At 36.9% G+C, this 72,089-nt stretch overlaps 1 protein-coding gene across 1 annotated transcript; it reads left to right on the forward strand.

The window, feature by feature from the left end:
- The first annotated feature begins 27,581 nt into the window (after positions 1–27,581).
- Positions 27,582–37,064, forward strand: LOC149159115 (WUSCHEL-related homeobox 11-like). The gene is made up of 5 exons (XM_089434188.1): positions 27,582–27,719; positions 35,366–35,561; positions 35,976–36,500; positions 36,653–36,864; positions 37,059–37,064. Exons 1-5 carry the CDS (start codon positions 27,582–27,584, stop codon positions 37,062–37,064), a joined length of 1,077 nt encoding a protein of 358 aa, XP_089290314.1.
- Positions 37,065–72,089: the final 35,025 nt, after the last annotated feature.

Here is a 72,089-nt window from a genome sequence, read left to right on the forward strand (position 1 = left end):
TATTTGTTGTCATCGACCATCTTAGTTGGTTATGGACTCATCTTAGGGAATATTCTTTATGAAGTGCAAAGTTTGTAATAGAAGAAAGGCATGTCATTCCCAGGAGAACATGATTTTGGTTTTTAATGTTACAGTTTACATGTGTGCCGTGATGCACACTTGTCCTTCTCTGGTCTTTTATTGCTCATTATCTCTTGGTCGCTCAATCTTATTATGTTACTTTCCCTTTATAACCATTAGGCCTTATCTCAAGGTGGTGTATTTTCAACTTTTCTCGAAGGAAAGTGGAAAAATTTAAACTATCATTCGAATCTTGGGTACCAAGGTGGGAGCTCAATGCTTTTAACAAAGGTCTGATTATGTAATACCCAATTCCACGAGTTCTTTTGTTTTGGTAATTTACTGGTTATTGTGTGTCACTTCCTTTTGGCAGTCTATCTGGTTCTTGCAGGTTCTCAGGTTCATTGTTTTGTTTCTTCGTAACGCAACGAGGGTTTCCGCCCTCTAGCTAGTCATTGTGCTACCCACTACATCCTTGAAATTAATGAATTTGTGGGAATTTAATTCAATTGTCCTATATTGGTATGTGGTTTTGGGTATACTGAGACCTTTTTGATATGGTTTTTATAGTCTCATTGGTTAAGTCTTAGATAATCTCAATTTTCTAGTTCTTATCAATAAATTTCCTCTGCAAATTTAGTTTCTTTGGGAGCCTGAATACGTAAGTAATTTTGGGTCACTCTCCCTCTCTATGATTGATGATACCCTCATTTTTCTTAGTCTCAACACTTCCATAATCATCTATTTCGACCATCGTAGTCTCCTGTTCATTCCCCTTTCACACATAACTTATATTCCCCAAAAACTCTCTAGGATCCCTTGTTCCAGTAGTAGAAACAAAGTTTACCATTTATATTAGTAACAATTTTATATCCTTTCAGTAACTATCACATTTCCCAACAATAACTTCTAGATTTTTCAAAAAACTTATAAAAAGTTACAAAAGGTCAATCTAGGTAGACAAGGCATTTCAGATAGAAAGTTACATGCATAAGTGTGATTAGAGTAAACCAAACAAAGATTTGTCAATAATTTCATCATATTCAGTTCATTTGTTATCTAATCTTTCTCCATATTGTAGTAGGGCGAAAATCCCTATATTATCTCATTCATAATTTACTCCATATTCCCTCAATATTCTACAAGAATAAATAATATAAGGTACATAATATGCAATTATCTCTAAACCTTGTTTAGAACATATTAAAGCTAAAAACAAAATATTAATTGTAGAATGACATATTTAATATAGCCTTTCTATCACTAGGAAAGGTTAGATGGGCCTTAACTTGTGTCTAATTTGGAGGCCCATCATACCCTCCTACTGAAATTGCCCATCCTTTGAGAAACCTATCCATCTTTTTTCCCCGCAATTCTCTTCCTTAACTCATTTTTTTTTGGGAAAATTGTAGATGATTTGGATGGTTGTCTGCGTTGGATGGACTTCATGGACACACTTGTCATGGTGGCAAGTTGTACCCCCTTTTCATGTAGTTTCTCTCCAAGCCTCTTATTTTTTAATAGTAGTTTCTCCTTCATGACTAATTCCTTTAGCGTCAAGTCAGTCGAATCCTTCCCCATTTGTTGCACTTATTCATCCGTGAGGCCCACTGTTAGGTCCCTGTGTAACCCCTTATTGTTATTAGTACAACCCCCTTATTATATTGGTGTGCCCATGTAGTCCCCATATTGTTATTATTGTGCCCCATAGAAGTCCACTATTGTTATTAGCTGATTATATTATGACCCCTTAAACTCTTGTATATAGAAAGGAGGTCTTGTCATTTGTATCATCCAAGAATTGTTCATTTGTGTAATGTAAAGGAGGTTTCCCCCTCGAAGAGGATTATTTCTAAGGAATTCATCTATCTTTTCTATCTTTTTGTGAGCTTGTTTCATAACATTTGGTATCAAAGCTTTCGTTTCTAGGGTTTCACTACTCCAAATAAGTCATCGTGGTATTTTCGCTATAACATTTTTTCTGCGATGTTTCAGAATCTAAAAAAAAACCCATTTGAGAAGAAATCTTGCTAAACCTTGTGACCAATTTTCAAATCTTCTCTCACTATATTTTCAAAGATATGATATGAGGAAGTTAGGGTTTTTGCAAGCTCGAGAATTTCATGTAAAACATATCATCATGACATTTTCGCTATAAATTTTTCACTACGAAGTCTCAGAAGGTAAAAAAAAACCCATTTGAGAAGACATCGGTCTAAACCTTGCATCTAAATTTCAGATCTCATCTCACTATATTTCCGGATATATGATATAAGAAAGTTAGGGTTTATGTAGACTCCCAAATTACATCTTAAACAGGTGACCTTGGGAAAATCATCATAACGTTCTCTCTGAGCATCATATTGAAATTTCTTAAGAAGCTATAGAAAGAGGATGGATTGTAGTTTTTCTTGCATATTTTTCAGATCTGAAGGTCAAAATAGTGACACGTGGCATGTCAGACAAGTTTGCTATTCTCGAAAGGTGTATAATCAGGTCATCTTGGGATATTGTGCATAACTCTTTGTTGGAGAATCCAATTTCGATCAGACTGGTGGCATTGGAAAGAGGACACAACGGACTATTGTAGGTCATGATTTCAGAACTGGAAGATCTGAAATTACAGAGTTATAGTCGTTTTAAGATCGAGCTCCTAAAATCAAGAAAAAGCAAGATGATGAAGTTTGATGGCAAGGTTCCAGTAAATTGGATACTGCAGATGGAGAAATATTTTGATCTACATGGTGTACCACTATTACAAAAGGTATGTATTGCATCTAATTATTTAGAACTGAATCAATTTTTATGGTATAAAGGGATTTGTTCTCATAAACCACTTGTCACGTTATCAATTTTCATGGAGGAAATGATATGACATTATGAGGATACAAAGAGAAACAACTTCTTTAGCCAATTGATAAATCTCAAACAAAAGTGTTCAATGGTAGAGCACATTGAGGACTTCCAAAAACTGATTATAAGGAAAAATGATATTCCATAGAAGCAGAGGATTGATGTCTCCATAGGGACTTTAAAGGATAACATTCAACATCAGGTTCATCTTTGGGAACCTGATTCATTAGAGAAGGCATTCAGGTTGGCAAGAAAAGTGGAAAGCAAAATTATGGAAACAAGGAATTCTACCCCTCACAACTATAAACATCGAAGTGTTTTTTCTCCTAGCCTTCCACAACCTACAAGGGTGACACCACAACAATTGGAAGAAAAAAGAGAAAAAGGGCTTTGTTATAATTGTGATAACAAATACATTAAAGGTCATAAGTGTGCTAAGAAGAAATTATTTTACATTGATTGTGGAGAGGAGGAAGAAAAGGATCAAGAAACGTCAAAAGAATAGTATATACACCACGAACCAACCCCAGAGAAAGAAGAAATGAATCAGACCATATCTTGTAAAGCATTGGAAAGAATTACCACTCCTAAAACTCTCAGGATAGAAGGACATATCAAGAAGAAAAATGTTCAAGAAGTGAAAGATCACATCGAGAAAGAAGAAATGAATCTGAGCATATCTTGTAATGCATTGGACGGAATTACCACTCCTCAAACTATCAATATAGAAGGACATATCAAGAAGAAAAAAGTAAGGGTGTTGATTTATTTATGCAGTACCCATAATTTTATTATTGTAAGATAGCCAAGGAATTGAATTTCTTCCTATATCCAGCATCAGAGTGTCAAGTGATGATTGCAAGTGGAGGAACCATAAACTGCTTTGGAAAGTGCCATAATATCAAGCTATCCATGGGAGAATATGTATTGAATAGCCCAATGATTTCCATTCCAATTGGTGGTGCTGATGTTTTACTAGGAGTCCAATGGCTACAATATTTGGGTACAATAGCTTTTAATTTTCAAGAACTTTTCTTGAATTTTTTTTGGGAAGGAAAGGAAGTTGAATTGAGGGGTATCAAAGGAAAACTTGGAAAGGTAATCAACTGTAACATCATGAAAAAGATTCTAAATAAAGAACAATGGGGGTAATTGCACAATTATGTTAAGTAGAGGATCCCACATTTAAATCATGTATTTCTCCAAATCTCCAAAACATTTTGGATAGTCATTCCAAGGTGTTTGAGACTCCCAAAGGCCTCCCACCTATTCATGATCATGATCATGATATTCATTTTATTCCATGAAGTGTTCCTCTAAACATCAGGCCTTACATATATCCATATGCCCAAAGGAGTGGGAACTCATTCAAAAGTTGTAGAAGATCCCAGTTCAAACAGTATTGCAAGAAGTTGACAAGGAATGAAAAACCATATTGGAACTTGAAGCAGTCACATAACTGAGATATCGAAAGCTTCAAAATAGATCAATTTCAGAGTATCTCATCAAATGGAAGAACTTACCCACTGAAGATTCCACATGGAAGGACAAGAATTTATACAGAAGCATCAAGAACTACTCAAGCGTTGAGGACAACACCTTTTTAAGGAGAGGGGCATGTTAGGTCCCTATACTACTAGTGTAACCCCTTATTGTTATTAGTACAACCCCCTTATTATATTGTTGTGCCCATGTAGTCCCCATATTTCTATTATTGTGCCCCATAGGAGCCCACTATTGTTATTAGTTGATTATATTACGACCCCTTAGACTCTTATATATAGAAAGGAGGTCTTGTCATTTGTATCATCTAAGAATTGTTCATTTTTGTAATGTAAAGCAGGTTTCCCCCTTGAAGAGGCTTATTTCTAAGGCATTCATATATCTCTTCTATCCTTTTGTGAGTTGGTTTCATAACACCCACATTTCCTACATTATTTGATTTTTCAATTTTCATCCATATATGAGTTTTATCTCTTTCCCTTTCCAACTGAAATAAGAGTGGTATTAAAAATTTAGTGGCTATAATTATCCCATCGTCAATAAATTTGTAGTAGGTCCCAGGATCAAGTTGTGGATCAGCCTCATGGAGTTATTGGAGGTCTTATTATCTCCCTTTTAACATGGCTTCCCCTTCTTTTATCATTTATTGTTGCTTCTGTAACAGTCCACATCTCTCTTGTAGTAGTCCTCGTTTCTCTTGTAGTAGTTCTTTTTCTTCCTGTAGTACACAACCTTAATCTGGTAGCATGCCAAGAGGTCCTGGGTCCACCTTTCATTTTTTTCTCTTATTACTTTTCTTTTTCAATTTTTTTCTCTCTTTTCATTGCATAAAAGATAAAATCAAATTGTTTTTTATTAAAAAAGTTGGCCCTCACTTTCCCCTTCATACTCCTTGTCCTCCATCATGACCAAATGATTACAACTCACTTTCTCAAGTCCTCTTCACTTTTTTCTTATTCCTCTCACACACATGTAGGTGTCTTGGTGGAAAAGTGAAGCTAACTGCTAAACAAGATGGAGGTTTCTCTACTACTAAGTTTGTCTATAAAAAATAAATCCTTCATACACTTCCAATTTTTTCAAGCTAAAATAAGTTTGTCAAAAAGGTTAAAAGGATTGCATACGTGAGCCTCACTCTGGGTTTGTTTTTGTATGTGATTTTGAGGCTATTGACATGACTGTTGAAGCTTCCTTTTGTGGTTCTGAAGCTGATGTGTTGTTCCTATGGTGCTTGTATGGAATTTTTGAACATGGACGAAGTTTCTCTTAAGTGTCTTTGAGAGATCATTGATTTTGCATGTTTCTTGAAGAATAATGGTTGATTTTCTACCTCCTTGATGTGTTACCTTCCCATGCTTGTTTCCCTGTGCATTGGCTCTATTTTGGTTGTTTTTTTTTACATGTACTTGACAGATAGAGGCTTATCAACATAGGTTTTGTTGATGGTGGATCAAGTGTTTTTTTTGGAGATGAATAGTGACCCTATAGCAAATTTTTCAAGACCCTGTAGTTGTCCAAAATAGGTGTTGGATACCTCTAATGCTTCATGATGCATATATTTATTGATCTAGTGCCTTGAATGTGGTCTTGTAGGGTATGTCTAGGCTAGTTCAGCATTGTGTGTCTTCTTGTAGCAAGTACACAAGGCCTTCTAAGACGAAATTTTTCTACAAGTGTTTCTTGATAAAATATTGATAATTCATAAGGAAGCTGTTGATGAGTGTCAAAGAGTTTTGTGGTGATGACAAGAGGTGGAAAAAGGGATGAAGGAAAATGATTTTGATGGATAGAGATGGGAATGAAGGTGGGGAAAGTGTAAACTGGTGTTATGTATGGATTATAGGGTCATTTTGGATCGCTTCACTTATTGCTAGATGAAAAAATACAAGATTTGAACCCTTTTTCTATGTTGATCACAATCTTGTAGAAATTATGGTCACTCCAATAGAAATTACGAAACACTCTTGTAGCATAATTAGTTTATCCATATCTATCAAACACATATTTGATTGACATAAAAAAATTTGAGCATGTTTTAATCATTCTTATGCATCTGCCCATAAAAAATATTGGTCATTGGATGCATGAATCTTGAGAAAATTGGAAAATGGTTGTATGTGATGGAGGCCAATTTCTCAAAAATTGTGCACTAAATTTATTGAATTTTCTTAATCATGGTAACATCATACTTATGCATATCCCCATAAAAAATATTAGAAAAAATATGCACAAATTTTTAGATATGGTAAAACCAATTTATGCCTTGTGAATTTTGGTAGTCCTGTAGAAAAACAAAACCTTTCTATACCACTTTAGGAAAATGATGAAAATGAATGGTAAAGGATTGGGAATGATCGATGGAATTTGAAATGGATGATGGTGATGGATTCAGATGGTATTGGTCCTATTGGATGATAAAGGAGGAGAAAGCCCAAGTTTGACTTTCTTTGACTAGGGCTTTGATAGACGTTTTCCTTTTGGTGTTAACTTGTTCTTATTTCTTGCAAAGGTTCAAGAGAACCTACATTCATCAGCGGGAGATACATAGATAAAACATTTCTTCTCTTTTCTTAGGTCTACTAGCGGCCTCAATGAGGTTTTTCACTAGTAGGTCTGCATTGGTGCCTCAAAGGAGGTTTTCACCTATGATCTTTTCTGTTTTTTTTTTCTTTATTTTCTTTCCAACCCACTGACCGCCTCAAGGAGTTTTTCAATCAGTGAGTCAATCCGAGGCACCTCAAAAGAGGCTTCCACCCAAAATCTTATTTTTTCCTCTTATTTTTATTTTTCCATTATTTTTTTTTCTTTTTCCTATCCTACTCTACTTGAAAAAAATTTTAAAAACTTTCAAGTATAGGAATACTTCTGACGGATCCATGTGCACATCAAGATCATTGATAAACTCACATGTAGGATCAAAATATATGTTTTGACATGTACCTGAATCTGAGAGACCAAATGCTTTGACTAAGATGAGATCATGAGTAATTGAAGAAGAGTGTGTTGATGCAATGTAATGATTGTCTAGAACCATGTTTCAATATAGTTGTGATGCCTTGGTCCACTTACACATTTGGATCTCTTTTTGTTTCCTCTTCTACCATGATATTAAAATTTTGTTCTTTTTTCTTATTAGTCTTTTGAACACATAAAGAATCTAGTAATAAGCATAACATAAATTCTTCACTCTCAATGTCCAATGGATGCTCGTCATTAAATGTGGTCTGTGATTCCTTGCTCCTCTTTGGATCTTCTTCTTTTGGATATTGTTCTTTAATGGCATCAAGAGAATATATTTTTTGCAATATAATTCTCAATCTAAGTTGAATATCATTCACATCAAGAGGATTTGTTTGCAAGTATTGTACCTCAACATTGTATGTCGATTGAACTACATCATTGTTTGGACTCAGAAATGATGGTATAGGTAGTTGAGTGGGAGTGGATATTTGAGATGGATGTGATTAGGGTTGTGGTTGTGGTGGAGGTGGATAGTAGGCGTAACATGGAGTTAGGTATGGAGGATATTGAGGATATTGTGGATTTTTCCCATAATTTCCATGCCAACCTTTTTTCCAAGATTAGTTTTGGGGTAAATATGGCCAAGGTTTCCAAGAAAATGGTTTGTTCCAATTACTTTGAAATGGTTTCACATATCCTTGAAATTGTGAATTAGGTTCTCATATCATACCAGGTTGACTAGGCTGCCATGGTCTTCTTGGAGCTACATAACATAGTTTCTTTGGTTATTGAATTAATCCATTGTCTTCTTGGTAAAATTCCTTCAACCTTGGTAATGATGGGAAAAATTTAGTAGCATGTGATTGTGCATGGATAACACAAATATCAACATCTTCTTTTTGCTCATTTTGCATTCATAACATTTACACTTCTTCAAATAGATTTCTAATAATTTTTGTTTTAAAGTTATCTAGAAAATTTCCAAGTTCATCTTGAATTACCAATCTTGATGTTGATTTACTTACCCTTTCCCTTCCTCTTTGGATGTGGTTTCATATTTCACAAATTTCTTCAAATGATAATTGATATACATCACCTCTACTAGTGAGATCAAGGAGATCAATCCACTCATCCTTAATCATTCAAAGTAAGATGGCTTTTAGTGTGTGAAATCCTAAATGGTGTAATTTTTCCCTCTTAACATTATACATGAATCTTTCTATTAGATCCTCAAAGCTCTCATCTTCTTTTTGAGTAATTCTAAAGATTTCTTCTTTAAGATCATTATCTTTTTATTTTTCTAGAAATATGTTTTGCATATCATTCCATAATCTTATTGAATTATTCCCTAAACTCATGAATAATTTAAGAGCTCTATCCTTCAATGTTGATGGAAACAATCTCAATTTTTGAGTGTTTAATAAGTAACCATAAGACCTACAACAAATTACAAATTCAAAGAGAAAGGTTTATGAATCCTCCGCACTCATACCATGGAATTTGGATAGGAAAGATGGAGGGATTTTCTTCATATGAACATTAATAGCAATACCTTAAATGGGAAATCCAAGGGGATCATCCTAACTGTCATCATCTCCATCCATTTCTTTTACCTTATCTGCCACCTCTTATTATTCTACCTAAAAAAGTGGATGGTGATGTGGTTCTTACTGCACTACATGATCAAATGGGGGGTTTCGTGTTAGAGAAGTAATGTTTTATGTTTTATAAAAAAAATGAATAAGAATGCAATGCAATTTTATAAAATGAAATATGTCTAACTATTTTTTTTTGTTGCATAAATAGATGAGCTAGGGAGGAAACCAATGCATAATTTGATACCTCCCTAAAAATGGCGGCAAAAAGTGATAAGCCTTAATATTGCAACAAGAATGTTGCAACTCCCAATGCTACCAACTTAAATTATCAACCTGAGGTTCGTACAATATTAAGAGGTGTCAACAATATATATGAAACATGCATTGAGACCTTCTTTCATTTATATGATGCGATGAAGTGAATATCATGAAAATAAACACTAGTTTAATTGCAGAATGTAAAAGTTGCATTGAAAAGGAAACCTTGTCTATGAAATGGAAATAATAGTGCTTGAAATAGAAACCCTAACGTAAGAACAAAGAAAGTGAATTAATATAACATGCATGAAGGAAAGAGAATGTAATTAATAACTACATTCCAGAGAGGTTAGATCCATTAGAATATTTCAGTAGATTCTTCATGTGGAAATCAAGGAAATCATTATTGTTTTATGCAATTCATAAATTTGTCCATTAACCCAAATTGTTGAGATGTGTTGCGCAGGTAAAAAGGCAAGTCCTAAATGGTATTTGTTCTTCTTAAATCATGGATTTAGAGCCTAGGGGTCATTATTCAAGCCTAAGAGACAAAAATCAAGAGTTTAGATCATATTTGGTCAAATTTACATGTGCTACAGGAGTGTTGCAACACTGCTACAACAGTGGCAGGATTTCTACGGGAGTGAGATAAATTGCTGAATGAAAAATTAAATCAAATGAAAATGAGATGGGAAAAAAGTTATTAATTAGGATGTATTAGGACTCCATTTCACGTGGAATCACTCCAAAATATCCATGTTAACATGTGCTAAAAAATAGCAAAAAAATACTACTCTAAAACTTACAATGTAAACATTGAAACTGGAACTGATACTATTACCCGTTTCATAGAGATAGCAAACAATTGACCTAATTTTGAAAAGGGGTGATGCAGAACACACATGTTTTTTTTAGAAGATAGTTTTTAACACTTTAAATAACCAATACGATTACATGTTTCGTAGGGGTAGTAAAAATGTGACCCGATTTTGAAAAGTGGTGACACAGAATACAATTCTTTTTTTTGGGAGCATATTTTTGACAATTTAAATTTTCTTATGTATCAAATATAAATATTTGTTATTAAATGTTAGTGATTTTCATGCTGATTTTGAAATTTATTGATGCAGCATACCTTTTTTTAGAGGACTTATTTTTCACACTTTAAAATTTATCATGTCGATTTTTTTTTTTTTAGTTATGATTACTTAACGAATTTTCAAGTTGTTTCATTTTTCTTTTTTTAAATGTTGATTACCTAAAAGAACAAATATAAAAATATATATAAAAAAAAAGACAACAACAAAAAATAAAAATTGTTAAAAAAAAAATTGTCTCATAAACCATAAAACAATTTGGAAAAAAAAAGCAAAATTTTAAAAAATATATAAAATTAAGTAAAAATAGAAATATTAAAAAAAACATTAAGAAAGACAAGAAAAACAAAATTAAAAACAAACTAGATTTAAAAAAAAAAAAAATTAGAAAATTAACAAAAAATAAAAATAAAAAACTAGTAAAATTAATATTAAAAACATTAAAAAAAAGCTAAAAAAAAATAAACTCAAATTAGAAAAACAACCACAAAAAAATAAAAAATTTAAAAATATATATGTCTTTCCAAATTAAAAAAAAAAACAAAAAAATAAAAAAAAAACATTTAAAGTTTATAAACAAACATACATACATACATACATACATACATACATACATACATACATACATACATACATATATACATATATATATATATATATATATATATTATTTAAAAACACAAATAAAATTAAAATTAAAATTTTAAATCTTCTTTAATTTTTTTTTTATTTAAAAAAAATATTATAAAATTTTTAAAAAGTTTTTTAAACCATTTTTTTTACTTAAAAAAACAAAAATTATAAAGTTTTTTTAAACAAGGTTTTTTTTTTTCAACAAAAATATTATTAAAAAAATTTAAAAAAAAAATTAAACAAGTTTTTTTATTTAAAAAAAAAATTATTAAAAAATTATTATTATTATTATTATTATTATTATTAAAAACTCCTCCGGCCACCCGTGGTGGCACAGCCCTGGGCAGACAGCCTACATGCAGGCCCTCTTCCCAGGTTCGCGCCACCATGTGCAGCCAAAGGAGTTTTTAATTTATTTATTTTTTTTTTTTTTAATAATATTAGAAAAAAAAAACTTTTTAATTTTTTTTTTTTAAATTAAAAAAATGGTTTAAAGTTTTTTTTTTATTTATTTATTTAAAAAAATATAAATAATAATTTTTAATTTTTTTTTTTTAATCTAAAAAAATAGTTTAAATTTTTTATTTTTTTAATTTTTAATTTTTAAAATTTTTAATTTTTTTTCTTAGTCAAAACTACATATTTCAGATATATATTTTTAAAATTTTCATACTTTTTTGGTTTTTGATTTTTTATAGTTTGAGTTTATTTATTTTTTATAGTTTCTTTTAAATGTTTTTAATAGAAATTTTATTAGTTTTTAAATTTTTTTCCTAATTTTCTATTTTTTTTATCTATTTTGATTTTAAATTTATCTATTTCTCTAGTTTTTGTTAATGTTATATATAGTTTATTTTCTTCCAAATTCTTTTATGGTTTATGAGATAATTTTTTTTTTTAACATATTTTTTTCTTTCTTTTCATTTTTTATATATATTTTTATATTTGTTTTTTTTAAGTAATACAAATTTCAATCTTAATTTTAAAAGCTTTTAATTTTTTTAATTTTTTTAATTTTTTTTTTTGATTTAGTTTGTTTTTAATTTTCATTTATTTTTTTTTGGTTAATGTTCTTTAAATTTTTCTCTTTTTACTTACTTCATTTTATAGTTTATTTTATTTTATTTTTCTTTTTTTCCCATATGTTTGTTTTTTTTCTTTTCTTTTGCCAATTTTTTTATGCTTTAGAAGTTTTTTTTTTCTTTTTTCCGATTCTTTTTTTTAAATATGTGTTTTTTACTATTTATTTGTTTATAGTTTTTAATTTGTTTTTTGTTTTTTAATTCTTATCTTTTATCGGTTGATTATGCTTTTTTTTTTTACATTTTTATGATTGATTTTTTTTTTTGATGTTTGAGTTTTTTTTTCCCTTTTTTTATATATTTGATTTTTTTTTTGTATATACTTTAATTTATGTTTTGTTATTTTTTTTAACATTTTTTTGTTTTGTGCTTTTTCAATGTTTATTTTTTTTATTTTATTTGATGTTTTCATTATTTTTTTGGAATTTTAAATTTTTTTCGGGTCATGATAAAATATTTTACGTCATTATTTTGAAATTTTGAAATTGTACCCTTAAAAAAAAAGGTGTTATCACAATGTCAACACTTTTCGTTTTGAAGGTGTTTTTTGCAGAAAATTTACCATTGAAAAAAAAGTGTTATTCGAACATCAACACTTTTCATTTTGAGGGTGTTTTTTGGACAATTTTTGCACAAAAATTTGGTTTTCACCACCATTTTTAAAACATGTAGAAAATTTACCCTAGAAAAAAAAAGATATTATTCCAGCATCAACACTTTTCGTTTTTAGCACTATATTTTATGCTTTTACGGGGTTTTTTGGCCAGAGTTCCCGTCTTGAGTTTATAGTTCTCATTTCAAAGTTTACGTTTTAAGCCGGAAATTAAAGAACTAGTGAGCTAGTTAACCTAACAAATGTCTAACCTAATCAAGTGAAAATGATATAGGGTAACTTTTTTTATTAACTTGAATGTTTTTATGACCCAATTCAAATGGCACTGAAATGAAACTCATTAACACATTCTAAAAAATAGCAGAAAATTACTACTATTTTTCTACAAGGGACTTCTAGAAATTATTGATTTATGAACTAGTAAACCAATCTAAGTAGTTCAATGATGAATATGACTTTTCAAAATTTTTATAAGGATTCATCATGCTCGTGACTCTATAAATAACGTGAAAAATAACTCACTTCAATCATTTAACCAATATGACCTACAAAAAAAGAAGCATGAATAGTAAATGTGAAAGAAATAGATGCAAGTGAAAAATACATTCAAATGAAATAAAGTAATTTTACAAGAGGTATTTATGGTTCCTAGGATAGAAAATATGAAATAAAATCAAAGTCCTATGAAGGAAACCAAGCTTTAGAAGCTAAAAATAACACCAAACTTCATTATTTGAATCAATCCAAGTACATCCCAGCCAGAAATGAAAGTGGAGCTAATAAATAACAAGTTTTCTCCACAAGAAGACTAGGAAATACATGCCACTAGAGGAAAATTCGAATTTTTATTTATACAAATATATGAGAAAGCACTCTTCTTGAAAACAGGTAGCTTTCCCCTCCAAAATCCCTCAAAAACTGGATCTGGCTCCCAACATTAGAAATATTCATTAAATGACAGGGAACACATCCCTAGATTTTCTCAATCAATAGAGCCACATAATTGTCAATAATTTCATGATATTTAGTTCATTTATCATCCAATCTTGATCCATATTGTAATAGGGAGCAAGTCTCTATATTATCTCATTCAGAATTTACTCCATATTATCTCAATATTCTGCAAAAATAGATAATATTAGGCACATAATATGCAATTGTCTCTAAACCTTTCTAAGAACATATTAAAGCTAAAAAACATTATCAATTGTAGGAGACATTAATATAGCCTTTATGTGCCTAAGAAAGGTTAGATGGGCCTTAAGTTGTGTCTAATTTGGAGGCCCATCATTTGTACTCCAATCTATCCCTTTGTAGGTCTACTTGTTGGCGCTCCCACCCTCCAAATGTATCTACAAAGACTTGGTATCAATCTTTCGTATATTTCTTTGGAAAGGATCCAACTCTGCTAAGGAATGGTCACTTGTGGCATCAGAGAAACTTTGTCTCCCCAAAGCTAATGGTGGACTGGGACTGTGAGAACCTGAAATAGTAAATGAGGTCATAGTTGCTAAATTATGGTGGTGTTGGATTCAAGGGGGGGATGAACAACGGAAGAATATCTGGAAATATTAGTATGGAAGGGGTAGATCCTAGAAAAAGCTCCTCCACAACTGATCGTGGTTTTGTGGATCCTCCTTATGGAACTTGGCCCATGGGAATTATCACCTCATTCAAGATCATATGTTTTGGGAGGGGCATAATGGCTCCACAAATCTCTTTTGGGAGGACTATTCACAGAAATTACCTTGATTAGTCCATCTTAGTGACCTCCAAGGGATAAAATCCATCTTGTACTCTAGGAGTGTTAAGGTAGTGGCATATTTCTAGAAGAATGACTCAGAAAATGGAGAATGGTGAGAGTGGAAATCAACGTGGGATTGGAAATTGAAAGGGATCCCACACAACTCGCAAGTCTTCATTCAACATTTGAAGGAGAGAATGACCCAGTCCTACATTCCTTAGATAAACTCCAATGGGTTTGCCATGCTATGAGTACATGCTCTGTCAAGGATGCTTATCAAGAAACATGTTCAATGTTAGAATCATAACATTCTATGGGAGAAGATCTCAAAATGGAACCTATGGCCAAATGTGATATGGACTTATGTAGGAACCTGATCGAATATAGACATAAACATAAATAAAACTTCATTTCATTAATATCATAGAACTTAAATATGCTTACATACAGAATGGAAATAAACTAGCTTAGCAATGGTAACTTATCTCTGAGAAGAGATATGGTGGCTACATGCCTCTGAACTATGTTACAATGAGGCTCAAAGTCATATTTATTATTGAGAAAGAATGGAAAACCCTAAACATCCAGAAACCTAAGCCTAGGAGATGAAGCACCAAAACTATGGGCACAATTTGGGTAAATTGGTACATAAACTTCGTGGGGTCATAACATTGGCATATGATTTATGTTTGACGTGCACAATACCTCATTATAAATATCTATTTGAGGGATAAAACTCTCAACAGAAAACATGTGTCAATGATGTCTCATTTTTTCTCATTTTCCAAAAACAAAAATTTTAGGGCCTCAAAACAGCTCCAGAAGTTCACGATTCGAAAAACTGCCAAAAATAGTAAATTGTGCTACAATTAAGGAAATTGGAAAACTAGAAGAAATAGTGGAGAGGGTCCAAGTGGAATAGGAAAGTGGCCGCCAATATCCAGCTGGATCATTCATCCTCCCTAGGAAGCAATGGTCCCCATTGCGTTGGGTTGCTCCATGAGATGGGGAAAATCCTGTTGAACTTGGTCCTTGGTGAGCCACTTGCCTTTGTGCAGGAGTTGGCCAGTTTTAACAACACGATATAGCTGGATCTTCTGTTGGCAAGTATTATTGATATATGTGTCCATGATCTGATTAGTTGTGGCTTGTTCCATCTATTCTAGTTTTAACTCTATTGGTATGAGTTGTTTTTCAATGTCTAATGTGTCCAGTAATGGTGGAAATTATGGTTGAAGGTGGTCCACATTGAACACTAAGTGCAGGCCAAGGAATTTTGGAATGTTGAGATTAAAAGGGTTGTCCCCTACAGCCTTAGTGATGGTGTAAGGCCCATATGAGAGTGGGTGAAGCTTGTAGTGGGGCCTAGTGAGGCACTCCTTCTGCAAATGTAACCAAACTTGTTGCCCACCTAGAACTTGTGTGGCACACGATGTTGATCATGACACCACTTGTACTTAGGATTGGATTTTCCAATATGTTGTGGAAATGTTGGAAGATGTTCTAAATGAATTCGATAAAGTTGTTAGCCTTGTCAGCTTCATAATGGACATGAGTTGGATCTGCCAAAGTTCTTGTAAATGGTATGGCCACATCAATGAGAAATATTGGTGGAATCCCAATCCCACTTGAAAAGGGTTGTGTCTAGTTGAGCTATGGATAGTTGTGTTGTAGTTGTGTTGGAAACAGGGGAGGCTTTCATCTCATGTGCATGGATAATTCGATTTGTACATGTGCAGAATGTGTATGATCATCCTGTTGAGGACCTATGTTTTTCCATCAGTTTGGGGGTGGAAATTCGTGGACTTAGTGAGATTGGTATCTACCATCAAATAGAGACTTGACCAAAATGTACTTAGGAACTTGTTGTCCCGATCATAGATAACATATTGTGGGATCCCAAAGGGTACCCATACCCATTCAAATAAGATCTTAGAAATGGCTTTTGTTGTGTTACTCTTTTTATAGGCTTCCATAATGGCTATCTTAGAGAATATGTCGACAACCACGAAAACACAGTTGTTGTAATGCTTAGTAGAAGGAAGGCCTAACATGTAATCCATGGATATGGATTCCCAAGGTCCACTAGGAGTAGGTAAAGGAGTATATAGGCCATTTTTCTTGATGGTTAGTTTGGAAATGGTGCAAGAAGTGCAAGATCTGATGTGCTTCCTAACATCATATCAAAGGTTTGGCCAATAAAAATACTTTTGTAGCATTGCCACTATTTTCTCTACCCCGAAATGTCTAGCGACCTAACTGTAATGTGCCTCCCAAATCATCTTGGCACACTCGCTTGAAGGAATGTACAGGTGTCCTAGGTGGCACAATGGTGCACCCTGAAGGTGAAAATTTGGAACTTTCTTGCCTTCTGGTATCTATCTCAAAATTCTAGATCGCTCTTTTAAATATGCAACAACCCCGTAGTCTGGTACCCACAAGAGTTGAGCACAGTGGTCAACACCATGATTGACGACTAGTTGAGGCAGTCTCCAACATTCTAGGTGCTTCCATTCTTTTACTTAATTTCAAATGCAACTGTTGTAGGTATGTGGACCATATCTAATGGTGATCGTTCTATGTCCCTATGAATTGCAGGGGTCAGTAGTCTATGTGGATGATTGTTTCCTTCCCCGAAATGTAATGCTTCCATTGTTGACATGCCTGCACAATGGAGTACATCTTTGTCATAGGTGGGATACTTCCGTACTATGTATGAAAGTGTCTCACTGTGATATGCCACTAGATCCCCCTACTATGTAACAATTACACCAATAGCATAGTCGAAGGCATTTGTGTCGATCTCAAATGGTCCCTGTAGGCCTGCTAAAGTGAGAAGTAGTGCAAATCAAAGATGATGCTTCAACTTAGAAAATGTCTTCTGTTGGGATTCAGACCAAAATAACTTTTCTTTCACTCCTCCCTTGGTGACTTGACTCAAGGGCCAAGTGATATTAGAGAACCACGACATGAACCTACAGTAGAAGTTTCCAAGACCTAGAAAGTTGCGGAGGTCTGTTAGAGTGGTTGGCACTAGCCAGTCTCGAATGACTTGTATCTTGGCTCCATCCACATGCACACCCCTCTCATCAATGATGTACCCGAGATATTGAACCTCGGTCATACCAAAAGTACATTTCTCCAAATTGGCACACAACTTGTGTTGCTACAGGGTTTGGAGGACTTGTCGAATATGGTGGAGGTGCTCTTCCCAACTCTAGCTGAAGATAAAAATGTCATCCAAATAAACCACCATGAATGAGTTGGTTAAGGGTCACAAGATGTCATCCATATGCCTCATGAAGATTGTGGAGGCATCTGTCAACACGAAAAGCATGACCAGCCATTTGAAAATTCCCTCCTTGGATTTGGAGGTAGTCTTCCACACAACGGAGGGTTCGATCAGTACCTGGTGATAACCAAACTTCAAGCCAATATTGTTGGAATATTTGTCCCCTTAAGCTAGTCCATAAGGTCATCAATCCTTGGGATAGATACCTTTTCCAGACAATGATCTTGTTCAGTGCCCAATAGTCAATACAGAGTCTATATGTCCCATCCTTCTTCTGTACCAACACGATTGGGCTCCCAACGGGTGTTTAACTTGGCATGATGTGCCCTTTCTATAACAACACCTCAATATGCCTCTTGATTTCATCGTTCTCTATAATAGAGAATTGATAGATCGATCCATTGGGTAGCGGTGTGCCTGGGGTTAGATCGATGGAGTGCTTGCCTTGACATTATAGAGGTACCTTTGTGGGTGAGGTGAAGATGTGTTGGGCTGTGTTATATTCTTTCCACAACTAGCCCATGTAGTTAACTGGGGGATTATAGAGGGGTGGCAGAGCCCTCCATTCATTGCACTGATTGCGCAACGGGGGTGTCACGGGGGGGTGGTAGCCCCCCCTATCCAAGGGGTTTGAGGGGGGCGAGTAGCCCCCATATATGGGGTCCGATGCAGCGCCCCAGGGAAGTTTTTTTTGGAACCCTATATTAGGTTAGGAAGTCCTACCTATCGTATTGTGCATGGTTTTCAGACATGGTTTTCGATGCAATGGTTTTCGGTCCTTGGTTTTGGACACGATGGTTTTTGGTCCATGTTTTTCAACGCGATGGTTTTCAATTTATCGTATTGGATGCTTTTGCATGTATAAATATGTATTGTAACATTGAAAGGAACATAATGAAAAATCAATCTAGTAGTCCTGTTTTTGGGATCCAGTGGAAAATCTTTGTGTATATGTGTTTTATGTGTTATTCTCTCACATTGTTTATTTTTTCTGTTTTAGAATTCATATGTAGGTAATTTCTGTATGGTGTTAAAACCTACATTTGGTATCAAAGTTGTTTTGGCTTCCAGGGGATGCCTTTGTTACTAAGGGGTTTTGCTTGGGCCTGTGGTAGACCCTATTCAGTGGGAAATCTATGGGTTCAATTCTGGTGGTGAAAGAATATGGTGAGCAGTGGAAAGATAGATATCGAGAAATTTAATGGTCAGAGTTTTAAGTTGTGGAAACTCAAGATGGAGAATCTATTGGTGGATAAAGATGAGTGGATCATGGTAGATCCAGGTACTAAACCAGTGGGAGTGTCTGATGAAGAATGGAAGAAGTTGGATTGGAAGGTAAAGAGCACAATACGGTTGTGTGTCTCGGATTCAGTATTGCTGAATGTATCAGGGGAAGCTACGGCTAAGGCTTTGTCAGACAAGTTAGGGACTTTGTACTAATCTAAGTCTTTGGTGAATAAACCTTTCCTACGGGAAAAGTTTTATAACCCGAGGATGAAAGATGGAGACTCAGTGATAGAGCATCTGAAGGCACTGAACACTGTGATAAGTCAGTTATTATCTGTTGATATTAAAATTTGAGATCAAGATAAGTGCATCAGTTTGTTGTGTTCTCTACCAGATTCGTGGGATAGTCTGGTTATTGCAATAGGTAGCAAAGCAACTTCCTTGCAGTTTGATGTAATAGTCTCATCCTTGCTGACGGGGGAGATGAGACAAAATGATATGGAAAGACAGAATGGTGATGCCTTGTCTGTATGAGAATGGTCCCAGAACAGAAACAAAAATAAGTCATCGAGTGGGATATTTAAATCTATAGGGGGATCTAAATCTCTAGGAAAACTTGTAAACGTAGTTTTCTGGAAATGCGGAAAGGAAGTGCACTACAAAAGGGACTACAAATCTAAAGCTCCTCACAAAGGAGAGGGATTTGATGATGCTCCTTCTATAGAGGCGAAAACCACCTCAAATGATGGTGGGGATGTGTGCTTGGCTTCTTCAAGTACACATGTAGATCATGAGGCATGGTTGATTGACTCAGGTGCATCCTTTTACTTCACTCCCCATAGAGAGTGGTTCTGTGAGTATGAGAAATATGATGGTGGTGATGTCTTCTTGGGGGATGACAGGAAGGTTAGAATTGTTGGTCATGGAAAATTAAAGTTGAATTTGCAAGGTGGAAGGGTTAGAACACTTCTAAGTGTTTTTCATATTCCTTCATTGATCGGAAATCTGATTTCCATAAGCAAGCTCGATGATGCATGTGTAAAAACAGTGTTCAAGAAGTTTACATGCAAGATGGTTTGGGGAGCACTGATATTCATGCAGGGAGTTCTAATCAGAACTTTGTACAAGCTACAAGGCATCATTGTTTTTGATGGGTGCAACATTTCTATGGTTCCTGAAAGTGAAGTAGAAAATCTAGTGGTCTCTGGGGAGAAGGCCATGTTGTGGCATCAAAGGCTTAGACACATTGGAGATAAGGGCCTTTGAATACTTCATGGTAAAGCTATGGTAGAAGGTATGAGTAATAGCTCTTTAGATTTTGATTTCTATGAATATTGTGTATATGGGAAGCAGAATCAGATAAGTTTCCCCTCTGGTGGTAAGACGGCAAAACAAATATTAGAGCTTGTGTACAGTGATGTATTTGGACCTATGAATGTTCCATCACTGGGTAAATCTATGTACTATGTATCATTTATAGATGACTTCTCAAGGAATACATGGATATATTTCCTTACGAAGAAATATGATGTCTTTGACAGGTTTAAAGAATTTAAGGCTCTAGTGGAAAACGAGACAGAGAAGAAGATAAAGGTGCTGAGGACAGATAACGATGGAGAGTTTTGCAGTAAGGAATTTAAAGAATTCTTAAAGAAGTGTGGTATAGCACGACAAAGACTACTCCATTTACACCTGAGAAAAATGGAGTTGTAGAAAGAATGAACAATACATTGGTGGAAAGGGCAAGAAGCATGCTCAGTGGTGTCAGGTTAGGATAAGAATTCTAGGCAGAGGCGGTCGAGCCACCATGTTACCTGGTCAACATATCACCTTCATCAGCGTTGGAGGATAAGACTCCACAAGAGGTATGGACTAGTAAGAAACCCTCTCTTTCACATCTGAGGATATTTGGATATGATGCATAGTACATGTTCCAAAGGAGAGAAGAACCAAGTTGGATAGTAAATTTGAAAAGTGCATCTTTCTTGGGTATAAGGATGGTTGAAAGCGCTATAAGCTTTGGAACCCAGTAACAAGGAAGGTTGTGTACAGTCGAGATGTGGTGTTCAGAGAGGTGAAAGATGTTATTAAACATAAAGTCCCATCAAAGGAACCTAAGAAGATAGTGTTTGAGCTAAAGGAGGAAGAAGCAGACTCTACAGCAGAGGAGGAATCAGAAGATGAAGAGCCACAAACTTCATGTGTGAGAATATCAATTCCAGAAAGAAGGTAGCCAGAAAGGTATAGTCCATTTTTTTTCTGTTCAAATTTTTCTTTATCTATTACTGATGATGATCCTAGAACCGTGAAGGAAACAATAGATTTAGAGTATGAAAAACTCTAGAAAGAGGCCATGGTTGATGAAATGGCATCTTTACACAAAAATGAGGCTTGGGATTTGGTGGAGTTTCTAGCTTGAAGGAAACCCATTGGCAGCAAATGGGTGTTCAAGAAGAAGACACATGTAGAAGGAAAGGTGCAGAAATACAAATCTTGGTTGGTAGAAAAAGGTTATTCCCAGGTGTTGGGAATTGATTTTGGTGATATTTTTTCTCCTGTTCCCAAGGTAGCTTCTATTTGATCACTGTTATCTATTGATACTGCTTTTGATTATGAGGTAGAACAGATGGATGTGAAGACAACATTTCTTCACGGGGATCTAGAAGAGGAGATATGCATGAAGCAACCTGAAGGTTTTGAGGTGAAGGGTAAGAAAAACTGGTATGCAATTTAAAGAAGTCTTTTTATGGGTTAAAACAGTCACCAAGGATGTGGTATCAGAAATTTGATACAATATACGAGTACTTGGCTTCACCAGGAGCAAAGTAGATCACTGTGTGTATTTTAAGCTAATTGGTGACCATGTTATTTATCTGGTCTTGTATGTGGATGATATGTTGCTGGTTGGAAATGACAAAGAAATTATCCATGATTTGAAGACCAAATTGTCCTCAAAATTTGACATGAAAGATCTTCGTGTTGCAAAATATAATTTCGGAATGGAAAATAAAAGAGATTGGGCAAAGAGGAAGCTCTGCTTAAACCAGAGGAACTATGTCGAGACAATACTGCAGAGGTTTAATATGAAGGATAGTAAACCGGTGAAGGTTCCTATTCATGTAGGTGTGAAGTTATCTGCTGAACAATGTCACAAGAGACAAGAAGAGGAAGAGGACATGTCTCGTGTTCCATATGCAAGAGTAGTCGATAGCCTTATGTATGTGATGGTCTGTACTAGACCAAACATTGTACATGCAATGGTAGTATTGAGCAGGTTTATGTCAAAACCAGGGAAGTAGCATTGGAAAGCAGTGAAGCGGTTCTTCAGGTATTTGCATGGCACTAGTGATTATGGTTTATGCTACCAAGGAAGACCAAGATTGGATAGAGTGTTGGATATTCGTGGCATTGTTCATGCAGACTGGGCTGAAGATCTAGATGAGAGAAGATCTACAAGTGGGTATGTGTTTAACCTATTTGGAGGTGCAGTCAGTTGGATGAGTAAGAAACAATCTGTAGTGGCACTATCAACTATAGAGGAAGAATACATGGTAGCCTCTCATGCAAGCAAGGAAGCAGCTTGGTTGCAGATATTGTGTTTAAGTATGGGGTTAGTACAGGGAGCTATAAGGATAGATTGTGACAGCCAAAGTGAATTTTTCTTAGCAAAGAACCCTGCTTATCAATCAAAGGAAAAGCACATTGATGTTTAGTATCACCTTTTGAGGGATATGATAGAATACAAAAAGGTGCTGCTAGTAAAGGTGGACACTTTGAAGAATACTGCAAATGCATTGACAAAATTTGTGAGCTCTAAGAAGTTCTCTTGGTGTAGAGAAACAATGGGTGTTGTAGGGCTAGATACATGACTAAGCTCTCCTGTCGACCCTTATGGAAAGAAAACAAGTGGGAGAATGTTGGGTTGTGTTATATTCTTTCCGCAACTAGCCCACGTGGGTAACCAGGGGCTTGTTGGGGGCAAAGCCCCCCCTTCGTTGCACTGATTATGCAGTGGTGCGATCATAGGGGGGCGGTAGCCCCCCCTGTCTGGGGGGTTTGGTGGGGGTGGGTAGCCCCCCTCTATGGGGTTCGGGGAAATTTCTTTTGCACCCTATATTAGGTTGGGCCAACCTACCTATGGTTTTGTGCATGGTTTTCACACATGGTTTTGGATGCGATGGTTTTTGGTCCATGGTTTTGGACACGATGGTTTTCAGTCCATGGTATTGGATGCTTCAGCATGTATAAATATGTATTATAACATTGAAAGGAACATAATGAAAAATCAATTTGGTTTTTATATTTTTAGGATCTAGTGAAAAATCTCTGTGTATATGTGTTTTATGTGTTATTCCCTCGCATTATTTATTTTGTGTGTTTTAGAATTCGTATGCAGGTAATTTCTATACGGGGTTAAAACCTACAAGATGTCCCTATACTCCTCCACAACCTTGTCCATCTTTTGTTGTTGTGTGGAGGAGCCTTGTCTAGAGGTTGTGGCCACAATATTCTTCTTTCTCTAAGGGAGAATCATAAGGAAAGCAAATTCCCCAGTTTGGGAAGTGATCTTACTACATTGCTTCACATTGATTAAAGAAGTGGTGGTAGGTAGTGCTACCTCTAGTATCCTGTACAACTTATCACCCAAAGTAATAATAACAGTGAGAGGCCTGGACTCATACATAGCATGTCACTTCTACATGTATATTTGGCTTAATATTACATCACAAACTTCAAGATGAGGAACATCATACAGTACCTAATTCGTGAAGGGCTTGATGTTATAGGGAAGGAGGCATTGTTGGTTGATGCGAAGATATTTCCCTTGGTGAAGCCACCCGATGTTGTATGGTTCCAGGTCTGATGTTGTCGGTAGGCCCAACCTTTTCATGACCTTTGCTGAAATGATGTTATTTTGGCTCCCGCTATTGATAATGAATTGCAGCGGGGAACCCTTCACCCACATCTTTGAGTGGAAGAGCATCTCCAGGTCCTCTAGATCTTGGAGCTCATCCTTTTGGATCTTGCTAGTGGCAATGATGAAACTAGGCACTACATTGATCATTTGTTTCCCTTTGCCATTCCCCTTGTCAGTTTCTAACTCAAAGTCAAAACATGAATCTGATTCCAAAGCCTTCAACTCGTCCACCAGTGACTGCTTGGCCTGACACTCACTTGTGTTGTGAGTGGGGATTTTATGGAACTCACACCATTTCCCTATGTCTTTCTTTGTCTTCGTGGTTTTTTTATTTTATTACATCTTCAGTTTGTTGTCCTAGGTTTCCTTTCTTTGGCTTTTTCCTTTGTTCTGTGGCATGGGGAGCCTTTCCTTTGCTTCAAATTCGCAGATCCAAAGTCTCACTTCTTTTGTTTAAATTTCTTCTCAATATTGATATCATATCAATAGGAGGAACCAATCGAGGAGATGTCTAGGAACTCCATATCATCCTAGATGTATTTGTGTAGATAGTCGTGGTACTTGAGTATTAAATTCTTCTTAGAATCCTTTATACCCAACTTCATGTGAAGGGTATGAAAAACATTTGTGAACTCTGGCACATCTTGGTCCCTTCCCTGCTGTAGGATGGTCCACTTATGTATTTATATTCACAGCTCTCGACAGGGTTATATTGTTCCTTGATGGCATATTGGAAAGAATTCCAACTGAGTGCAACTGAAAACAGTGAGGATTTCCTCTTGTTATTTTGTTCACAGTAGGTTTCCCATGAGTCCTTGACATGTGGGGTAGCTTTGAGAAGTCAAAAAGTAATCTTTTCCCAATTAGAAAGCCATGAACTGAAAATATCCTTCCAATAGTTTTAACCATCTATCTAGGGCATATGCATCTATCTAGCCTTCAAATATGGGAATATCAAAGTTAACTTGTACCTTAAAAGGAGTGGCACCTCCACAGTGGTTTTCGGATGAATATGTGTTGCATGTGGGTAGTCGCTGAAGGATCTGGGTAAAGTTATCCATCATCACATTCCTCTATCACTCGAGTGATTCCTTGAGCAATATTTTAAAATGATCTCCTGCCCCCTCCTCTTTCATTTATTCCACCATGGGAGGTCATTGAGGTTTGCGAGGCTGGTCTTGCAAAGGTTCAACCAGCTCGATCCCTAACTCCTTATATGTCGACCTCGTTGCGGTCATGCAAAGAAAAATAGAGAAAGAGAAGGCCACTTTGATACCACTAATCAGGACTTATGTAAGAACATAAAATCATACAGATATAAACATAAACACATAGATGCAGTAGAAATAAAACTTCATTTCATTAATATCACAAAACTGAAATATGCTTACATACATAATGGAAATAAACTAGGTTGGGCAATGGTAGCTTATCTCTAAGAATAGATGTGGTGGCTACATGACTCTCAACTATGTTACAATGAGACTCAAAGGCCTATTTATTATTGAGAAACAATGGAAAACCCTAAACATCCAAAAAGCTAACCCTAGGAGATGAACTGCCAAAACTATGGGCACCGTTTGGGTAAATTGGTACATCAACTTCTTGTGGATGTAACTTTGGCATGCGATATTTGTTTGACATGCACAATACCTCATTATACATATCTATCCAAGGACTAGAAATTTTGACTGCAATCATGAGTCAACGACTCATCTTTGCCTATTTTCCAAAAAAACATCTTTTAGGGTCTCAAAATGGCTCCAAAATTTTAGGACCCAAAAAACTACCAAAAATAGTAAATTGTGCTGCAATTAAGGAAACTAAAAGATTGAGAGAAACAATGGTGGGGTCCAAGTGGAATAGGAAGGTGGCAACGAATATACCCTTGGATCAAAAAGTCCCTCAATGCTTGTGGCTGGTGGGCCACAATCCTATCCTGACCTCGGACCATCTTATCAAAAATAGCTTCATAGGCCCATCACAATGTAAAATGTGTAGACAGAGTGTGGAGACAATATATCACTTGCTAAATGAATGTCTAGTTGTTGGAGAGATGTGGTCTGCAACACTGATGTTATTTGGATCTAGTGACCGTGACCCAACCTGTTTACCAAACACAATCACAAACTTGAGGTTGTCTCATTTCAAAAAAGCAATATTTAACTGGGAATGGATCTTAGTCATGCGTTTGATTCTCTAGAACATCTGGAAATTTAGGAACAGGGAAAGCTTTCAGGATTAGGAATCATCACTTGCCACCATCTGGAAGACTTTGATTGAAAACATGATACTATTCTGACATAAAAATGGAGTGAGGACTAGAAAGCATACCAAACAGAATCCAAAATTCTAAACACCATAAACCTCTATACATAGATGATGCATGAATATTCAGAAGGAGAGAAGGAGCTACAAGCCCATTCTCCCTCTTTTTTCTCAAACCTCCGCAAGGCTTTGTGAAAATAATTTTTGATGAGGCCATTAAAGGGAACCCATGCCCAGTGGGTTTTGGAGGCATTATAAAAAAAATTCTAAAGGAAGGCCATTGGGTATTTTCGTTGAATTTTCTGGAGTCACCTATAATAATGTGGCAAAAATCATTAGAAGAAATTTTAGTCAAAAAATACCCATGAAATTTTCACATAATTTCCATGTCATAATATGTAAACCAATCAAAATCCTTCAAATCTAAAAAGAGGTACATACAAATATTTTGGAGGGCAAAGAAGAAAAACTATTTTTTTTAATTGTATTTTTGGCTTATGTCCCTATAGGTTTACTCAAATTTAAACTGTAGACACTCATTGGATGCAAAATTAAATTTTTCATCTAATGAGTACCTAGTATGCATACTTTAGAGAAGACCCATATTGATAAAAATTTAAGATACATTAAAAAAACATTTTCAACACATTTTTTAATGTATCCTCAATTTTTATCAATGTATGTATACTCAAATGTATGCATAACTTAATTCCGCATCCAATAAGTATCTACACTTAAAATTTGAGTAAAGCTATAAAGAGATAAGTCAAAAATACAATTAAAAAGAAAAATGTAGTTTTCTTATTTTCCCTCCAAAATTCATAACTCTTACTTTATTATTTTAACTATTATTTTATTAATTTTCCTTAAGAGGACACTTTCAGGTTGATATTTCATCGAATGGATGACCCTTGACAAATGCATTCTCCTAACGAGAAATCTCGAGGTCCCTAAGATAAAAATTTCAAGGGATTTAAAACTAGTAATTAGCATATCCCAAAAGATTATCAATGGAGCCCCCAACTATAAATTGGTTCATATTTGGTGACTAGAGTCACTCACTATGAGGATCAAAGTGTTACTAGATAGCTTCCCTTATGCCATCACCCAACATACCTTAAGGATAAGTAACAAAGTGGCCAACTAGTTAGCTAATTCGGACACTAAGGAGGACCACTAGGATTTTTCCCTTAGTTGGAGTGTAGCTCAAGAGTGTTGAAATATTGTCTCTACTGACATAGAGACTATCACTTGGTTAATTGAAAGCTAATTATCTTCCCCTGATTGGGAGATGAACCCGCAATCGAGGGGGCCTTGGGATCCCCACCCCTAGCTAGTTGTTATACATGCATGTTAAAAACAGTAGGTCAAGGGAACTTTGCCCGACAAAGAAAGTCTCTAAAGAAGGAAGGGGCATATTGTATGATTGAGTGAAGGAAGGTTACAATTTGCTTAAGGAAGGTGAATAGAAAGAATGTCGAGCAAGGTGGTGATAGTTGCACTTACTATTCAAGTCTGCAGCGAAAGTCGAAAGGTCAAGGTGGTAAGGAGTTACTTGCTAAAATCAACACCTGTAAGTGGTTTTGTGCTCAAGACATTTTATGGGATTCAGGTGCACTAAGGTCAAGGGAATTTTCATTGCTGAGAGTCTGGTTCCTCTTTGGGTTACAACTTCTTCACCCATTGGCATCCTTCCTTCTATGTTGGTGGAAATATTTCATCAAGCGCTTTTCGGTAACACTTTGTCCTTCAAGTTGGTGTTTACTATTTATATTTGAGATCCTTTCTATTTTTTTTGTTCGAGCTATCATTCAAGTGAGAGGGTGGCCTTGCTGGGCTAAGTGAGTCATCCATAGGGTTTGTAATACTGGGTTTTGCACTAGTGGTCCTGTGAGTTATTAGGGGTGACAAGTATTTGGTGATATTTGAGTGGTGTCTCGGTCCCCTATGAGAATAAATTTAAGCCTCCAACATTCGAATTGTGATCAATTGTACCCTTCTCTTGTGACTGTGGTCCCAATTGGTCCAGGAGCACAGGCAGATTGGGGTCTTTAAGGAAAGAGAAATCTATTATTTTTGTTTCATGACAACTCAGTGGTCAAGTTAGGAGGTCTTTAGTGTCTTGGGAGATCCCCATTACAAGACTTTGGAAGTATATTGTTATGTCTTAATGGTTATCTATTATCGAGAAATTTAATTATCTTTATTGTGCCGAGGGGCTTCAGGCAGTCTTGTCTTTGTATGGTGGAGTTGAACCCCTCATCCCCGGTGTTTTGTAGTCTTGTGGTGTGTATTTTGGACTGTGTTGCGTTGTGGCAAGCTCAAGCACCCACTGAACTAGGGTCTTGGTCTACCTGGAATTCTTCTATTTCGTGCAAGTATGTTGAGGCAAAGAGGCATACCACATCGAGGGGATAGATACCGTGTCCATGTCAACATTAGTGGGGGAGCCTCATCCTCCATCGAGACTCTTTTAGCCATCTTAGATAGGGAGGAGGAGATAGCATAGAAACCTATGCCACCCCATGGTTGTGTCATTCACGACGCCTCCTTGGAATCAATTGTTGCACAACTGTGAGGGATCCAGTCCAACCTCGATATCCTCCATGACATCGGTACGAGGATCGTAATTAAATGTGGCATATTAAAATGATATTTAGTTCACTCAAGACGAAATATTGGAACAATTGGTAAACATTCATAGAAGCGAGCAACGAACAATTGAACATTTGCAAAAGATTGAAGCTCAACTACAGCATAACAAATTTCACCAACATGACCAAAGGGAGAAATCAACTCATTCAAACATGCACCCACCGTGTCTGCCACCATGAAATTAATGTGACAAGATAAGTTCTTATTTTATCATTTTTTTGGCTTGTATGGCTATGTAGCCCTCCGGAAATAAGGTGCAAATTGTTAAATATTCTACCTTATATTCCATCTCTAGTTGCCAACAAATCTAGTCAGAGTGAGGAAGGATGAGATGATGACACTCTGAATGTACTCGTTTTCTCCACAGTAATATAAATTTAGTGTTTGATCAACAAAATAAATGTACAACAGTTTTCCAGTATTTTATACTTATCGAGTTTAATATAAACCTCTTTATTATTATTAAATAAAGAAATATTATATCACATTTTCATTCTAGCCACTTACATATCAGATAGGCATCTACATAATTTTAAATTATACATATATATCCAAAGGAAATTATATCTTTTGAACTTATAGATCATTTTGTTTGCATATTTCTTTTTGACATATTTAAAATGAGAACAAAAATAATAGTGTAAAGGCATTTATAGATCTTAGCAACCCTACATTCTACATAAATTCTACATAAATGAAAATGGTATACAAGAAGTAATTGTATACAATAAATGGAATTGGAGTTAGAGAAATAATGGTATATCTAGAAGGAATTTGAATATGACAACAACACATATCAAGATTTTGCATCATATTTACACACAAAACGTATAATTAATAAAGGCAATATTAAGTTGATGCCCTGGAGGAATGCAAAAACCCATGTTCAAACAACTCATAATTGCTTGTTTTATGTTTTCTGTTCAGACTACCATGTAAACTGATAAGATAATAGCTTAATCGCAAGAAACCCAAACTACATTTATATTTCCATGTTCAGTATGAATGTGGCCCTCAATAAACATACATCTTGAAGGAAAATCTAATATCTCGACCAAAATCCACGAGAAACTAAATAACACCAAAGACTTCACCCTTTGAACCTTATAATTGCAAAACACTCATAGTGTGGAAAAATCATACTTACACTTAAGCACACAAATTTCTAAAGCATAAGGCTCCTCGAAATTCACAAAGGCAACAATATACTCTTTAAGAGCTCAATGTATCACTTATAGAAAATGATCCTAGGTGGGGAGAATAACACTCCTCTCAACCACCTAGGCTAGACCCAATTGACTCTCAACTAATATTTTTTTCCTCATTCTCATTTATTTCCATTTATTTTCTTCAACTATTTGCATCCAAACAAAATTTGTGCCACAAAACAGTGAACAATATTATAGGAGTATACAAAATGTGTTGACTCTCTTCATTAATGAAAACAATTTGCAAAATTTGTGGCCTTAAGAAAAACATCAAACAATGTGATAAACTTTCTGTTAATCTAAAATTAGCTCAATCTTTCAATCTTAGCAACTTGCCATTTTTTTCCCACTTAACTATGGACTTTCTTCCAGGTAAAAAAAGCTTACTGAGTTAATTCAATGATTTGAAACATGCATGATTAAAGATCTTAAATTCATTAGCCTTCTTTTACATAAAACATCTTATAATATCCCAATCACATATAACATATAATGTATGTTAGATCCAATGATGTTGAAGATGAAATATTGAATAAGGTAATGTTAGAATATGGATCCACTATGACCCCTAAAGGTGCAAGGGAACTCAATCTAAGGTTGCCTCTAGCCTTGGGTGGTAGCACATAGGATAGAAACCTTGATGAATTTTTGAGGGAAATCTTACCTTCTGTTGTATAGAAGGAAGAACCATTCAAATTGATAAAGGCATGAGCTATACCTACAATGTTTGTCAAGGTCCACACTGAATTAGGGAGGAAACAAGGTAGTGACATGTTAAATTTAGACACATGGCCTGAGTGGAGAACAAAGACCTCTATTGAAAGCTTACAATTTGAGTTGATAACTAAGCTTTGGGATTCAAAATTGTTACCTTTAAATCTACAATAGATTGAAGTAGTTAAACTTGTTAAAACACACTCAATGAAATGCTTAAGAGGTAATGTTACAATGTCAAAGGTTTATATTTTGCATCTTCCATCTTGTCATATGAATCAATAAGTCATGGTGTGCACTTCACTAAAAAGGTTTGTAAATAAAAAAAAAAATGCATGCCTTTTAACATATCATGTTGATGTTATATTAAAACATTTTATATAGGATTTCTTTGGAGGCCTTACCTACAAACATTGTGCCTTACAATGAAGTATTTATAACAAATATAACAATAGGGTTATGTCAAAAACCTTATAGGGTTGAAAATAACCTAGCAAAAAAAAGACAAATCTAGAGAAACCATTCATAGGGTTCTAAAAACCCTAGTGGATAAGCGTAATGCCTCAAGCTCATGCATGCAAAAGTTGGAAAATTAGAAGTAGATCAATGTGTAAGACAATGGGGTAAAAGTCAAAGTGTTGGAAAACATTCCCCTCTCATAACATGATAGGCCATAATTGTAGACAGGAAATTGATAAAAATTATTGGAAGGGAAATAACTATTGAAAGTGAAAAGAAAAGTCCTCAGCATGAGAACGCATATAGAGAATGGTTCTACATTGTTAGAATAAAGGATACTATGCCCTCATTTGAACTGTAAAAATCCTCTCTTGGTGAAGAAAAAAATATAATAAAACAAATTCAACAAGCCAAAGGTTGAAACTCCATGGAAAGGAGTTGGAACTCTTCCTGTATAAACCATTTGATCAGGATGATACTAACAATATGAAAGGGAAGATTCAATTCAAAATTACCTTTCCACTGGTATGAATACATAGTGTAATAAGTGGAATGAATGCTCCATATATACTTTGTGCAAGATATGAAGCTAGCAAAGTAGAAACCCTCACCAAAATCTGAAGTTGTATAAAGAAACAAGAAAGAATAGGGAGGATAGAGTGAGCTTCACCTACAAAGATGATATTACAACCCAAGTGACACAGCGAGAGCTTCTTGAGTTCCAAACAATGGTCAGATCGATCACGATTCCTAAAGAGAAAGACAATAAAACTATTAATGAAGCAAGATAACCAAAGAGAGGTATAGGTGAAATAAAATGTAAAGGTATAGGTGAAATAAAATGTAACAAAAAAAATCAAATATATATATACCTGAGCGAGTAGTAAGGATCCAAATTAAGCTTTGAAGTTTCAAGAATTCAATGGTATAGATTCATAGGTGTAATGAAGGCCAAATGACCATCGAACTCTCAAACATGACCTTTGAACCCTTGCCAAAGCACATAGCAGCACAGTGGTAAAGCTAATAAAAAAATGTTGTGAATAAAGTAGTTGGGAGGAGTAGGGTAAGTGGATTAAGCTTAACTCTAATCGGTCTCCACCCTTTGATCACACCTAAAAGATATCCACCGTTGAATGCTCTTAAAAGAGGAACATGAACCCTGAACTAGAGCAAGTGAATATGTCAAGAAATAAGTATGTGGTCCAAACCAATACACGCAAGTGTGTCCAACCTGTAGTAGAAAACGAGTCAAGGTCTCTTACTTGAGAGGAGAGAATTGAATAAGAAATTTTAGTAGAAAAGGATTCAAAGTCTCTTACTTGAGAGGAGAGAATTGAATAAGAAAGTTTTGAAATGGAGACTGGGTTATGGCATACTTGTGCCAAAACAACATAAGCCCAGTTAATACCAGCAACAAAGAAATATGAAATAAAAAGTATATTGTGGATTATCTTTAGTTGAAAAAATAGAGAAGTAATTAAGGGGATACCTATATAATTCTCAAAAGTAAGGCTTGGTGTCACGTGCGGGAACCAGAAGAACCACATAAGTTAATGTCAGCATAATACCTTGAAAAAGAAAAAAATCTCTTACTTTTAAATTAAACCGCTCATAATGAGGAAGCGAACATAATTAAGTTTTTAGTGCTCCACGTAAAGATCTTGTTACTTATGGAAAGCAAACAGGGTAAAGAGAGTTACCCATATCCCTCTAAGATAATTCATAGGAAGTTAAAACAATAAATGGAATTAGAGCAAGGAAGCACATGGGTATAGCTAGCGTATTAAAGTAGGAATGTGCGCCTTATTAAAACAAAATATGGATGATAAAATATAATCATTTCACAATAAGAAGGCTAATCGTTGAAATTTAAAATCAATAAATTAAAGTATTGTTAAAAAATAATCAAATTTAATTTAGAGTTTAATTTTTAGTCAAAACAAAATAATAAAAAGTCAAACTAAAAACTGAATAGTGAATAAAATAGGTATAATAAAAAAAATAAAACATTATTAAAAAATAACAGAATTCAATTTCTTAAACTTTAGAGAAAGCCATAATTTATTTTAATTAAAATAAAATAATATACAGTCCAATAAAAAACTAAATAAAATATATCAGATTTGCCAACTCAATTCAATATATATGCTTCCCACAAGTATAATAAGTTTCCGAATTCGTCCATATTTATTTTCTTAATTTTATTTTACTTATTTCTAATAAACTATAATATAACACATTTTTTAATCTTAAATTTAAAACTGCTCTGCCCAAAATTGGATAAATAACCCCACCATAAGTGTGAAACAACAAAATCTGTACAAAATGGATGTGCTTCGTCACAAACCATACCTCTCTTTATTTATTAATATTCATTTGATAATTAAGATTGTCTTCAACTTCCCATAAAAAATATTTTTATAATATAACACTAAATAAAACAATGTTAACCCTTGAATCATTACAAAATATTTCCATTTATAAATTATAACCAAAAGGTCATATTCTTTCCTTTTATGAATCGTAGCCAAAAGGAGACCTAACTTGCGTATAAATCGTAACCAAAAGGAAGCCCAACATCCTTAAAGATGAGATGGTAATTAGAACGAAAATTAAAATTATGTCCCTCATTTCTGAGTATCATATTTAGATTATTTTTAATTATTATATTTATATGTTTTTTAAAATTTTTATTTATTTTAATCAATATTAAAATTTATGTTACATCTTAAGTATCAAAGTAATAATATAGGTTGTTTTGAAATTAAAATGCTTATTTCAAAGAATTTATATAATAGTTTTTAAACCAATTTTTACTGGGCCAATAATCTGAAGTCTATGCATTTTGACCATAGAACGAGAGTATAAGATGACAAAGCATTAAAAAATGTTACAGATACAACAACACCATTACAATAAAGTGTAGTATAATTATTTTCTGATTCTTTTATAATTTTGGGTATATTTTTGTTGTAAATTTTGTAAGTACAAATAGAGTATAGTTTAATTATTTGGTTTGGAGTTGTTTATAGAAGTAGATTGAAATTTTTTTGTATAAGCAGTATTTGAATCGTGTTTTTGATAATTTTTGGTATATTTTTGTTGTAAATTTTGTAAGTACAAATAGAGTATAGTTTAATTATTTGGTTTGGAGTTGTCTATAGAAGCAGATTGAAATTTTTTTGTATAGGCAGTATTTGAATCTTGTTTTTGATGGTAGAAATGGATCCAGCACCATCAAAAACTTCTATGGCACCTAAAATTATGAAATTTAACAGTTTTTAATTAGGTTTACAAAAATCCCTACCTTATTTTTTCAAAATATGACTAGGATTTCCATAATTTTGAAGGCAAAAAAACATATTTTAATTTAGATTTTACTTCAAAATTTAATAAAATTTTATTATTTTATTTTTAGTAAATTAATTATAATATATTTTAACTTTTTATTTTGTAATTTGTAAATTTTAATTATTCGAAGAAATTTTCAAAATATTGACAAAAATATATTAACAAAAATAAAAATTAAAAACTGAATAACAAAAATTCATGATCTAATTTTGGTTTTTTAAAAGCCACCAATTCCAATTTTAACAATTGAAAAAAAAAAACAAATGATGAGATTGCACCCAAATATAAGATCTATATAGTGTGAGGATGATATCACGGTATTACGTTAAATATCAAACATGGCATATTACCATAGACACCCAGAGTATTTTGGATCCTCGGTTAGACTGCCATATTGTTATTTGACCTTGAAACTATTTGTGTTCATCCATTTAATGCCCTCTGGATCCCAGGACGTTACAGACAGCCACATTGTTATTTGACTTTCTAACCATTTCTGTTCAACAATCCATGCCCTCTGGGTACTAGGTTATAAGCGGCCATATTTTCATTTGACTTTCAAACCATTCAATGCTCTCTGACTCCTAGTTTACAGACGACCAAATTGTCATTTGACCTTCAAACCATTGGCGTTCAAGCAACCATTCAGTGCCCTCATGTAACTAACTGCACCATGAAATCATTCCACCGTTAGCTTGCAGCTATTCAGTTGTACTCATCCCATTTCAGTATTTTCTTGATCATGGCATTTCTAGGTGCTTTATAAATTGAGAATTGTAATAGTGATCTGTTCACACTTATTGGAGAGCCCATTGTAGTTTCGTTGTTCTGGTTGAGTCTATAAATTGCAGGAGCAGCAACAAACTAGTGGGTCAAAGGCAAGTGCCGCAAAATATCTCCTGCAGAGCGGACCCGGTCCCTCCATTCCCACAATATGAATTCCAAAAAGCATTGGCCCAAAATGTTCCTGAAATCAAAATCCTCTAACAAATTGCCGGAAACTTCTAATTTTTCAGCCATGAGGCCACCATATTCTGAAGATCAGCAATATTTTTCTCATGCATGTCCAAACTAAATCAAGCTTGTTCAGATGCCGTGTAGATATAATGCTATTTCATTCACAGGAGTATACACAAATACATAGATATAATACTGTCTCAGCCATGCTTACATTTGCATAAACAACTAAAATACTTTCTCGGGCATCAGATTAATGTGATAATGTTAAGGTGGGGAATGGTTATTATCTTCTTTACACGTGTTTAAATTTTTTATAATGATATAATGAATTATAATATTTTGATAAATATGGTTGTAATGGTTAGTATTTTCAGGCCAAAATAAAAACTAAATTTTTTCATTTAATTCTGTGAACAAGATTAAGTTCTGATAGAATTTCAGATCGTAATTGGCAATATCGGTGCATATACCCGAATAGAGATTCGATATTAGTTTTCATAAATATTTTTTCCATACAGCAGGTGCATTGTCAGGTAATTATTTGCGGGAGAAGGAAACGAGCATGCCCAAAACAAAGTCAAGATGGCATCCAAAACCAGAGCAGATCCAGATCCTGGAAGCTATATTCAATTCTGGCGTGGTAAACCCTCCCAGAGAAGAAATAAAAAGGATCAGAGCACAGCTCGAAGAATTCGGGCAAGTTGGTGATGTAAATGTGTTCTACTGGTTCCAGAATAGAAAGGCCAGAGGAAAGCGAAAGCGACATGTCCAAGATCCACAAAAGTCTAAACCAGGCCCAAAGGGTGCAAAGACCACATCTTCAACTGCATCAACATTAACAACATCAATGTCAACATCAGTTAATTCTAAACCTATAACGGTTGGAAATCAACCCCACTCATCTTCTACTGTGCCAGTATCATCCTTGCCCGGGAACCATGACGAGATGCAGGTGACCCAAGAAATGAGCAATACTCAATGCAGTAACATGCAAGCATTAGGAGGGGCAGGGACAACAAGAAGCAGCGGAATTTTCAATGAAGGTACATAGGCACAGATAGTTGTGGAATATTATTGTTACCTTGTCTTAACTACAAGCAGCAAACATATCATATACACTTATGCATATGAATTTGTGCTTTGTCGTGACTAAATTATTTTCATTTCCATGTCTAATATTAAGCTCGGTCTGCAGGAAGCGTGCAGGGGGACTCCATCGGTAACGCTAACCGATCAATAAACGTATTCATCAAAGACATTCCAATGGAAATCCCCAAGGAGCTTCTGAACTTCAGGTCCTCCTTCGGGGATGATGCGCTTTTGCTCCACTCGTCTGGCGAGTCAGTGCTAGTGAATGAATGGGGATTCACCTTGGAAGGCCTGGAGCATGGAGCTAAATATTTCTTGGTATGCTATAAATATTCCTTTCGTTTATTTATATAGAATAAATCTGAGTCGAATTAAGTCTCAAAAAATTAAATATGGAAGTGTATTGGTCTGATCTGAGTTGCCTTATGGGTATATTTTTCTATATTAAATAGAGAAGTGTGTTGGTTTGATCTGAGTGGCCTTGTGGGTATGTTTTTTTTTCTATTTTGCAGATATGAAGCATATTCTATCATTGGTGCTGCTCTTTTTGCAGCAAAATTCAGCCTCTTGTTGAACACTGTTGCTTTCGATGGGAATTTCTAGTATTTGCAAACAAGAGAAATGAACAGAACATAAAGCTTTGTTTTAAACACAGGATCTTAACACAGCGGAAACTAAAAATTGTTTTGCTGCAGACAGAGTTTCAACTTGTTGTAGATAGAGTTTCAGCAATACACAAAAAAACTTGTATTCACTAAAAGACTGCTATTACAAAAGATTTGTCTCCCTCTACCAGAGGGATTACAACACTACTGTGTAACACTTTTCTTTACGCTGCTGCGTTCTCCACTGCTATGCTCTAACTCTCATCAACTCACCACTAACTCTCTTGTTACATTGTTGTTCTCGGTATATATGTAATCTGTATATAAAAAATATCTCTTCTAGGTTATGCATGGAGGTGTCATAATGGACCACCAACCACATTTACAATCTAACATGGGCCTTTGATACAAGTTGGCCCTTTCTGGTGCTCTGCTGGGGTAGATGCAGTAGAAAGTAAATGAAGCCCATAACCTTTTAATGCTTTTGGCGGCTCGAGGCTCGTCCCTCTTATTCTCGGCCATTCTTCTTTAATTTTGTTGGTGAGCAGTTATGGCGCAAAAGCTTCTTTCTTCTTCGGGAACACAAAAAGTAGGTTAAAACATAAATAAGGCATGGCGGTGGTGAACACAAGCCAGAACAAATCTTAGCCTTCGGATCTACAGATGAACGGCGGGATCGCATCGCAAAAGAAAACATTATCGAGGGATGAGGCGAGGTGAGAAGCGGCGATGTGCGATGTGCGATGATATCGTATCGCAGTATCGCAATCGACGGATACAAAAGCGAAGGGCTTAACGCTCAATGGGCGAAAGTTTCGATGTGTGATCTGCGATCGCATCGCAAGATCGCAATCATAGAAAACAAAGATAAAGAGAATGAGGCAAGGGGTAAAAGAATGCGATTTGCGATATGATCGCATCACAGAAGGAAAACTGCATGGTTTTTCTGAAGTAAAGCATGCTGCAGTTGAAATTACAACTTCAACACTCCCCTTTAATTTCAACTGCTTGGTTATCAGTCATACCCAGACATTTCCTCAAAAATTCAAAACTTTTCTATCTCGAAGGCTTGGTCAGAATGTCTGCAACCTGCTCCTGAGTTCTGCAATGTTGTAAAACAATTTCACCATTGTTTACCAATTCCCTGATGTAATGAAACTTTGTGTCGATGTGTTTCGTTCTCTTATGAAACACAGAATTCTTGGATAATGCAATAGTTGAGCTGTTGTCACAAAAGATCACTGTTCCTTTTGCTTGCTCTTGGCATAAGCTTCTTAGCATTCTTCTCATCCATACTGCTTGAAATACTACTATTGTAGCTACCACATATTCTACCTCTGCTATAGACAATGTTACAATAGGCTATTTTTTAGAAGCCCATGAAATGGCTCCTGAACCCATGTGAAAAACATAACCGGATGTGCTTTTCCGATCATTTACACTTCCAGCCCAATCACTATCAGTGTATCCAACTAAATCTAAACATTCTGAAATAGTATATAAAATGCCAAATCTTTTAGTACCTTTAACATACCTCAGAATTCCTTTTTCTGTCTACCAATGTGCTTCTTTTGGCCTCTCCATGAATCTGGAAATTAAACTAACAACAAACATTATATCCGGCCTAGTTGCAGTCAAATACATGAGGCTTCCAACTATACTCTTGTACAAACTAGGATTAAAATCCTTGCTGCTGTCCTCTTTGCTGAATTTTAATCCCATCACTTTGGGAGTGATTGCTGCCTTGCTGTCCTGCATATTGAATCTCTCCAACACTTCATTAACATATTTTTCTTATGAGATAAAAAACCCATTTTCATTTTGATCTACTTCTATTCCTAAGAAGTATCTCAACAAATCCATGTCAGTCATTTCAAATTCCTCTTTCATGACTGCTTTGAAATTTTCAATGAGATATTCATCATTGCCTGTGAAAATAACATCATCAACATATAACACAACAATTAGAATTTTACCATCTTTTTCCTTGATGTAGAGGGTGGGTTCTCCCTCACACTTTTCAAATCCATTTTCCAGTAGATAGGAATCTATCCTACTGTACCATGCTCTTGGTGTTTGCTTCAGCCCATAAATAGCTTTCTTCAATCTGCACACTCTGTGCTCTTGGCCTTTCTTTTCATAGCCTAGGGGCTCCTCAATGTAAACCTCTTCCTTTAACATTCCATTTAAGAATGCTAACTTTACATCCATTTGGTAAACTTTCCACTTGTTTTGTGCTGCTATGGACAACACTGCTCTCATGGTTTCCATTCTAGCAACCGGTGCGAAAGTTTCCTCGTAATCTCTCCCATACTGCTCCTTATATCCTTTGACAACAAGTCTTGCCTTGTGTCTTTCTATTTAGCCTTCAACATTACTCTTGGTCTTGTAGACCCATTTAACTCCAATAACTTCTTTTCCTTTTGGTAGTTCAACTAAATCCCATGTCTTGTTCCTTTCTATGGAATTGATCTTCTCATCCATAGCTTCTATCCATTTCCTATCCTTAATTGCATCTTCGAAATGAATAGGGTCATCAACATGACAATATAATGCAAACAAAGAATTCATACCTTCATTTGCTGCCTCTTCCTCATAAATGTCATTTAAATTTCTGAACTTCTTACCTCTTTCATTTGGTGTGCAAGTGATTGAAGAAGCACTTGAATTTCCTCCTTGTGGTGTGCTTGGAGAAGCACTTTCATTTCTCCTCAAGGGTGTCCCTTGCTATCCTTGTGTTGGCGCTACTGTTTGGGGATGTATTTCAGCCATCTCCTCATCATCTTAATCATGAGACAAACAGTTTTTAACATTCACTGTTTTCTCTATGCTTCCATCCCAAGCTTCCTCCTCAATGAATTGAACATCTTTACTCACAAAAAACTTCTTGGTAGATGGGGTATAAAACCTATAAGCTTTGGATTCCTCACTGTAACCAATGAAAAAACATTTCTCCCCTTTGTTGTCCAACTTCTTCCTTAGCTGATCTGGAATGTGTGCATAATCCACACAACCAAAAACTTTCAAGTGGGTGACTCCTTGCTTTCTCCCACTCCATGCTTCTTCCGGCACTCTGTTCATGACTACTTTTCTAGGACACCTATTCAGAATATACACTGCAAAATGTACAGCTTCAGCCCAATAATCATTTGGAAAATGCTTTGCCTTTAACATACTCCTCGCCATATCCATGATGGTCCTATTCTTTCTTTCAACTACTCCATTTTGCTGCAGAGTGTACCTTGTGGTAAACTGTTTGTGTATTCCATTTTCTCTACAAAAACGTAGAAATTATTTGGAGATATACTCACCTCCTCTGTCAGTTCTTAAAACTTTGATATGCAGCGCACTTTGATTTTCTACAAGTGCTTTGAAATTGTGAAATTTTTCAAACACTTCACTTTTGTTCTTTAGAAAATAAACCCAAGTCTTTCTGGTAAAATCATCAATGAATGTTAGAAAATATTGGCTGCCTGCTAGTGATGGAGTTTGCATCGGTCCACATAAGTCTGAGTGGACAATTTCTAAGGGTGCTTTTGCCCTTATGCTTTTCCCTGATGGAAAACTTTCTCTGTGTTGTTTCCCCAAGATACAACCTTCACAAAGGCTGTCCAGTTTCTCTATCAATGGTAATCCCCTTACCATTCCTTTTCTACTCAACAAGTTAAGACCTCCAAAGTTGAGATGTCCAAATCTCAAGTGCCACAACTAATTTTCATCCTTTGGTACGCTTTGGAAAGCCTCTTGTGTCACTGTTGCTATTACTTCTTTATTTTTTAAATCTGCCCTTATTCTGAGAGGGAACATCCTGTTCCTCATCATCTTCACTTTAGAAATACAGCGTTTGCTGGGTGCTCTATCCATGATGGTGCATACATCATTCACAAATAAAACATTGTAACCCATTTGAACAAGTTGTCAAATACTTAAGAGGTTACATCTCATTCCAGGAACATAATAGACATCTACTATGGTTTTCTTTTCACCTTTCTTTGTAAATATTTTTACTTCTCCTTTTCCCATAACAGAAATTTTACTATCAGTCCCAAGTGTGACTTGTGACTTCACACTCTAATCTAAAGAAGAAAACAGGGCTATGTTTCCTGTCATATGGTTGCTGCAACTGGAGTCTAGAAACCATACATCATCACTCTTTGTTTCAGCCATATTACAAGTTAACAACAAATTATCTTGGCTGATATTTTCTCTAGTGATATTTGCACTAGATCTATTATTCATATCATGCTATTTCTTCCTACATTCTTTTGCATAATGCCCATATTTTTTACAATAATAACATTGGACATTGGATTTTTCATACCTTTGTCCTTGAGCATGATGTTTTCCACTTTGTTGGCTGCTGCCTTGGCCTTGGTTCTGATTTGAATTGTTGCCTTTTCCTTGAGCATTTGCTGGACTGTTTCTTCCACCTCCGTTTTGGCTTCTGCCTCTTCCTCTCTTGTTTCCTCTGCCTTGACCTCTTCCTCTTCCAAAAGACATCTGGGTCTTAAAGGCATGCTCTAGAGATGAGTTTTCATTTCTACTCAATCTCTGCTCATGTGTTATCAGTGATGCATGTAGTTCATCAACTGAGAAGTTTGTGAGATCCTTTATCTCTTCTATGGTGGTGACAATCACATCGATCTTTGAGGGTAAGACCCTCAATAGTTTCTCCATGATCCTCTTTTCTTCAAGAACTTCTCCATGAGTCCTTATCTATGTGACCACACCAATCACTTGTGTGAAGAATGAGTCAATATTATCTGACTCCTTCATGCATAGATTCTCAAAGTCTCTTCTCAGCAACTGTAGCTTTGCTATCTTCACTTTCTCCATGCTCTGATAGGTTGTCTTGAGAGTCTGCCATGCTTGTTTGGATGTCTTAGCTGCTGCTAACCTTGGAAACACGCTTCCATGCACTGCTTGATACAAAAAGAAGAGGGCTTTTCAATCCTTATTCTTGTAGCTCTTCAACAGATCCTTCTCTGCCTGAGTTAGATTATTAAACTCATTTCCATCTGCTGGTTCTTTAAAACCATCTTCAATTATTTCCCATAGGTCTTGGGAAGCAAACAAGGCTTTCATTGTTATTGCTCAATAGTCATAATTTTTGCCATCAAATTGTGGGAGCTAAGTATTAAAGATACCCATGTTAGTGCTGGTGCTGGCCATTCTTGCACTCTAAACTATGCTTCAAGTACTTGATTGTGTATTTAAAAATCACTAACTGTCTTCAACAGCAACACAAAAAACTTGAGAAATACCTTGGATCTTTCTTGACTGAGTCTTCACTCTACTGAGCTTCTCCAGCAAGAAATCCTTCCTTCAGCTTCTTTGACACCTTCAAAGAGCCTGGACAAGCTCGATACCATGAGAGGAATTTCTGGTAATTCCAAACAAGAGAAATGAAGAGAACAGAAAGCTCTGTTTTAAACCTAAGATCTTAACACAGCGGAAACTAAAAATTGTTTTGTTGCAGACGGAGTTTTAACTTGTTGTAGATGGAGTTTCAGCTATACACAAAAAAAATCTTGTATTCATTAAAAGACTTCTATTACAAAAGATTTGTCTTCCTCTATCAGAGGGATGACAACAAAACTACTGTGCAACACTTTTCTTTACGTTGCTGCATTCTGCACTGTTGTGCTCTAACTCTCATCAACTCACCACTAACTCTCTTGTTACATTGTTGTTCTGGGTATATATGTAATCTGTATATAAAAAAATCTCTTCTAGGTTATTTGTGGAGGTGTCATAATGGACCACCAACCACATTTACAATATAACATGGGCCTCTGATACAAGTTGGCCCTTTCTGGTGCTCTGCTGGGGTAGATGCAGTAAAAAGTAAATGAAGCCCATAACCTTTTAATGCTTTTGGCTGCTCGAGGCTCGTCCCTCTTGTTCTCGGCCATTCTTCTTTAATGTTGTTGGTGAGCAGTTATGGCGCAAAACCTTCATTCTTCTTTGAGAACACAAAAATTAGTTTAAAACATAAATAAGGCATGGCGGTGGCGAACACAAGCGAGAACAAATCTCAGCCGTCGGATCTACAGATGAACAACAGGATCGCATCGCAAAAGAAAATGTTATCGGGGGATGAGGCGAGGTGAGAAGCGGCGATGTGCGATGATATCGTATCGTAGTATCGCAATCGGTGGATATAAAAGCGGAGGGCTTAACGCTCAATGGGCGAAAGTTACGATGTGCGATGTGAGATCGCATCGCAAGATCGCAATCACAAAAAACAAAGATAAACAGAATGAGGCAAGGGGTAAAAGAATGCGATTTGCACAGAAGGAAAACTGCATGGTTTTTCTGAAGTAAAACATGGTGCAGTTGAAATTACAACTTCAACAGCTTTGGTAGCAAAATTTTATGTTACCATTAGCTCTGAAACTTGAGATTTGATATATCGATGTTATATTTTATTTATTTATAAATTGATATTTTATATTCCGTAGTACAAAAGAAAATGTCTGTCACACTGCATGGCAGTAGTTTAAATCATTTTTGTTTCTATTGAATTCCTGAGGATCACGGGCCCCAAAACGCGGTGGCTCACGTGCTACTTTCTATGTACGTGAACGATCAGTTTCTATGAATGGTTACAAGCAATGGAAACAATTTAGTTGCATAAAGTTTAAATTATCCACCTTCCAAATCCTTCAAATCCCTTGGAAACCTTTTTTAACTTTGAAGTAAAATCAGTTAGGAATAATATAAAATATTATGTTAGGTTATTATTAGCGAAATCATATTACTAAGGTGGTTGTGTTATTTTCCATTTAAAATTAATGGTGACAATTTTTATTAAAAAAGAAAGGAAATGATATATATCAACCATTTTGTTAATATAGTTGTGTTAGATTATTGTTAACTATGGTTTTATTATCCTTAAATATAGTAAAGTTATGGTTGATAAAGATATATTATACTCAATAAATAGTTAATTATGGGTGATCATGATTATTAAACTAAAGTTGTTTATAATAAATTATAATTGATTAGGGTCGACAAGGTTGCATATGATTGATTGTGGTTGACTATCGTTCATCATGTTCAATGTGGAAGAAAATGGTTGACCTTGATTGGCTATAGTTGGCCAAATTCATAATAGTTGACCATGGTTTGCCTATAGTTTACACATGGTTATAAAAGGTCAAGTTATAGCTGACCATGGCTTTTCTTGTTTAACTATAGTGGACTATGATTGAACTTGTTTGTCCATGATTGATAATGTTTGACCATGTAGATCATGGCTCACCCTAGTTTGACCATGTTTTACCTTAGTTGACCATAGGTGACCATAGTAGTCCATGTTGACCATGTTCAACATGGTTAGGTATGGTCAATCATGGTTAACCATGTTGTTCATGGCTATGGTTGTTCATGGATAACCATGGTTGAGCTTGTTTAACCATGGCTAACTATGGTGAGAATATGATTGATTATGGGTGAACATGGTTGGCCATGTTTGTTAACATTTAACTATAGATGACTATAGTCAACTATATAAATGTTTACTAATGTCTAAACTATGTTCGTATATTAGTGTCTCTAATTATTCTTATGTATAGCTATAGTTATGAATGGCTAATATTTATACCTTTCTAGTTTTTTATATGGATGTAATTCAAAAACTATCTCTTAATAAAACAACCATTGAATATAATTTATTGATAAATCACATTGACATAAATCATTAATGAAGTGATAGACTAATTTTAATAAAATTATGTGTCATTATAATAAGCTAATAAACATATATTTGTATTCATAGACATTAATATAATATTATATTGTGTACATATTGTTGATAAACCATATTTATTTTAAGGAACATTCTTCATCGTCAATGTTTATTAATTTTTAAGATATTATTAAAGATTAATATATGGTTATTAATGCATATTAATATTTATTATATCTAATATTTATATCATTTTAATTTTAGTATTCAATATGATTTCAATTTTTTATTTTTGTTTTATATTTAGATGAAAATATATCAAATTTAATAAAATAGTTATTAAATATGATTTATGAGTTATTAATAAATTATATTTATATCAAATATTCAATAAGTACTTAACTAATTTTTATAAATAAACTATGTTTATATCAACTATTAAATAAGTAATTGACTAATTTTTATAAAATTGATAACTAATATATTAATAAACGTTAACATTAATAGAGATATTAATATTTATCAATATATATAAATGTTCATGTTCTATTCAATTGTATTTACTCTTTTTATATAAATTGTAATTGTATGGTTATTCCCTAATATAATTGTTATTGGTATTTGTATTGTCTTTAGGGTTGATACATTTTATAACATTATAACATTCATGTTTATTGTTATTATTGAAAAATTTGATTGTTATTCTGAATTATCATTATAAACAATGACATTATTATTCTTAAAAGTTGACTATATTGCGGTAATAAACATTAATATTAATATTAATATTTATCAAAATATATATATATATATATATATATATATATATATATATATTCCTGATTTGTTCAATTGTATTTACTCTTTTTATATTAAATTGTAATTGCATTGTTATTGCAAAATATCATTGTTATTGTTATTTGTATGGCCTTTAAGGATGATACACTTTATAACATTATAACATTCATGTTTATTGTTACTATTGATAAATTTTATTGTTATTCTCAATTATCATTATAAACAATGACATCATATTGCACTTACGGTCAAGTGTATTGTTATTATTGGGGTTATTGTTATGAAGTGTATTTTTATTATGGTGAATTGAAAATTATAGTGTTATTTTAATTTATTATTTTAATATAAATTTTTATTAAATATTAATTATTATTTTTTTAACAGAATCGGTTACTTGTATATTATAAAAACATCAGGGACTGAGTCTTAGTACATAGATATGATAGATCAAGGCGATGAGGATAAAAAACGGGTTCGCAGACCCTTGTTCCTCATTGCTACACAAACGATAACTGAAATTAAAGAGGTAACGGCTATATTGCCGAATAAAAGAGCCTCCAAGCCAACAAAATTTACAATCCATGGTTCCTAGGGGAGTTTCTGGGTAACAGAGTCATCGGGGAGGGGATCCTTCCTTGCACTGGCTCTAGTTGAAGCCTCCGCTTGCATACTTTGGGTGAGAGTTCTGATATGCTCTAAGGCTTCCTCAAGATGAGTGCACCTGCCCTTCAAGGCCTCGATTTCTGCTTTTTGCTTCTCTAGCTTCTTTCGTTTCGATCTGTTGTCTATTTGGTAATCATCCTTGAGTTCGTTGAAATGTTTGATGAATCTGTTGATCATGAACGTATGCGCTTGGCAAAGTGAGCAATCACTGTTGGTGATGATCTTGTCAAAAGGATTGTTGGCAGGCACCTGAGCACCTTGCTGGTCCTGCTGATCTGCCATTTTACTAAACTGGTGAAGAATGTCGATGAGCTGAGGAAGCGGGAGAGGACAAATTCCAGGGAGGAGGGCGATATAAGGGAGAAGAGAGCACAGAGAGGGGGGGAGCGGAGCAGCACAGGGAGGGATAGAATGACAGGGGAGGCGAGGGAATGCGCTGCTACAGCCAGTGAAGCCACCAGTTAGCAAAAACTTTAAAACAGAAATAAGGAGACCTGAGATTACCACTGTCGAAGAGCGAGGGCCGAGCTCCCGATGGCTGAGTGCAGCTTCGAGAAAAAGCCTGTGCTTGGAGAAGGCGCAATCCAGAGCCCTTGCAGCACTGATAGATGAGAAGGTGATGAGGCCCGAGCTGCTATATATAAAAGGGAGGAGGTTTCTCGGGTGCATGAGCCAGTGTTGGGAGGGTCGACTCTTGAAATGACTGTGATCCCAAGAAAAGATCTTGCAGCAAGCGGTGAAGGTACGGAGGTGATGATCCAATGCGCAGAGCCAGTAAATGGCTGTTGGGGATGAGTGAAACTCCATGTCGAGGCTGGGAGAGGTGGTATAATCCATTGCAGGGGAGCGGATTTGATCTGGGATGTACAGGTTTGCGCAGTCGAGGAGATATTGCAGAGGGAAAGGAGATTCGATGGTGGACAAATTTCGAGGAGAATGATGCCTGAGGTGACTCGGATTCTGAGAAGAGAGGTTGGGATGGGATTGATTAGGGGATAGCTTTGTCATAGACTGAGTCATTTTCTCTGACTTGGCCTGTCTGTCTGCTAGTTGCCTTGTTGGCCTGTTCATCGGCCTCTGTGTTGCTGCTCCTTAGGACGTGTTTGAAGGTGGCCCCGTTTATTTCTCTGATGTTGTCCATAATCCTGGATTTGATGTTGTTCAAGGCCATTTGTTTGAAATCCCTCCCTGAGACCATAGCAGCTATGATGATAGCTGAGTCGCCCATTATTAGCAGGTTCTGAAGGCCGAGTTTTCTCACTATGGAGGTTCCCAGGAGAAGGCTATATGCCTCAGCCTTGTTGTTGGACATTGTACCCAATCCCCACTCGTAGGTCACGATGGTTTTCCCTTGAAGGTCTTTGATGACTCCTCCTGCACCTGCTTGGCCCGGGTTATTTTTTGAGGCCCCGTCGAATTGAAGGGAGGGCCTCTTTTGATTTTGAATCCATTCTCTGATTTCCTCTTTGGTTCCTCTCAGCTTCCAATCAGTTTTTTTCTTACCTGTGCTTACAGTTTTTTGGATCCTTGCTTCATAGCTGAATTTACTCATCCATTCCATTTCTCTTGGGTCCCCAGGTTCATGGTCTGCTTGGTCTATTCCATTCGCTCCAATGGTCTCGGAGATGAGGGCAATTGTTTTTGCAAGGGTGCTGGAGATGCTGGGATTCTTGTTGTTGAAGATGCTTTTGTTTCTGGCGTTCCAAATTTGCCAGCAAAGATTTGAAGGAATGCTGTTCCACAGCCTTTTGGCCAGGGTCTTGCTTTATTTGGGATGAGGATAGCTGTTCCCCCAATTTTTTTGGAGGAGGGTAACCTGATTGGGAAGATCACCAATCATTAGCAGGCTAGTGATGAGCTTCCAGCAATTTCGAGCGAAGGAGCACTCTAGAAAGAGATGATTGCTACTTTCTTTTGCTGCTCTACATAGGCAGCAGATTGAGGGGCCAAGGATACCCTTCTTCCTTAGATTTTCCACAGTGAGGATTTTGCTTTTGAGGAGGGTCCAATTGAAGAATTTGACCTTTGGGAGGAATTCTGGATTCCAAGCCACTTTGTGAAGAGGCCAGTTGTTTGTTGCTGAGGCATTTTGGAGGATTTTGTATCCCTCTTTGACTGTGTAACTGCCACCATTGGGGTCCCAAACATATTTATCCTCGGACATACTGTTAAGGGGAGCTGAGCCTGTGAGGGATATCTTAAGTTCGGCCCACAGATTCTTTAGATTGTTAGGAAGGGGAAGGGGCTTCCAGCCTAGCCATCTGTTTTGATCCCATGAGGAGATGTCATATAGGGTCCTAAGATTTTTCCCTTCCATCCACAGTTGCAGGGGCCTGAGATTTGGGAGAGCTTCCCTTGCTTTTGAGCCCATTATTCTATCAGTCCAGATGTTGATGTCTCTGCCATTGCCCGAGACTCTTGAGGTACAGGCTTTGAAGTGAGGGAGAGTTTTTTTAATAAGTTTCCAGACTGGGGTGCACTGCCTGTCAATAATGGTTTCTGATAGGATATTGGAGTTGGCCCCATTCAAATATTTCCTTTTGATGACCTCTTTCCACCAGGCTTCTTTTTCGTTGAGTATTCTCCAGATCAGCTTAAAGCCCATGGCCATGTTGGCTAATCTTGGAATTCGAATTCCAAGCCCTCCTTTTTCGAAGGGTAAGATGACCTGATCCCACTTTACAAGGCTGAACTTTTTGGAGTCCTGCCTTCCTCCTTGCCACAAGAAGATCCTAATGATTAATTCCATATGCTTATGGATGCTGGCCGGGGCGAGAGTCGTTGCAAACTGATAAATTGGAAGGGCTGAGAGAATGGCTTTGATAAGAATTGTTCTTCCAGCCAAGTTGAGCCAGGACACCCCCCAGCTCTGAAGCTTCCCTCTCAGCTTCTCTATTAATTTGACCCAAATTTCAGTTTTGACCGGCTCCTTAGCTAATGGTAACCCCAGGTACATGAAATGGGTCCAGTTCCTTTGGGCAGGGATGTCCAAGATTGTGGAGATTCTCTGGATAATATGCCTGGGGACGTTCCAGGTGTATATCATGCACTTATTATTATTGAGCTTGCCTCCAGATACTTGGAGGAAGAGCTCAAGCGTTTTCTTGAACCTTCTGGCCATGAGACTGGAAGCTCCTCCTATTAGAAGAGTATCATCAGTGAAGAGAGAGTGGTTTATCCCCTTGGTTCCCCGCACTATGCTGATACCTGTGATTTCTTTTAGCCTGCGAAGATTTTCCAGGTGTATACTTAGAGTTTCGGCCATGATGATGTAGAGGAAGGGGGAGAGCGGGCATCCTTGTCTCAAGCCCCTTGAGCTTCTGAAAAAGTTACTTGGCCTGCCATTAATGAGAGGGGCTGTCCAGGGGAATGAAATACACTCCATGATCCTGCTGATGAAGGTCTCAGATATGCCAAATTTCCCGAGAACTGCCTTGAGGAATTGATGATTGACTCTGTCAAAGGCATTCGCCATATCTAGTTTGATGATCATGCCCTTTTCCTTTCTGTTTATGCTGTTGTGAATTGCCTCCTGAATAAGAATAACATTGTCCGTTATTTGTCTTCTAGGCACGAAGCCTCCTTGGTTCTCAGAGATGAGGGAAGGGAGAAGCTTTTTTAACCTGTTAGCTAAGATTTTGGTGATGATTTTATAGGAGACATTGCATAAGGAGATTGGGCGGAATCGATCAAAGGATTGGGGATTGGGATCTTTGGGGATGAGGGCTAAGTAAGATGATTTGATGCTGCTTCCCATTTTGCATTTCGAAAAGAAATTCTTTGCCATTCTGATGTAATCCTTTTTGATGATTTCCCAATGGTTTCTATAAAATGCCACAGTGAACCCATCAGGGCCCGGTGCCTTGTCCTGAGCCATGCTGAAGATTGACCACTCGATTTCCTCTGTCGTGACCTCTTTGTCCAGCTCGGTGTTTTGTGCTGCTGATATTTTGTTTTCAATTATGCTAAGAAAATCCGAATTATCGGTGGATTGAGGGTCTGCAGTAAGGAGAGCGCAGAAGTGCCTGGACGCTGCCTCCTTTATTTCCTCTTGATCTCTGAGTTCGCTTCCCTCCATCATTATTCTCTCTATATGATTCCCTGCCCGCCTGAGCTTAAGGCTGTTGTGAAAAAATGAAGTGTTTTTGTCTCCGGCTTTGAGCCAAAGACAGCGAGACTTTTGCCTTTGCTCTTCTTCCTCCTTTCTGTTCTGCTTATACAATTCTTTGTACAATTCGTTCTCTTTGGCCTGATCTTCCTCTGTGTACTGTGCTCTTTCTTTTTCCTGGCTCCATTGTTCTAGCTTTGCTTGGAGGTCGGTTCTTTTTTTGCTTTCCTCTGCAGCATAATTTCTTGCCCATTGCTTAATGACAGTCCTGAGAGATTTGAGCTTAGCTTCCCAGATGTAGTGGGGGGAGCCAATTATTTCCTTTGCCCATTGCTCCTTGATCATGTTTCTGAATTCTTCTTTGTTGTCCCAAACCTTGTTATATTTAAAGGGAAGAGGTCCCATGTTCTTCCCTTTATCTAGTGTCAAAGCCACAGGTTTATGGTCTGAGATGTATCCTTGAATGATTTTGCTTTGAATACTTGGGAATCTTGCCACTGTTCTTTCTTGGGCGAGGATTCGGTCTAATCTCTCTTTTATATTGTTGATGCCAGTTCTTTTATTGGACCAAGTGAATCTCCCATTTTGCGGAGGTATGTCCACTAAGTTATGGGTTTGGATTATTTCTTCTAATGAGTCTCTTGAAGGATCAGCGTAGAAGTTTCCTCCCAGCTTCTCATCAGCATTCCTTATAAGATTTAGATCTCCTCCAAGGAAGATGTTCCTTCCCTGTACAGTCATGAGATCTGAGGTTATTGAATCCCAACATGAAGCTTTGTCTCTATAATGATTGGGAGCGTAGATGTTGTATATTGAGTATTCTTCTTTCGTGGCTATGTTCTGCATGTCTGATCTTATCCACCATCTGTACGGCTTTTGGTCTTTAAGTTCCCATTTGTTTTTGTCCCATATTGTCCCTATGCCTCCTGAGGCACCAGCTACACTTATTGCTATACCTGCATAGCTTCTGCTTTTTTTATGTGATTTTGGAATTCTTGTTCCATGATTTTGGTCTCCTGGAGAAGGAGAAGGTCTGGATGTTCAGATTTGAGAAGGTCTCGGACTGCATTTGCTTTTAGGGAGGAGCCCATCCCCCTACAATTCCAGGAGACCAAAATCATCATTTACCTTGTTTGTTGTGAGCCCCGCTTTTCTCTTTCATTTTTTCTCCGCTTCCTTTGGTTTTATCTAGGTATGTGTCCATTGGTTGTTGCGTTCTGGTAGCCATTTCTTTTGCAGCATTTTCGTCCCTAATCTCTTTGTTAGACTTCCTTCCAACTTTTCTAGGAGGGTCAGTGGAGAGGTTGTTTTCCTTTGTTTTGTTCCTGGTTAAGATTCTTTCCACTGTTGGGGGAGGAGAGGGTTGGGGGGGGGAGATAGGGGAAGGGGTTACAGTGGGGCCTCGCGGGGAAGGGGGGGGGATGGGGGGTCCTCTGCGGACAGGGTTTCAAAAGGGTTGGAGGAGGAGGGGAAGGAAGGGCCAGATCCAGAGGGTTGAGAGGGGAGGAAGGGGTTTTCATGGGGGTTCTTTGAGGATGGTCCAGGAGGGGGGTTTGATTTTTTCTTTTTGACGTGCTCCCAGGCTTCTTCAGGGGCTTCAACAGTGCCTTCAGATACATTTGATTTAGATTTACTACACCTATTGGCGAAATGCCCATATTCGTGACATACCTTGCACTTGAAGGGTAGTTGCTCGTAGTCGACTTGCTGTATGTGCATCCACTGGTCGACTTTGAGTTTGATTGCTTTCGGCAGTCCCTTCCCCATATCTACTTCGACACATATCCGTGCGGAGGCATGCATGTTCTCCTTTGGTTCAGATCTGTCAATATATTTACTGACAGCTTTCCCTATGGCTTTTACTGACTCGTCCCCCCAGCAATGAAGCGGCAAATGGGGCAGGCAAACCCAGATGGGGACAGCGTTGGGGACGTCCATCTCTGGATCGAAGTCTGGGGTCCATCTGTTTAGGTAAAGGCCCTGAGAGTCCATGAAATAAGGGTCGTTTCTGAAGATGAGGTTCCGGTCCTCCATTGATTCGAAAAGGAAGGTGTAAAATCCTCTACCGCAGAACCTGATTGCTATTTTCCCTTGCACCATCGAGTTCCAGTTTCTCTCGACCCATCTCTGAACTGATCGGGGGGAGGGCCACAGTCCCGTGAACTGACCGACCAGGCCTCGTTCTGCTAAGGCGACTGCTGCTCTCCTCGGGAGGGAAGGAGGGAGCGAGACTTCCGGGATTTCATCTAGCTTCTTGATGAACTTAGAAGCTGTAGGGCGGATTTTTCCTGCTGCATTCTCAGGAATGAGAGAGGCGAACGATTTTTCAAGATCTTCAGGGCCCTGAGACAGGGGGTCCATTTCGGGCATTGGAGGAGATCGAAGAACTCAAGAGGGGAACCGGGGAAGGCCCCGGTGCGGGGGAGGGCAGGAGGCCCAGGGGCAGAGGAGGATTTAGCAGAGGGAGGGCGCGGGCCTAGCAGCGACGCTGCCAGGCACAGGGGCGCAGGAGAGATCAGATCAGGGTTGCGCGCAGGAGAACGTCGGTTTCTTCAGAGCCGCCCATCTTCCTCCCTACAGTCAATATTAATTATTATTATGCTAAATTATCATTTAATTTTTTTAATTTATTAATAAAATTCATTATTTTTGTAATTACTTTTTATTTTAATAAAATCTATTATTTTTACTATTATTCTTAATGAAAGATTAGCCATAATTAAAAACAATCGTAAATTTTCATTTAATCTATTCAGTTTCTTGATAAGTTTATTATTTTTATAAGTATTTTCATTTATCTCTATAAACATTCATAATGTTATTTCTTCTCGTTAACTATATTGTTAATATTTTTATTGCAAATTGTATTATAATTCTTTCTCATTTACCAAACCATGACAATATTATTATTTAGCTTTTATTTCATGATCACATTGCAAAGCATGAATTCTAAATCTCGTTAAGCTTTATTGTTATCAAATTTATTATTATTTTAGTTTATAATTGTAAATCATTATAATTATATTCTTTACCTTGGTAAATGGTCACTGTAAATCTTGCTAAACTTTATTGCTATCAATTTTATTGTGTTTATCATCATAAACAAGTATAATTCTATTCTTTATTGTTCTATGTTATAATATTATAAACAATAAACCAAATATTAAACCCAATGTTAAATGAAATATCAATGTAAATATACAAAAGCCCATTATAGAAAATTGAATATTGAAATACAATATTAACTCCAGTTTTGAAATGAAAACTTAAATGTACCTTTGGGTAACCATTAAATCATATCACATTATTTTTCTTCATGCTTTAATGTATGGATTTTCCTATTAACATAATCACATGATTTTACTTATACTTGGATAGTTAAAAAAATAAAACCCATAATCAATTTAAGAGAAACGTATAATCATATAATAATAAATAAATTAAATTATAAAATATAAATTAGAATTATGTAAAAGGTAAATTATAGTTATATAAAATTTGATAACAAATCACATCCCTAAAATTCCAATTCCATGTAATAGTGATAATAATCGCAAAAAGCTACACTCACAAACCATTAAGTTTCACTTAAAAATTCCATTACAACCCACCACTCTGTCACTTGGAAATTTAATTCTGGTCCACCAGTATAACTCCTTCGAAGGCTCCCAAGTGTGGTGCAATTTCAAAGACTTTTTACACTTGAGGCAATTTCAGTTGCAATATTTGTCACAAGACTTCAATATGATGCCATTGCAATAACATCAATAATTTAACTAGTTAACAAGAATTCAGCCTGGAATATGGAATATATAGAGAGAGAAAAGGTGGCTTAAAAGTTAGATAAATTTACTTTATCTATACAATTTAAAGTTTAAAACACATGGAGAAAATTTAAATAAAATGTAGAGATGTAGCAGAAATGAAAGTTGATTTAGGGTGATTGTTACACAGAAATATCATCACCATGACTATTTGTAGTCAGTATGGGTCTATCATCACTTGTACTGTCCTCCTAAGCAAGTCTCAGACCTCAGCTCTTCAAGTCAAGCTTTGAAAATGAGGGAAAGACATTGAAAATAAACAAAGCTCTGGTTCTGCACTTTCTCTCACTGTTACCTACGGTCCCGCACCCCCTGTTCACATTACCTGCGGACCTGCCCACTCTGTCTCTAAAGGAGTGGGTGCAGACCCCTGTAACAGTAAAAAAGGCACAATTTTATTCTAAAAAACTCACTTTAGGTTAATTCTAGATGATTCTAGAAGGAATTTTGACGTGGATTGTTCGCTCTTAGGTGGTTCATGCATCCCAAAAGAGAAGGAGCTGATCCCTTGATGAGAGGAGCTATCCCTTTGAAGGAGTGATTTATCCCTTTGAAGGAGGACCTAGTAACTTCCCTCCATTGCACTATAAATTAAGGCATTGGGCTGGTTGCTAGGGAGGTTGGAAGCTGAACATTTTGGAGGGTAAAATGCTGGTGGAATTGAGACTTCCTAGTTAAGCTTGAGAGGAGAGATCACATGCCTTTTTGGCTTCATTGGGAAGAGAGTGAAACTTGTCAAAGTAGAGGAGACTTCTTGTTGGACCCTAGGAGGAGATTGTACATCATTAAGGCACATGTTGTAAAGTTCTTTTTTGATTTGAATTAATACAATCAGATTCATTTTTCTCAACAAATTGTCTTATGTCATTTGTTTGATGAATTCCTTGATCATCATGATAAGTATGCTTTATGATATTGGCTTTTTAGGTGCTATTTAATTTGTTTTCTTGTTTGTGTTTGCAGATTCGCTACAAGGGAGCTCATTGGGATCAAAGGAGTGAGGCTTCCACAAACTTGCATTGGACCCAAGGTAGGCCTAAAACACTTGTTTTCCTTTGTTTATATATTGCATATTTAGAGAAAGATAGTTTTTGATTGGCTTGTTTGTCACTAGATATCGTTAGATTCTAGGAAGGTCAATCTTATCTGCAATATCGACTCATTTCGTGTGACAAAATGGCAACTCCACTGGGGACTTGATTTCTTTATTTGCTTTACTTTGACCTGAGAAATTGTGTTTTTGTTTTTGTTTTTGGCTTGTTGTGTGTGGAATTGGGTAGATTTAGTAGATCTAGGATTATTTTTTGTTTTTCATAACGTTGGGAGAGGACCGCACCCTCGGCTTGCAACACAGTGTGGACATATCCACACTTTTGCTGTTAGCACAGACCGGTAGCGCACCTGTGTGAATGGTGGGCCTGCGAACCTTGCTAAAATTTTGAAAAACTTAAGATTTTCTCTTTCAGTCAGTTTAGTTTTTGTTTAGATGTTATTATCCCTTGCCCAGACCTGCATGTAACTTGTCAGAAGCTTTTCTTAGGTTAATTCCATTGGTGTTAGGGTTTAGGTGAAATTCCTAGAAGTTTTGGTTACCGGGCTTGGTTTGCATTTTGGTCTTGTAGTATCCCAGAGCTTAGAAGCTGTAGAAGCCTCAGATCACCTTGGTTTTTATTGGCCTTCTTATGAGTCTGACCATTTGCAAAATTTGCCTTTGTTGAGGAACCCACCTTGTGTTTTCTCTTTGCGAAACTTCGAAAAGGCTTGTGTTAAAAGTTTGGATTTCATTTTTAGAAAAGAAAACAAAAATTTGTTGTTTTTTGACTGATTTATGATTCTGGACAAATCAGTCCTTAGTTTGTTTATATCTAAGTAAAACATCCTTGAAAAATACATCTTGTAAGCTTTGACTTCAAATAGTTTTTTATAGTTTATAGATCTCAAGATTAGTTATTTCCATAGTTTTGAGTGTCTTATAAAAAATAAAGAATCTCTTTTGGAAAAAGTTTGTTTTTGTAGTATTTGAGTGTTTTGAAAGAAAAGGGAAATTTTTGTGAAAATAACTAGTTGTCTCGTTTTGAGTGCATTGGGAAAGACAAAAAGCTCTTCTTTTAATTTGTTGGTTAAGAAAGATTTGTGTTTACAAGCATTTGCATTCTAAAACTCTTTCCTAGCTAGAAGTTCATTGAAGGGAAAAGTTTGCTTAATCATATTAAGTGCATTTTTTAGTGATTATGAGTTGAGTCTTCACACCACAAGTTTCATCTCCGCACCTCTTGACTTAAACAAAAACCAATAAAAATAATGCTTAAAGTAAAATATATCTAGTAATATTTTTGTTTCTAGGGCTCTGATACACCAACACGACTTAGGCTAGTGTCTTGGAGTAGGGAGTAATTAACTCTCCAAGATAGTAAAACAAACAAGTAGCTGTATCTTGCGGTAGGAGAAAAATCCAATTGTTGCATCTATGCTTTGGGAAAGCTCCTCTTAAAGGAGAAGCACAAGATCGTGTCCGAACCAGTGTGGGAATCAACCCTTCCTCATTGGGAATGATGCCAGATATTCACGTATTAAAAACGGTAAACCTCGGATTAACGATTGTCGAGGAGCCTGGGGTCATTTGTTGGTAAACCTTGGATTATGTCAAGGAGCCTTCAAGGGGATTGAGCTTGTTACTTTGCCCTTGCATGCATATCGGATCGTAGACTGTTCCCCTAGGTATATTTGTTTCCATTGGTAACCATAGTGACCATATTCTATAGGATTCTTCCTAAGGTGACAGTGGTTGGAAGATCCCATTGTACCTAGAGCAGACGTCGGCTAGACTCACTTGGATTTTCTGGGGGGTTCTCTTCACTCGAGATGGTTTAGTGGAGGAACTTGTGCCGGTCTATTCATTAAGCAGGTTGCCGAGGTAACTATTCCAACCGCCATTTCTGTATTAAATTTTGCGATGTTGGATTTCATCACCAACTAGTGTTTTCAGTACGGAAAGTTACTGTTTGTGTGTGGTTTGATTTCCTAGATTCTTTAGGCGTGTGATTCAAATTTGTTTGGTTCTTTAGAGGCTTTAGGTGGTTTTCATTGAGATTTTACTTTGTTTGCATGTGAAGTAGTTAAAATATTTAATCGTGGCTGAATTACTGAGGAAGTCCCGTAGACTTCGGGGCCAACCTCTTGAGTTTTCACCGAGCTAGCCTGAAGGGTTAAGAGACCTCGTAACTCCTAGAGACAGTAGAGTTGGGTCACCTGAAGAAGGAGAGTCTTATTTGGTGGTACATCCTAATTTTCAATCTTTAGTAGCAGATTATAATCCACAATCTATGTCTGTTTCCGAAATTACTGGTAGCTTTTCATCTACTAGTGATATAGGCGAGGAACCTGAAATATTTGAACCTGAAAGTGAATTTGCTGCTACTCTGACATCGGGATTTACCTCTCCAACTTCTAGTGGTCCTGGTTCACCCAGGGTAGAAATAATAATTAGCCGAAATCTTCCTTCTGGACTTATAGCTATTGAAGAACTTGCTACTCCGGAAGAAGAAGTAGGCATCCCTATCCCTGAAAATAAACCTGTTATCGAACTTAGGGAGCGTGAATCAATCTCTTACAGTCCACCTAGGAGCAATGCTTGGTATCTTTCATTGACTAACTTTTTGGAAAACTCGGGACTAAGTTTTTCACCACCTCGTATTCCTTACCACCCAACACCTAGAGGTTATTATCCTCCATTAAATATGTCAAGACAGTCATCCATGTTTTCTCAATCTCCAGAATCCTTTTTGTACGATGGTCCTTCTGTTCCCTCTGGGTATCAGTCACTTACTGGTACTTTTTCGAGAGCATCTCCTCAACCCATTGAACAAGGGTTATTAACTGGAAATAATGGTACTAAGCCGTTGAGTGTAGAAGATATTCTCATGATGTCAGGTACTATTCATAATCCTCAACCTCAAGGTGGCCAGTTACCGCCTGGGGGGTAACCTCAAAATAATCAATTATCTCTTGGGGGGCAACCTCAAGGTACCCAATTTGTGCCCGGGGGAAAACCTCAAGGACAGTACATACCTATGGGACAGTACGTTCCTCAAGGTCAACCCCAGACTCAATATGTACCTCAAGGTCAACCCCAGTATCAATATGTACCTCAAGGTCAACCCAGTATCAGTACGTGCCTCAGGGTTATAAACCCCAAGGTCAGTACTCGAACCAAGGTTTCCAACCACCTTTCGGTCAATCATATGTTCAAGGAACTGGAAATGTACCTCTGAATTATGAACCCTAACCTCAACCTGGTTATGGTCCTCAATATTCTCAACCTGTTATGGGTCCATACCCCAGAATGAACTTAGTGTGGGATCCATCGCAAACTCAACAGGTCTTGCAACCAAATATATAGTTGTCATCTCAAACTGGACAACTCTTAGTTTCTAGTTCACCCTAGCAACTTGTCCAGTCTACTATTCAAACTTCTATACCTTCGGTAGTTTCTCAGCCTGGGCCTAGTACGCCTCATACTCCACCTCAAACGACTGCTGCAATTGTCGTAACGTCTGTTCAATCAACCCCACCTACTTCTGGAGTATTGAAAACTCCGGTTTCTACTGTTCCTTTATCAACTCCTCAAACATCTTTACCTCAGTCTGGATCCACAATTCAAACTTCAGTTCAGATGCCTGTAAGACAACCTGGTTCAAGTACAGTTGTCACAAGTCAACCTCAATTTACTTATCAACCATACCAGGGATAGTACCAATTCGGTCCAGCTGTGCAGCAGCCAATCTATCAGTATCAGCCGTACCCTGGGTATACATATCAACAACCTCAACAACCCCAGTATGGTCCGGTTAATCCTTGTTTTCCGGGAGGATACAATATCCCAAATGCAATCCCAATTCCTAGTTATCCTGGATATCCTCCTCCCTGGGCTGGTCTCATGACCCATAGTTTTAGGGACCCTAATCATCAGTTACCATTTATCGCAACTTTGGACTTGCCTGACTTGTCGTGCCTAACGAACGATCCCATTAACTATCTTTCGTTTTGGCTGCCAATGCCGAATAAGTTACCTAATGATATTCCTAAGTTTGAAGGCAAATTAGGAGAGGACCCATCGAATCATGTCATGACTTATCACCTCTGGTGTGCGTCTAACTCCATTTCAGATGATTCAATCCGTTTAAGGCTTTTCCAGCACAGTCTAATTAGTCTTGCAGCCAAGTGGTACATTGAGTTACCGCGAGCCACTTTTTATAACTTTAGTCAGTTAGCCACTTCATTTTTAACTCATTTTCAGTTGCTTGTCAGATATGACAATGGCACGGAATTATTAACGTCATTAAAGCAGTCAATGTCCACTTACATTTCAGATCACATTCATGAATGGAGATGTCGACGACGTTTAGTGAAGGTTTTTATTCCGGATCAGATCTTAGCCAAATGGTTTGTAGAATATTTATTGCCAAAGATCACTGAGGATGTAGCTAAGGCCGGATTCGTTACTGAAGTGCAAGTAATTGCTCAAGCACAGTACCTTGACTTATTTTATACGCAGTCAGGTACGTTACATGAGAAAGTCCCCGATCTTCCTAAGCAAAATCAAATCGTTGCAGCTCCTTCAGGGTCTCATGCCGCTGATGGTATGATTGGTACAGTTAATACCAAGAGTAAGAAGAAGTCTTCCAAGAATTCTTCTCCTATCATAACCTTGCCAAATTCCCCGCAGGAGATTCTTTCGCGGAAATTTCCGCCGATATTCATGTTGTAGGGTCATCTATAGCCAAATCAAAATCAAGTGGTGCGAGGAAAGGGAAGAAGAAAAATTAAACAGATAAAAATTCGAAAGAGAAACCAGAAAAAGTGGAATCAAATGATGAGAAACACAAACCTTGTTATCCTTGTCTCATTTTTTACGAAGAGCATTTTACAAGAGACTATCGTCATCGTGCAGAGGTTGCGAAAATTGTCAAAGTTCCCAAACGCCTGCTATTTTGAAGGATCCTTTTCCAAGTCAAGACAGTAAGATGATAGCTTCTTCCTCAAATGCCAATGAAGAACCCATCCTGATGATGTCCCATGTTAGAATTGCAACTCGATCGCATGATTATGGTAGTAAAAGTTTTGTTGATGGTAAAGAAGCAGAATCTTCTCATTTTAACCCATCAACCTCAACTCCCGATTCCAATCCTCTATAGATCGAGAAACCTAATCCAGACTTAGTGATCAAATCGCCCGCCAAGGGTATACTTCAAAAGTCAGCTTTCAATCCACATGCGAGAGCGGCTCAGAACTATAACATTGTTGAAGACTTAACTGTTTCACCTTCAGCAATGTCGGCTTTGGAAGTGCTGCAATCATGTCCGACACAACGTAAATTACTATTGTTGGCTACAGGAGCTGTTGACGTTCATGACCTGAACCTTATAATTTTTGATCTAGAAAATAGTACACCGCGCTTACCTCATCAAATGGATTTCCAGATCCCAGTGTTAGTAAAAAACAGACCTATTTACAGCATTGTGATTGATGAGGGAGCCTCAACGTGTATTATGTCGATACAGTGTTGGATATCGCTTGGTTCTCCTTCGCTAAATCAATCCCTGACGATTCTAAAGGCCTTTGATGGTCGTGGGTTTCATCCCTTTGGCATTCTACAGGATTTACCTATAGGGGTTGAAGGCAAAACTGTTAATCTAGATGTGGAGGTGGTTGATGCCCCTTTAGATTACAACCTTCTCTTGGGTCGTAGTTGGTCTTACGCTATGACAGCTGTCGTTTCATTGGTCTTTCGGCTTATAAAGTTCCCTCATAATGGAAAGATCGTAACTATAGACCAGATGACTTACTTTTCATCCGACCCAGCTTCTTCTGAAAGTATTTAGCATGTCGGTAAAACGACTATCCCGTATAAGGATGTTGGAGTAGGACTAGTTAAAGATGTCGGTTTACTGGGAACTTTTCCTTTTCCTCCTATCAACGCATCATCTTCTACTGCAGCCATTCATATGATTTCGTTAGACACCATTGTTTATGATGATCCTTGGATCGTACCTTCTGAATCTGAGATAGACTCATTTAGTGATGTCATGCCTTTGGGTCCATATGAAATTGCGTATCAGATCGTGCAGTCATTTTCCGACCCATCTTCAACCAGAATTGACTTAATGAATGTGGTCCATGAGGAATCACTTTTCACATCAAACTTGGATTCAACAACGTTTTTCGAACTTGTTCACACTGATGAGTAAATTTGTGAAATCCTATGTGTCGATGATTTACCATGGGAAGATCTCCATCACAGATCTTCGTTTTTACCCGAGAGTGATCATTTTGAAAATGATTTTTCATCAATTTTTACGACTGAATATGTCAAGGAAACTTAGAATCCAATGAAGAATCCTGATTCAGAGTTAAACTTGGGAAACATTTCTCGAACTATTCCTATTGACATTTCGGTTAAGCCTGGAATTGTTGAAAACATTCATATAGGTGCCTCGTGTACGGAAGATGAAATTCAAACATATAAGGCCCTATTTCAAGAATTCCTTGACGTATTTGCCTGGTCATATGAGGAAATGCCAGGAATCGACCCCGCAATTGTTGTTCATGAAATCAAAACTTACCCGGACGATAAACCCTTCCGGCAACGTTTGCGTCAGATTCACCTAACAAAAGTTGCTGCTATAAAAGCAGAAGTTGAAAAATTACTCAAAGCAGGTTTCATTTATCCGATCCCATTAACGGATTGGGTATCGAATATTGTTCAGGTTAACAAAAATCAAGGGACAATAAGTATATATATCGATTATAGGGACATTAATCGAGCCTGTCCAAAAGACAATTACCAAACTCCCTATATCGATCAAATCATTGATGATTGTGCCGGCAGCGAAATATTCTCCTTCATGGATGGTTTTTCCTGATACAATCAAATCAATATTCTACCTGCTGATCAACCAAAAACAGCTTTCATTTGTCCATGGGGGGCATTTGCTTATTGCAAATTACCTTTTGGGCTTAAGAATGCCAGGACAACTTTTCAAAGGGCCATGTCTTATGCATTTCATGACATCAAGCACATTGTGCAACCCTATCTCAATGATTTGCCTGCTCATTCATTACATCGAGCTGATCATCTCATCAATTTACGAGAAATATTTATGAGGTGTAGGCATTATCGGATTAGTTTGAATCCACACAAGTGTGTTTTCCGTAAAGAAATGGGTCGGTTAATGGGGTTTGTTGTTTCGAAAGCCGGCATTCGCGTCAATCCCTCGAAAGTTGAAGCTATTGTCAAATTGCCTCCTCCTTCGAGTCTTCGCCAACAAACTTTTTACGTCAATTCATTCCTAACTACGCCAAGATCACAAAGTGTTTTACCCGGTTGTTGAAATAGAATACTCCATTCTTTTGGGATGAGATAGATGAGAAATCTTTTGATGCACTAAAATGCGCGTTAACCCATGCAGCATTATTGCATCCTCCCAAATACAACCAGGACTACTTCTTGTATCTCGCTGCTTCCCATTCCACCATTGGAATGGTGTTAGTTCAGGAAGATGAATTCGGTACTGAACATGTGATATATTACCTTAGTCGAACTTTAAATCCAACTGAGCTAAAATACTCACATGTGGAGAAATTGGCATTGGCAGTTGTTCAAGCTGTCCAACATTTTCGTCATTACATTTTACTATGTAAAACTACAGTAATTTCTGATTGCAACCCTATGATCTATATTTTCACCAAGCAATTGTTAGGGGGGAAATACTCCAAATGGATTGTCATCTTACAGGAGTTCGACCTGGAATTTGAAAAGTCTAAGTCAAAGAAATCTTTAGTTTTTGTGGAGTTAATGTGTGACTTCTCGCGTGCTGACACGGAAACTGTGGTGGAGGAGCCCATTGCAGACGAATCCTTGTTTCTAATCAATGCTTTAGATCCATGGTATGGGTATATCATTGTTTATCTCCAGACCCAATCCTTTCAGCCAGAAATTTCAAGGTCAGAACGTCGCAAAATACGATTCCAATCCCAACAATTTTGAATTATTGGAGATACTCTTTATCGCCGTGGGGCAGACTCTGTTTTTCGACGTTGTTTAACTCATAAGGAAGCTGAAAGGGTTCTAAATGACCGTCCTTGTTTAAATATTGTATTAGTGTGGTCTGAAAATGCCACAACTGCCAAATTTTTTATCGAAAGATGCGCGCGCCACCTGCTCCTCTCCACCCTATAATTGTCATCGGTCCGTTTGCAAAATGGGGTATCGATTTTATTACATGTAACCCTCACTCGGCCGGGGGTCATGCGTATATCATCCTTGTGGTAGATTATTTTACCAAGTGGGCCAAGGCGATGCCCACATTTGAGGCAGACAACAAAACATCTGCAATTTTCGTGTTCAGTAATATAATTGCTAGGTTTGGTGTTCCACAAGAAATTATCACTGATCATGGGTGTCATTTTCGAAATGTTATGATCACTAAACTTACAGGCCAGCTTGGCTTGCGTCATGATAGTTCAACTCCTTATTGCCCACAAGCTAATGGTCTGGTTGAATCCATCAACAATGTTTTAGTCATCATGATTTGACGAATAATCGGATTCATCGGTCGAATTGGCATAACATGCTATTTTCAGTGCCTTGGGCATATCAAACCTCAGTAAAAACATCAACAAGGTTCACTCCTTTCCAACTAGTTTATGGTCTGGAAGCTGTGTTACACATTGAATGTGAAATCCCGTCATTGAAAATGGCCGTCTAATTACTTCCAGCCACTTCCAAAGAGGAAAAACGTTTGTTATACTTAGCTCAACTAGATGAGAATCGAAGTGATGCTCCAATGGCGATCAAAACTCATGAAAAACGTATTAAAGCTCAGTATGATCAAAATGTGACCCCTCAAAATTTTCGGAAGGAGACCTAGTCTTATTGTACGATCAAGCTAATGATAAATTAGGCGGTGGAAAATTCGTTCCTATGTGGCATGGTCCCTATTTTGTCAAGCGAAAGCTAGCAAAAGGGGCCTATGAATTGGTAGACTTTGACGGGGACTCTTTACGTAAACCCAGAAATGGTCTTTACCTGAAGAGGTATTATGCTTAAAAAATGGGTGTGGAGATTTTTTAGTTAGGTTAGTTTTCTTTCTAGCTGGTGTGTTTTAGTTTAGAAAGTGTGCTTAGCTTAGAGAGTGTTTTTCGTCATTATTCCTGCTTATCTTGGTTTCACTCTTGATATTGCAGATGTCGATGCCTCTCCAAACATACATTGGTTTTGCTGATGGTGCTTGTCATAATACACGGAAAATTTCTTCCACAGCTTGGGTTATCTATTCGCCCTCTAATGAGTTGGTATCTATGCATGGGGTAAGCCTCGGTCAAACAACGAACAACATTGCAGAGTATAGTGCAGTGATTGAGTTATTATCTAGATCTATTTCATTTGGGATTCGGAGTTTGATAGTGAGGTTAGATTCTGAACTCGTTGTATTACAGCTTAATAGAGTATATGCTATTAGAAATCCAGTGTTATTGAGATTATTTTTGAGAGTGCATCTCTTGGAACGTGAATTTGATATAATATTGAATATCAACATATTCCAAGATCTTTAAATACATTAGCAGATGCAATTGCTTCTCGAATGTTAAGTAGACATTTGCAATAATCATACATGTAAATTTAAAAGCATTCCATAACATGTTTTACAAGATAAGCCAGTAATAGTGATATAGTATAATATAAGAGTGTGTCCTCGATCATAGGTTGAAAAACACCTTATGATCGACAAAAATGATATACAAAAAGCAAAAATGTCATTAGTGTCTACAATAGGTGATCATCCTATCACTGGTGATGATCTCGATAAGAAACCACTGTATGGACCACCTTACAAAGGAACCTCCTAAAAGGTCCTGGGACCCCAATCACATAGCGCTATAGTCGACGAGGAATGTCATCTATGACGGTCTCTGGAATGTCTCCTTTCAAATGCTCTAGATGTCTCTCCAATTCGGCGAAGGTCTCTGCTGATTCATCTTGTGGGGCTGGTGCTGCTGCAGCTGGTTGTTTCCTCTCGTAAGGCTGGAGAGCAGCTGGTCACTGTGGACCCACATCTACATTTGAAACTTTTACTATCAGTTTTGGGACGAGATAAAAACGAAATAAATTAAAATAGGAAAATGTTGAAAATCGTTTTACCTGAGTCATCCCATTGCTCTCCTGGTGGAAGAGCCATGTCTGGGTCACCGCGAAAATCTACCCCAGCGTAAGGGAAGTCCTGAATAGAAAAATCCTGGTTTTCCAACCAATGGAAATACTCAGGTTTGAATCGAACGACATCTGTCTCCTCATCAGGATGACGGGCCATAACTGCAACCCATCGCATCAGTTTGGGCTCTCGAGGAAGTCCAGCTCCAACAGTGAGGTGCTACACGACCAACATTGGGACCCTATCCAAACCGAAGCTCACAACTAAAGCACCATATCCAAAGGTCTTCATTTGTCTGTTCTTGGCTCTGGTCAGTTGGCCTTTTACATTAGCCAACACAGCATCGCACCAGTTGAAGATGGTGCCTCGAAAGCAGTCAAGTGCCATCCGCATCCGGGATCCAGTGGCTATATGTAGTGCAGTGCTCCCACAAGCCTGGTAATAGTAAACGTGATCACCATGAGTTCAGGATGGGATATGGTTTTGATGTCTATCCCTTTGTCTCTAGTCTGGTTGTTGCAAAACTATAGTCGGAGGCTATCGACAGACTAGCCACCTGGCCTAGTCCCGAATAGAGTCAAGTCTTTGCCTCTCTTAGGCAAACCAATCAAAAAGTATATGTCTTCCGGCTCAATTTTGAGCTGGTGGCCACCAATGAAGAAGCACTGGTCGTGTATGCTCCACTTGTCTACCAGCCACTACAAGAAGTCCACCTGGGCCCTCATGCCAGGTATGGCCCAGAATTTGTACAAGTCGCATGCCTTCAACGCATCGACCGAAGGTTGGTGATTTAACGCAGAAAGATCTATGTCTTCATGCTCCCATTCTTGCCAATCAAGCATGATGTATACTCTACATCCAACAAAGGTGAATTAGAATGTAATAAATTGAATTATTTGGGTGAATTTTGAGAAATTTAGGGTTAAAAACCTTGCTGCGGGGACCGCACCCTCTCTATTAGAGACAGTGTGTGGGTCCGCACCTTACCTTCATGGAAGGTGCGCACCCCTAACTTTTACCCATTGAGAAAAAGTCAGGGTCCGCGGGCTGCCTGTGTTATGCTTGCGGTCCCCCGCGCGCGGGTTTCTATCCTAAAAATCCTCTAAAAAATGAAATAAAACCCTAAAAAATGATTTGAAACAGATGAAATTGAAGAGTAGGATGATGTGGATTACCTGGAGGAGACGACGCTCGATTCCGGCGAATGAATTTTCTGCAATCTTCACCGGAAGTTTCTGACCAAAAGCTCTATTTTCTCACCCAAATTTCAAACGGTAAAAATGAATTGATGAAAGCCCTTTTTATAAGTTTTTTGAATAAATGAATTGTAAATTTGTTTATGTTTCACTTTAGAAAGGTAACTTTTGCAGGATTTTTATCCATTTTAAACAGGTATGAGTAATGTTTCAAGTTTTTGTTTAGGATAACAGATTTTTCAGGCGAAGTCGGTCATTTTCGATGAAAAAGCATTAGAGTCACCTTTAAGCTCTTTTCTGACTCCTAAAACATGAAAGATCGCCGAGTTTTTGTTTTTAAACTCGTTAAAACATAACTAAAAAGACGACCCACTTACAACTCTTTTTCTGACCGTAAAAACATGAAAAGATTGCCAGATTTTTGTCATTTCAAATTCGATATTGGTTATAAAACGATGTGTCATTGATTGCTTTTTTACTTTTTTGGGTCAGAGACACTAATTACGAAAAGTACTCCTTGGTTGTAATGATCAAGCAGTTCTCTCAAGTATTATTTTATACTTTTTCGGGCTTGGGAGACACAGATTTATGAAAAAGGTCAACCCTGGAGTCTTCTTAAGTTTTTTCAGACTCTCTAAAATTGAAAACCGCCGAGTTTCTCCTATACTAGACTCGTTAAAATTTAACAGTGAAGGACCTATTCAATTACGAACAAGAACGGACCACTCCTTCTTAGGGTTCGAATTTAAACTAAGTTGGACTCATCCGAAGGATGAGCTTATAATCAAGCAAATGTTATCCTCCTCAAGCTTGTCAAAAATAAAGAGGTACTTGCCAGAAATGGTGGGGGAAAAGAGAGAAAAATGAGCCTGTTTGTCATACTTTGTAACCACTCTTGAACATGACACTTTTATTCACCTGGGTTGGGAAATCCTTTGCCTAATAGTTGATCAAACCACATTGAAAGTCTTCAGTCGGTTTCTGGGTATTAACTTTGGGTCAATTGTCACCAAACCATCAGCTGTGTCGTTATGTGTTCAAGAGGTCAGTGCCAATAAGCCATTCATCTGCAAAATATCTATCATCCATCTTGACCATCCCTGAGTCAGTCCTTGCAACTAAAATTCTTCAACTTGATCTATGATTTCGTGTTGTGGGCTTGCCTATGACGAATCGCTTTCTATCGACTTCAGCTCATTATCTAGAAATATGATCTAGAAATCATCAGTATGTTGGGACCTGCATGCCTCAATGGCAGGTTTCTTGCCTTCGACGATAGTTTGCATCATTGACATTCGATCAAAGGACTCCGTAACATATTCGACATCAACACATCTATTCACATCTCATGGACTATACTGAGTACTTTGAGAGCCATTGACATTACTCGTGGTTTCTCTCACACTTGTTAACAATTTACATCATTGACTTGTAATCAAGTGGTTTCTACCATGTTCGACTTCAACACATTCATTCGCATGGATAGAATCGTACTGTTTCGGGAAGTAGAAATGAAGACCCTGGATCTAGTTTCCACCATCCAGGATGCGAGGAATTTTGTATTCATTATATTCTGGACTATTCATAAATAGATGGCTACATCCATACTGTGTCTACATGTGTCTATACTTGGGATGTATTACAATATCATTCCTATATCAGAGCAGTAGTTAGTTTTCTAGTCAGTTTTGATCTGAGTATGGGAATGCCTACCTCAGCGATGATATGATCTCATATATATATTTTGCATTGAATGTTTTTACAGGTTCCAACCAGGCTCTCCACAAGATGATCCTCGAAATGATGAAGTACTTCACTCTTCCTAAATGATAAATGAAATCCTCATCTAATACAGACTTCGCACTTTAGGGGGCAATCTGTTACACAAAAATATCATCACCATGACTATTTGCAGTCAGTATGGGTCTATCATCACTTGTACTATCCTCCTAAGTAAGTCTCAGATCTCAACTCTTCAAGTCAAGCTTTGAAAATGAGAGAAAGACATTGAAAACCAACAAAGCTCTGGTTCAGCACTTTGTCTCACTCTTACTTGCAGTCCCGCACCCCCTGTTCACATTACCTGCGGACCTGCCTGCTCTGTCTCTAAAGGAGTGGGTGTGGACCCCTGTGAAAGTCAAAAAGGCGCAATTTTATTCTAAAAAACTAACTTTGGGTTAATTCTAGATGATTCTAGAAGGAATTTTGATGTGGATTGTTCACTCTTAGGTGGTTCATGCATCCCAAAAGAGAATGAGCTAATTCCTTGATGAGAGGAGCTATCCATTTGAAGGAGGGCTTTATCCCTTTGAAGGAGGACCTAGTAACTTCCATCAATTACACTATAAATTAAGGCATTGGGTTGGTTGCTAGGGAGGGTGGAAGCTGAACATTTTTTAGGGTAAATGTTGGTGGAATTGAGACTTCCTAGTTAAGCTTGAGAAGGGAGATCACAAACCTTTTTGGCTTCATTAGGAAGAGAGTGAAACTTGTCAAAGTAAAGGAGACTTCTTGTTGGACCCTGGGAGGAGCTTGTACAGCATCAAGGCACAGGTTGTAAAGTTCTTCTTTGATTTGAATTAATACAATTAGATTCATTTTTCTCAACAAATTGTCTTATGTCATTTGTTTCATGAATTCCTTGATCATCATGATAAGTATGCTTTATGATATTGGCTTTTCAGGCGCTATTTAATTTGTTTGATTGTTTGTGTTTGCAGATTCGGTACAAGGGAGCTCATTGGGATCAAATGAGCGAGACTTCCACAAACTTGTATTGGACCCAAGGTAGGCATAAAACACTTGTTTGCCTTTGTTTATATATTGGATATTTAGAGAAAGATAGTTTTTGATTGGCTTGCTTGTCACTAGATATTGTTAGATTCTAGGAAGATCAATCTTGTCCGCAAGATCGACTCATTCCGTGTGACAGTGATCAACAATGTGGATTATATCGAGAGCTGGAAATTGTTAACATGGGAGAGAGAGACTGAATGCGAGTGAATAGCTAGGGTTTCACACTTTTTTAGGGGTTTTTCTCCATGGAAGGACGCAAAGGAGGGAGCTCCACTCCCTCCTACAAGCAGGATGTGGCTAGCAGAGGTAAGAAACCAATAGAAAATGACAGAGGTCCTTCAGAAGGAAGGAAAAGGAATAGTGAAGAGGGGCAAGATGGTACTAAATCAAGGGAGAATAATAGCGCAAAAGAAAATGAGGAAGAAGACAAGGAACAAGAAACAAAAGACAAAACACAAAAGGGACCATGTAAACCCAAACTTGCGATCACATCCAGAGTAGTTTTAAATGATCTTGTTCTACAGGCACACAGCGAGCACATGAAAACATATGCAATCATTTGTAAATTCATGGGATTATGGCTCACTGAAAAATCTTTACAATATTGGATTAAATACCACTAGAAACCAAAAGGAAGTATGACCTACATCTTGGGTCAAAGGGATTCTTCACGGTCGTCTTTACAAATATTGAAGATAAGGACAAAGTGTTTGAAGGAGGGCCCTACTTCTATGCAGCAGCAAGCCTCTATATGCGGCCATGGATTATGAATTTTATCCTAGAGACTTTTTCTTCGATCCTAGTTTGGGTAAGAATCTACTCTCTACCTCTTGATTACTGGCAAACGGAATCATTATCTACCATAGGAAATAAATTAGGATGTTTTGTCAAAGCCTCTGAGGCCACCAGAAAGGGAAAATACACTTCCTTTGCAAGAATATGTGTGGAGATGGATCTCTCTGGAGCTCTACCGAATGAGGTAATCTTAGAAGTTTTTGATGAAGAATGGGTGCAAATAGTAGATTATGAACATATTCCATGCAGATGTCGCAGATGTCATGAGCATGGGCACCTATTCAGAGATTGCCCTCTCAATAAAATAGAGAACAAGAATAAAGCTAACACAATGAAAGATACAGAAATCTTTCACAAAGTGGTATATAAAGGAAAAGGAGGCAAAAGGGGGCCAAAGATACATGAAACAGAAGGGCAACAGGCGAGTCAGAACAAGTTCCAAGTACTTGAAGAAGAAGAAGGGATAACAAAAGTAGATCAGGCAAAGGGTGGATGTCCAGTGGAGGAGGAGAAGGAAGAAGATCGTGAACAAACACAAGATATTAATAAATAGAAAGAAACTATGATGACTGATGCAGAACTGGAGATGGACCAGGAAATGACCCAGAGTGAGATGGAAATGGAGGACCACGAACTACAAGAGATTCTTGAAAGAGAAAACCTAGATCTGGAAGGATTCTTGAAACATGGAACCATGGAAGGGGTAGACTCGTTACCTCAAGAAGATTTCAATAGAGTACAACAGCTATTTATATGGAAAACTCAAGCCAAAGGGCCAGATAGACAAAGCAACAAGGAAAAGCAGGGTAGTGAAGGTGTGAAAACTATGAAAACCACACTAGGACTAGCACCTAGAAACCCAGGAAATAAAAGAGGTAGGAAAAAGAAGAACGAGCTATTGATGGAATGTGGAAAGCTAATTATAGATTCAGGTAAGATGAAAGACATAACTTGCTACTTCTTTACAAATCTTTAATAATGAAGTTCACCTCTTGGAATATCAGGGCTCTATGTAGTAAAAGAAAACAAAGATTACTTAGTAATAGAATGAAACGAGCAGCTCCGGATATGATCTTCATCCAGGAAACTAAATGTTCCATTCAAAAAATAAAATAAATACATAGCAAATGGCTCAATCGATTTGAGTTTCTGGAAGTCAAAGCAGAGAATACAGTAGGAGGCATACTCACTCTTTAGAACCCCCCAAAACTTGGCATAATAGATGCTGAGGCATCTAGGAATTATTTGTCAGTGGTTATTTAGCCTGTGGGAGATAGGGAGACCTACCTAGTCACAGACATTTATGGCCCCCAAAGAATGGATGATAAACACAGGTTTCTAGATTCTCTGGTGGATCTCAGAGACAGACATGCAAGAATACATGGATCATGGGGGGAATTCAACATGATCAAATCACTTTCGGAGAGAAAAGGGGGAACCAAAACTCTAAGCAAATACTCTTTAGCATTTCAAAACTTTATAGATAATATGAAGCTAGTGCACATTGGTACAAGTAATGGTCTCTTTACCTGGAACAATAAAGGAGGATTAGAGTCGCAAGTAGCCTCAAAATTAAACAGATTCATAATCTCAGAGGACCTTATGCTCATTGACAAGGAAAGGATAGCGAAGGTTCTCCCCTTTGGAGGCTCAGGTCACTGACCTCTTCAACTGGAGGTTCAGGGCATTGGTACCCCCAGGGATAGACCTTTTAGATCTGATAATATCTAGCTCTCCCACCTAGATTTCATCAGTAACATTGCCAACTAGTTGTTATAGACATTTTTGTGCCCTACAAACTCAAGCATGAAATGTCCATAAACCAAGGGCTCCTAAGTCCCTAAAAGTGTCGTTC

This window comes from Pinus tabuliformis, chromosome 5_2 (genome assembly GCF_031772625.1).
Source record: "Pinus tabuliformis cultivar Carrire ecotype Pingquan chromosome 5_2, CPIR1, whole genome shotgun sequence".
NCBI lineage: Eukaryota > Viridiplantae > Streptophyta > Pinopsida > Pinales > Pinaceae > Pinus > Pinus tabuliformis.

Bases quoted from the DNA above. Each gene is read 5' to 3' on its own strand.
- LOC149159115 (XM_089434188.1), top strand. From the start codon at position 27,582: ATGTCGAGCAAGGTGGTGATAGTTGCACTTACTATTCAAGTCTGCAGC. The intron at 35,562-35,975 runs GTCCAAACTAAA...TTTTCCATACAG, and splicing joins GCAATATTTTTCTCATGCAT to CAGGTGCATTGTCAGGTAAT. The intron at 36,501-36,652 runs GTACATAGGCAC...CTCGGTCTGCAG, and splicing joins CAGCGGAATTTTCAATGAAG to GAAGCGTGCAGGGGGACTCC.